Below are 70,764 nucleotides of genomic sequence, written 5' to 3'. Positions count from 1 at the left end.
TTTAGCTTCTTCGACTTTACTGTGTAGGCCTACTGGCCTAGTACTACTTTAGGGAGGGAAGGAGTATCTAATATTTTTGGGTAGTGGGTACAAATTAGCAGGGTCGCGGTGAGAGCGATTATCAGTTTTTAATCGCCTTGCACGTGGGCGAGCCGTGATCTAGATATAAAGTTGAAACAGCCGCAGTACCCTCAACGTTCACCCAACAAATTCACTCTATATATTTACTTCAGGTTTACTTCTAATCTTTCTGTTACCGAGTTTCCAAATTTTCATCAAGGGTGCAAAACTAGTTTATGAGTAACGTTACTTTTGTCTTATATAGGATCCTTGTGTTTTCTTTTTGAACGTCTTATTATCTAGGGGTGGGATACTTGAATTCCGTAATAGCCTGGGAGTGTTACCACCATCTCTTTTAAGAAAAAACTGGTGTTACCACCATCTCGGTACTGCAATATTTGTGGGGTGGGAAGAGAGGGAGGTAGGGTGGGGGGATATTGTTTACTACTTTGGATCATTACTAATTCTGAAAGCCAACTTGCCTAGTTTGGTTCCATAACCGCATATACAGGTTTAACTGACAGAAAAAGTTACCTTTAGCAAGTTCAGACATCTGAAAGGTAGTAGTAGTTCTGAAACATGCATGGCATTTTTCTTATAAACATTTTTTTCGATCAAAGGCCCAGCCCAGCTTTATTAGAAAGCTTAAGTTTGACCTTTTTCTTATAAACATAATAAAAGCACATTTACATTTGGTGATGGTGAATGATTGCAGCCATCTTGCTATTCTCAACCAGAATTTGGTTGCTCAACATCTCTGTGCCTTCTTTATTTGTTATCCTGCAGGTGAAGATCAGCAGCATCGAGGCGAGCCCTGTGGCCATCTACTTCTCGGCCTCATGGTGCCCGCCATGCAGGAGGTTCACGCCCAAGCTTATTGAAGTGTACAAAGAACTGGCCTCGCAGGGCAAGAGCTTCGAGGTCGTCTTTGCTTCGGCTGATCAGAATGAGGAAGGATTCAATGAATACTTTGCAAAGATGCCATGGTTGGCTGTCCCTTTTTCTGACACCGAAGGCCGTGCGGCCCTTGATGGCCGGTTCAAGGTCTCTGGTATCCCACACCTTGTCATCCTTGACGCAAAAACTGGTAAAGTTTACACTGAAGATGGTGTTGAATTTGTGAGTGAGTATGGCGTGGAGGCTTACCCTTTCACACCAGATAGGATCAATGAACTGAAGGAACAGGAAAAGGCAGAAAAGGATAATCAAACTATTCAAAGCGTGCTTGGCACAACTACTCGAGACTATCTCATTTCAAACAAGGGAGACAAGGTAACTGCTCGATGCAACTTCTCATGACCTTCGATTGATTCGTTGTCTTGCAAATACTTACTTGTTTTTATTGTTATTGTCTATACCCAGGTACCCATCTCTGAGCTTGAGGGGAAGTATGTTGGTCTGTGCTTTGTGGTGGATGGCTATGGACCAGTCGTTGAATTCACTAATTTGCTTGCTAAGATCTATGAGAAACTCAAAGAAGTGGGGGAGAAATTTGAAGTTGTAGCTGTATCCTTGGACAGTGAAGAGTCAGCATTTAATGAGAGTTTTGCAAAGATGCCTTGGCTTGCAATTCCTCAAGGTGACCAGAAGTGTAAGAAGCTGGTTCGCTACTTTGAGCTTAGGTCTCTTCCTACACTGGTTCTGATTGGCCCTGATGGGAAGACACTGAACAGCAATGTTGCGGACATAATTGATGACCATGGTTTTGAGGCATGGGAGGGCTTTCCCTTCAGTGCTGAGAAGCTGGAAATTCTTGCTGAGAAGGCAAAGGCTAAAGCTGCATTACAGACCTTGGAGTCCCTTCTAATCAGTGGTGATTTGGACTTTGTCATTGGAAAAGGTGGTGCAAAGGTATGCACTACTGTTGCTTGACTTCTTTTATATGAAAGTACTCTTCTGTCATTGCAAAAGACAAGTTAATCACTCCATTAAGTAGTAAAGTTTATTTCCTTTATCTAAAAAAGTAGTAATTTTATTTTAAGATGGCTGTGGTATTATTTATGCTTGATCATGGATAAATAACTCTTTTGTTTAAGCAATATCCTAGTTTAAAATTAACCACTGTGACCTTGAATAATGGTCTTCATGCTAACTTTAGGAAGTGATAGATGAAAAAGAGATATTTATCAAGTAAACAGAGTTCTGCCAATTGGTAAAAGGATATTTTGTTTAACGCTGTCCTTTTATTTTACTGTCTGCTTTAGTAATGATTCTATAGCATAGTACAGATTTTATGCACTTTTGATGGTTTTAATTAGATGTCTGATTATCATGAGAAAATTAAAGTGTACTTAATGTATATCTCAGGTTCCTGTATCAGAACTTGTTGGGAAGACCGTCCTTCTTTACTTCTCAGCAAAATGGTGTGGACCATGCTGTGCCTTCCTGCCCACACTTGTCAAGGAATACAACAAGATCAAAGAGAAGAACAGTGATTTTGAGATCGTCTTCATCTCCAGTGACAGGGATCAGAGCTCATTCGATGATTTTTTCTCTCAAATGCCATGGCTTGCTGTACCCTTGGAAGATGAAAGGAAGGCATCCCTGAAGAAGACCTTCAAGATCCGTGGGATCCCTTCACTTGTCGCCATCGGTCCTACTGGGCAGACAGTCAGCAGGGACGCAAAGGCCCAGCTGATGATCCACGGTGCTGATGCTTTCCCATTCACCGAGGAGAGGCTTGAGGAGCTGCAGAAGAAGCTGGATGAGATGGCAAAGGGCGAAGAGGAGGAAGGCAAGTCCACTGAGGAAGCCCCTGCTGGGTATGTGTGCGAGGGAGGCGTGTGCAGGAAGGTCTAGAGTTGTTCTACTGAGTTGCCTTTGCCAGTTTCTGGTGCTATCTGAATGTTGTGGGGGGTGACAATAATCGTGAGATGGTTTGTGCTTGGAGCTGAGGTTTTTGGGCTGTTGATGTTTGTGTGTTAATAATAAATAGTAGTTGCACCCTGAACTCTTAGGAGCATATATGTATGCAGAACTATGTGAGTATTGTGTCAGATCAAAGTAATGGGTTTGCTGCATGGTATTTCTGCTTTTAAGCATGTGGTGTTGGTGCCTTTTTTTTTGCCTTATATTTCTGCAATCTTTCATGCTAGACATTGTTTTGGTTTTTGATCCACATGGTATCTTTATTCTGAAGGATGGTCAAGGATGAGGTGAGTAGTTTGGTGGTGTTAATATTTCAAATTGCAATTGTTTGACTTGTTCTATAAAGGTCTTTCGCATCTTTGCCTAAAATTTTCGGGGGAATAATAATTTGCAACGGGGTTTTGTTTGGTTCGTTGGCATGGCTGCACTTCTGTTGGGGCTTGGGACTAGTTGCCGCTCCTAACTAGATCCTGCAAAACTATGCGCGTTGGCTGTGCGGGAAGCTGGATCACCGTCAAGTATGGGTGGATGGCATGTTTGTTACCACTCCACAGTCCACACCCAGGCGGCGCCTGCCCTGGCCAAGCCAGTCCAGGAGTAGTACTCGCACTAGGCCCAAGAGCAAAAGAGCGAGTGGCCCAGACCACCACCCCACTCTTAAAATCTACAATGTCTTATTCTCTGAGTTGCTGCGGAGCCATAGCTTAACTTCTATTTTCTCTGAAGTTGAGATTGCTTGTGATCATATTCTTCTTCATACTCAGACCAATTAATCTCCATGTTTCCAAGATGCATGCCACGACAAACGTCATGTTCACTTATAAGCCGTACTTTTTCAGCCAACAAATAGTAGCCAACCGTACTTTCAGCCATGGCTTATTAGCCAACCGAACAGAGCACTTTGCATCAGTAATGAATAAATAAATAAACCCTTGGCCTTGGAATCGTGTGGTCGGCTTCATCTTTTTGTGTCTCTGTATGTTAGCTAGTCTTTGGAATGGCCGGCAATTGTCAGCTACCTCCGGCCAAGTCACTGGGCAGAGGCCGCCGCGGCACGCTGGCATCACTTTGGTCGTATACAAACTTGCTGTCGCCGCCGATTGGCCCTCTCCCAAGTCCCAGCCCCTAGCTAGCCTAGTAGCTAGCAGCCTAGCACACGAGTTGCATTGATCTCGATCGAGCTATACGCGCGGCACATGGCGGAGCGGGCGATCACCAGGCGCGGTGGCATCGGGGCCATCCTCGGCACCGGTGATCGGGACTTCCTCGTCCGCAACTCCGGCGAGCAGGTCAGCCAAAATATCCGGGAGGACTCTTTCCTGTTTTTTCCCTGAAATGATTCAGATTATTTAGTTGTTTCATTCATGCTTTTAAAAATCAAAGGCTGTGATTTACCTCCTACTGTACGAGGTAATCGCAGGTCCGTAGCCCAGAATTTTGGGCCATAGTGCGAAATATAACGTGGCCTATTTTAGACAATAAATAACCAAAGTGTATTTGAATTTCAGATTATAACAGTCTTGTTCTTTTTGTGAAATACTAATAAGAATTACAATAGACATTCATGCTAAAGGAGTAATAGGTGAATCTTAGCGGAATCTCATTAACTAGCTTCTAGTAAAAAGCATCGTTCTTCTGGTATTCTTTGAAATAAAATCTTCAGTTATATCTTCATACTTAATTTTCTCCTAAACATCATTTTCAAGTGCAATAGTCACCAATCCATTAAGTCTTTCTGGTATCATAGCGCTACACATGTAGGATAGGCTAGGACTTCAACAAACTTCAATTTCGAAAAGTTTGGTCCTGCAGATGCAACTGTCACATGATTGTCGTTGTCCCTAACTTCATCGATCTCCAAAGTGTGAACCTCAACAATGTTTGTGTTATCATCATCGCCATGACTGCCATCGATTTCTGCCTCAAGACTCTAAGAGTTTGGTTTTCCATATAAGTTTGACATTCTTTGACAACAAATCTATCAAGAGCACCCTTCCGAGTCTACGCTTTTCATGACTCGAATATATTATCTGATTCTACTACAATAGAAGACTTTAGAAACAAATAGTCCTCCCTGTTCAAAAATCACAAACACAATAAAACTAAAGATCTACCCGCCAGGCTGCAGACCAGTTGACCTCATGGTGGATGCTGGCCCTCCCAATTCACCGCCGGTGGATACCCACCAGACTGTGGACAACTACAGCTCTGCCAAATACCGCCTCGACAACTTCATCAACAAAGTGACGCGTAAGAGTGACTCTCCGTTGACCGTTGATTCGTGAGCGTCCCAAGCAGCCTCAGCGTATGGGCTACACCAAGAGTCCATCAGCGCCATCTACGTTGGAGCTGGAGGCCTTTAACAAGCTCTTCGACGTCAACCTGGCCGCGTCCAACGTCGAAGCATTGGAGGCGCTCTTCCCGGCCGTTGAAAAGGGCCCATCTAGGCAGCCGCGAAGACGCAATGCCACCTCCTAGGTCGCACCGCTGCGTCGGTATTGGTTGTTTTCTTTTATTTAATATCGAAACAAGAGGTCTTTTGCTAGGATGGTCCAGCTACGGCTGTGTTAGGTCGACCTCCTTCGGCGCTCGACAGAAGCTCATTGTATGTTTGCTTAAACTCTTCTACTTAATATAATGATACATAAATCTTTTGTGTATTCGTGAAAAAATTAGGTTTAGTGTAAGTGAAAACCAAATTGCCTACTGAATGTCCCCGTACGCACCTGGCTGCTACCTAACTGCAAGAATACAAGTCTGCAATTTCATCTAATTAGGTTTAGTTTAAGTTTGCAAGAATACAAGTCTGCAACATATCTATCCCTTTACGCAAATTGTGCAACAAGTTTGTGTATGGAAAAGGACACGTACGTAGTGTTTAAAGTTCATTCATATGTAATTAAACACTAATAAGACAGAAGAAAGGAAGAAAAAGTTGCATGTTCATGAATATTATGACAGATTGACTTGTTCTCATCAACCAGAATATAATGGGGTAGGCGAATTGTTGGTGCCCGGACATCCAATGGGATAAGATTCCGTTAGACGGTACCGAACAGCCCAGCAAAACGGCCCATCACAAACGCGTCGCACTCCCACCGTACCACTGTAGTCCTTTCCCGTCTGCCTCGTCCCGCCCCGCACGCGTACCCCGCCCCCCGTCCGCCTCACTCCGCCCCGCGCCCGCCCCTCTTTCCTCCTGACCCCTTCTCTCTCTCTCCGCGCGGGCAGGTTCTGGGAGCCGGGACGAGGATGAGCACGCCCCGTCCGCAGGACTCAAGGAGCACCGCGCGCCCCATCCGTCAGCCCCTAGCTCGCCGTGCCCCTTCCCACGGTGTCCGGGCCGTGCCCCAATGACTCTTTGAACATACATCTGAAACACGAAACACTTGCAACATGAAACACTTGAATGCAACATACGTCTGAAGCAAATGAAACATTTGGAATATACACTTGCAACATGTGTGCGAAAACATATGGAACATCCAGATAAAACACTTGCAACTTGCAACATGAAAACACTTATACAACATCCGGATAAAAAATGCTTGCAACGTACGTTTAAAACAGATGAAACATTTTGAACAAACGCTTTCCACATGCCTCTGAAAAACTTGCAACATGCCTCTAGAACACTTTGCAATATATGTAACATCCCGATCTACTTTTGCAACATCCATATGAAATACTTGCAACATACCTCTGGAACATCTAAAACACTTAAAATATACGTTTGCAACATGTCAATCACGGCATTCTAGTGGGAAGCGGCCACCATGTCACGCGCTTTGAGGAACTCGATAACCGCCTCAATGGGTAGATCAGGACTGGGAGGTGGCGGAGCAAAGAGCACCATAGGCTTGGCTGCCGCGAGCTTCTTTTGCTGGGGCACTGGGGCGCGTGGAGCCTTGATGCGAGCGCAAAGTACGACACGACTGCGACGCCCTCACGGTCTCCAGCCACAGGAGGAGGTGACGAGGAGGACGCCAGTGCTGGCTCCGGCGATGAGGGCAGGGGCGGGCGGCGGGTGCGACTGGCGTCATAGAGGCGAGCAAGGGCCGTGGACGAAGGAAGCGGAGGTGGTCGCCGCTGGAGAAGGCGAGCGTCGGGCGAGTGGCAGGGAACGCTACGACGGCCGTGTTAGTTGGGAATGTTGCTGTATTTTTTTTTATTTTGAAAAATGGTGAAAGAACCAAAGTAAAGGAAAACCGGCCTATTAGGCTGGTAGCGCACGGGCCCACGAAGCGCGGATGTCTGGACTGTAGCATTTCCGATATGATAACCTTCGGCCGCACCTTATTTCCTTTGATCATCCTGCAGGTGAAGATTTGCAGCATCGAGGCAAACACCGTGGCCCTCTACTTCTCTGCCTCATGGTGCGCACCGTGTAGGCTCTTCACACCCAAGCTCGTTGAAACATACCAAGAACTGCTGGAGCTGCGGCAGCAGGGCAAGAGTAGTCTCGAGGTCGTCTTTGTTTCGCGCGACAGGGACGAGGAGTCATTCGACGCATACTTTGCAAAGATGCCATGGCTGGCGGTCCCGTTCTCCGACTCCAAATGCGTCAAGCGTCTCATGAGCCGGTTCAAGGTGAACGGCATTCCGAACCTCGTCATCCTCGGCGCAGAAACAGGCGACATCTACACGAAAGAGGGCGTCAAATTCATCAGCGAGTACGGGGCAGGGGCCTCCCCGTTCACGCCGGAGAGGGTCAGTGAGCTGAAGGAGCAGGAGAAGGCAGACAAGGATAGCCAAACGATTCACAGCATTCTTGGCACGCCCACTCGTAACTACCTGATCTCGAGCAGAGGCGACAGGGTGCCCATTTCTGAGCTCGAGGGGAAGCACGTTGCCCTGTACTTCATGGCGAGGCCGATGAAAGAGTTCACCGCGGCGCTCGCTGAGATCTACGAGAAACTGAGGCAAGCAGGGGAGAAATTCGAGGTCGTGGCTGTCTACTTCAGATGCGACGAGTCGGTGTTTCAGGAGAGCTTTGCAAGCATGCCTTGGCTCGCGATTCCTCATGACGACAGCATGTGCGAGAAGCTGGTTCGGTACTTTGACCTCAGGGCGCTTCCCACGCTTGTCCTGGTTGGGCCTGACGGCAAAACGCTGAACAGCAACATCGCGGATGTGGTTGAAGAGCATGGAGTGGACGCATGGGAAGGGTTCCCTTTCGATGATGAGAAGATGGAGGTTTTGACCAGTAGGTCCAAGGCCAAAGCAGCGACGCAGACCTTGGAGTCTCTTCTGGTCAGTGGTGACTTGGACTATGTTGTCGGAAAAGATGGAGCAAAGGTATTTGTTTCTAATAATGCACTTTTGATGGGTTTAGCTTATCTAATTCTGTGATATTTTTTGGCATGATGAGAGACTAAAATTAAGATGGTACTTGTGCTTGTATTGTATTGCGTGTCAGGTTCCTGTGTCAGATCTCATCGGCAAGACCGTCATCCTCTACTTCTCAGCGAAATGGTGCACGCCGTGCCGATCTTTCCTGCCTACGCTGGTCAAGGAGTACGGCAAGATCAAGGAGAGAAGCAGCGACTTCGAGATCATCTTCGTCTCCGTCGACAAGGACCAGAGCGCCTACGACGAGTACTTCTCTGCCATGCCGTGGCTCGCTCTTCCCTTAGAAGACGGACAGAAGCAGCCACTGATGAAGAAGTTCAGAATCCGCGGGATCCCTTCGCTCGTCGCCGTCGGCCCTTCCGGCGCGACGCTCACCACGGACGCCAAGTCCCACATCGTGGCGCACGGCGCCGACGCGTTCCCGTTCACCGAGGAGGTGCTCGAGGAGCTGGGGAGGAAGATGGACGAGAAGGCCAGGCGTGGCCTGGGAAGGTGAGGCACGAGCTGCATGAGTTGCACGAGCTTGCCCTCACGCGGCGTGACGCTGCCGTCACCTACACCTGCGACGAGTGTGAAGGATTAGGCAGCTCGTGGTCATACAGTTGCGATCGGTGCGACTTCGATGTTCACCCTAAGTGCGCGCTCGGGAAGGAGGAGGAGGCCAAGGCGGGTATGGAGCAACTCCCGGCGGATGCGTACGTGTGCGAGGGAGGTGTGTGCTGAAAGGCATAGAGTTTCTTTTGTTTTCGTATTATTCATGCTTCTTTTTAAAATGTGCTAGGGAGATGGACCCACTACACTAGCTAGGAACCTGTACTAGGACGATGGATTAGCTCAAAATTATTATGGTTCTTTAATTTCGCTTTCATGTACAATGCTCTACGTTACGTTAGATTCTTATTGGCAGGGCTCCGGCTCTGGCTTCTCGTGGCTCCTTGCAAGCAAGAAGTCCGGCTAAGTAGACATCTAATAAACCACTCCTTGCATGAAGCGTAGAGGAGCTAGAGCCATTTTTATAGAGGAGCCGGAGCCGCAGAAATGTGGTTTCTCTCGGTTCCTCCTCACAATTCTAACATAAATTATAACAAAATTATAATTAAGACTATTTTTGCCAAACGTTTTTCAAAATAGCTTCAGCTCCACCAAAAAAAGCTACTCCACGTGAGGAGTCGGACACCTGCCAAATAGATCCTTAGTATTACGTTTGTCTCGCCCAGGCTCTGCAAAAATCCTGTCTCCGCCACTGACTATATATGCCATCATCTTCTCGAAGTTTGATGAACAGGAAATGATCAATTTCAAAGACAATTCTTATATGGCACTCGGTTGTTTTAGCTGCTGTCAACACGTTATTTCCTGGAGACGGAGGGAGCACAAGGCAGCGGATGGCGGCGCTTGGCTGTGGCAACGGCATCGGCGGCGCTCGGTGTGGATCTGCCGGGACAGCGGGAGAGGGAAGGTTCAGCTCCGATGGTGGTGGCGCACGGCGAGGTCCGAGGCGGCGTCACATGCCTGTGGAGCAGCAGCTCCGGCGGCGTGGCTAGCTAGTAGGGTGCCTGGTTGCTGCCGGTGGAGCCGCGGGATGGTGCTGCACAGCTCCGGCGGCATAGGGGCATAGGGCGTCGGCGCTGGAGTGCTCGGTGGGCAATAGGGATGGAGGGTTCGTCCTCACCAAGCGACAGCGGGGGCTCCCAGGTCGCAGTGGCTGTGCGCGGGGACATTTTGTGACATTTGTGAATAATTTGCATAAATTTATCTGATATTTGTGTCCATAGAAATAATCTGTAATTTTTCCTAAATAATTTGGCATATATTTCTCTAAGATCTGCAATCCATAGAAATAAAAGTTGTGTTATTCCTAAATTACATCACTCTATCCAATAAATTACAACGAAGAAATCATTGTAAATGTAGTTAAAAGACATTGTAAATGCATGAGCAAAAATCAAATGCTAGGAGTGGCCAGAACATCCGGTTGCTAGATAGACTGATTCATTTCAAATTCATGTTCTGTTATGAAGAGTTATCAGGAATGAAGACAAACTACTCCAACGATGAGGTGTTATTACTGTGAGTTTGTCAACTTGGAAAGTCAGATAATTGCTTATGCTTTTAACTGCAAACTAGGAAAATTGTTAGAATTTATATGGCCTAGTTCTCCTAAGCTCATATGCAGAAATTTTAATAAATCTCAAAGATCCAATACCTGTTTAGATTCACCTATGTGAATCCTATGTCTCCATCGAGGAGTTTCCAAGGGAGCTGGGTCTCTTTCAACCACTTCCTTCACTTCATTATATTGATCTCTTCCCTTGCAGAGGCAACACGGCCTTCACAAACTTCTTGCGGCTTGCCACAAGCATAGGAGCTTGCCGTGCAATGTACTCCTGGCCATCTAGGAGACTTCACCTCCAAGAATAACAAATCGTTTACGAATGCTTAACGAAATTCAAAGTGCTCAGGGATGGCATTGCACTCTTTTTCTTTCTCACCGTATGTCTCAACCCATCACTGTAGACCTCACAAGAAACAATCAATCCTCACAAAGAGGAAGAGGGGAGAGCTTCTTTAGTCTCTGAAGGTGTGTTCTTGAAGTACATATACTCGACCCCCAAATCTGACTTTTATATCACTTTTCTACACAAGACCGGAAATTCTAGTCCGAATAGGATTTTTAGGGTTAGTACAGCACTACACAGCTAAACACGCACCAAGCATTGGAAATTTCGATAAGGGACCAGAAACTCCAGTTGAAAAATTAAATCCAAATAAGGTCCCTCAGACTGGAACCCCCCTCCCCCCCTCCCGGGTGGATTTTAGATGTTGACCGAAATTTCTGGACACACCTAGAATTTTCGGCACAACTCAGCTAAAATAGTCATAATTTCTCACTCTGAACTTCGATTTTGATGATCTAAAACTCTACAGATTGCTTGTTTAAAGGGCTATCAATTAAATTTAAAACAAGCTCCAAGACCACCACCATGTGCAGGTGTTGTTACAAGTGTTTCTCTCAAGTTAGCTCTAGGTTTCGTTGAATTGAGCACCGAGACTTGTTCACACACTTAATGTTACATCTCTCTTGATAGTATGACATATATATACTCACAATTAAAGATAAAAACACATTTTAACCTCTTGAGTTTGCATGAATCTTCATATGCCATTTCTTCATAATATATCTTCATACGGGTTGCAACCATATTTGTCTCATTCTTCTTGAGCAAGTCCACCTTAAGCATGTGACTAGAACTATTTCAACACATGCAAGTTCCATTCATGACTTCAAGTTACTTCCACTTAATCCTCCATAAAATATGATTCCTCATAGGTCGATTAGTACTTTGACTCAACGTAAATACTCTCTTCTTCACCTTAGTCACGGTCCATAGGCACCTAAGCCGTCGCTTGCCCTTCACCTTTGCTTAGTCCCTCAAAATTCTTTCCTTGCTATCTTCACCCTATTGAACCATCTTCAAGTCATATCATATATATCTTAAACCAATATTAAGCATTCGTTTAAAGTCCCAAATCACCTATCACACCCAATTTTAAGGATAAAATTGAATGCACTAAACTCATGTGTGCCCAGGGATCAGTCACACACATAAGTTGATAAATTATAAAAGTATCATCACAGTGTATCTTACATCACAATTAGTACCATAACATAGTCTTACACAACACAGCGGAAAATAAAAGAAAGTGGCTCTCTCATGGTAGCTCCAACACAGGGACGGTCAACTGGTTGACCATAAGCCTAAAAGTCCTCTGGAAACTCCTCATACCCATTGACATCTGTTACCCATCCGGGATTTTTATCCAAATATAGAAAATAAACAAGCGTAAGTACTTCCCGTACTTAACAAGATAACATGGGGTTATGAAAGTTCAAAAAGGATGACTCTGGTTTACTGCGGTTAGTACTTTTAGTAAGTCAGGATTTTTATCATTAACTATTATCAAGTTATGCTTAAGCCCCAATTAGACCCACATGGTCAGATATCAGAATCAATTGTATCATATTATCATCATAGAACATCATAAATGAACAATAATAAATAACCAGTTATTATGTGAGTTTTCCAGGCCGCTCGTGACCGTGAGCACGACTATTATAATAGTTTGTAACCCTCTGCAGAGGTTGTGCACATTCACCGTGAGTCGTGTTTCCCCTATGCCCGGGTTAATTACTCCCATAACACTGCCAAGGTGAGCGGGCGAGGTACACTATGAAACTATTTCATAGGTTTCTCTAACAAGTTAGGGCCGTTAGGTTTCCTCGACAGGCAGATGTAGGAACCCCCTTTCCTATGGCACAGATCCTTCGCGGCTATACACATAAGAACAGGGGCAGTCCTATACCCAACATGGCAAGCCCCTTTTGCGCCATAAAGGTAACCTCTAACAAGCTAGAAAAGGTCCTATTACTGAGCTAAAGTTAGAGCCATGTGACCCTCACGGTTGCACTGTCAGTCCCACCTTTTGCCGACAGATAAGTCCTTATGGAGGGCCGAGAGCATCATGATCGAAAGTCATTTGCTCCTTCGCCCTATAATTCAGTTGTTTAAAGACAAATTTTACCTTTTCGTTCCATAGAACCATTATTCATTATTTGGATCATGTACAGTTACATTGAACGCTAGCAAACTACCCATATGCATATAACCCATAGGAGAACAAGGAACATGATAATCAAACACTAGGATGTCCTTACGGGTATCAAAATTAGACACATGCAAATGAGTAATTAATAAATGGTGAATAGGACATCAAGGTAGATCCCATGCTATACTTGCCTGGGTTAACAAACTCCTGCTGGTCCTGCTGGTCGTCAAAGAACTCTTGGTCACCAACGTTCTCCTCACCGTCTGAACACGACCAACACGGCAACATACAACATTTCAGGAATATTCATGCAAAGCAAACAATCCTATAGTTAGAACAGTACACCAGCAGTACAGAAAACAAATTAAAATGTTTATGAAAAGAATCTATGTCTCGCTACGATCACGTCAACGCGAAGTTCACGAAAATCGAAGCTAAAACGCTAAAGTTATGATTTATACAAGATTTCCTATAGCAAATTAATGAAGTAAACCTAACCATGAAATTTAAAAGTTGTAAACTTGGTTAACAGTGGTATTAACATGTAGATTATGCAATTAAGAAACTAAGGCAATTTGAACGGGTCGATTCAGAGCTAAAACGAAGTTTTTATGAGCAAAACAAATCCAGTGGCATTTCTGTAATTAGTATGAACTATTTTCGAATTTAAATCAAATCTGTGATTTTTAAATCGGCTGAGGACTGCGGGTTCAAAATCACAAAATCTGGGGGTCTCTTTAGCAAAAGGAACCCGCGAAGGGGTATCGGCTATCCAGGGCCGTTGATCAAGTGATGGATGGCTCAGATCAGAACTGAGGGGGAGAGAGAGAAGGCAGCGGCCGGAACAGTGGCGGCCGCGGCGGGGCTCCATGGCTGGAGGCGAGGAACTTGACGGCGCGCGCGGATCACGGCCTATAGGCCACGGTTCGACGAACCGAGGGCACTGGGGGAGAGAGGGGGTGCGGGCGAACTCGCCTAGGCCGAGAGAGCGTCCGGAGGTCGCGGCCGAGGCGGTGGTGGCCATGACCGACGGCGGGAAGGTCGACGGCGCTCGCGGATTGGGCCCTAGAGGCCATGAAACTTGAAATTGAAGGCATGGAGAGAAGGAGGGGAGCAAGGGGGTCTCACCGCGGAGGAAAGCAAAGATGGAGGCGGCTCGGGGACGGCGGACCGTGCGGAAGGGCACACGGCGGACCTCGACGTTCTTTGGGGCGGCGGTTGTGGCTTCCGTGGGCTCGGCGAGAGCGAAACTGGAGCGGGAGAGACAACAGGGAGGGCGGCGAACGGGCTCGGCTCCGTTTTATAGAAGCCGGGCGTGGGGGAGACGCTCCCACGACGACGCGAGTGGGCGCGGGCGACGGTTGCGGCCTTGACCACGCTATGCGGGAGGTTGAGGACGGCGCTGGCAAGTGGGCCCAAGCCGTCAGCGGCAGAGCAAGAGAGGGAGAGGCGCGGCGACAACGGTTGCCATGCGGTGCTGGGCCGGCGCCTTGCTGGACCGCGCGAAGCTGGCGGTTGCGGTGCGCAAGGGAGGAAGCCGAGCTGGGCTGGCGGGCTGACGGACTGGCGCGGAGGAAGAAAAGGCCAGCGGGCCGACGGGGAAGAAAATGGGCCAGCAGGCCAAAATGAAGAAGGGAGGGAAAAAAAGAAAACCTTTTTCTTTTTATTTTCTAGAGTTTTAGCAAACCCTTTTCAAGTTGAATTTGAATTCAATTCAAATTTGGTCAAAACCAATCATTACAAAAATAAAGGTGCAGCAGCATGTATGCATCAAGAGGTTACTAACCTTATATTTGATTTTAATTTCACAAAATTTATTATTTTCCTACATTTTTATGCTCACATATTTGCACAAGTAAATCAAATTTAACTATTTTGAAAGAATACAAATTTTAGGGTGTTACATCACCATTATTCATATCCAAGTCATATTCCAAATATTGTCCTCATAATTTCTAACACGTCATTAATTTTTTTTCTGATCTCTCCTATTGAAACTGCATACCGTTTTTCATCTTCTCAACTTGCACTACAAGGTGACAAATGCTACAATAAAACCGACATGAAGCCCTCTGCTATGTCCAAAACAAGCTTTCCATTACCGAAGGAGATACCAATCGATGGCCTGGCGTGGAGGAGATTCCAAAGGTCCGACTGAAAGATACTCATGCTGGAGTTTTCTTCTCGGTTCTCGCGTCAATTTGTAACTAATTAATTACCTCAAATACGTACAATAATCCTCTTCCCTAAATTATTAGAGCTTCTTGGTAACCAAATTGCTATACAAGTGAAGCATTTGCATGAAGACTAGGCTATCATCATGAAAGATTCTTCGGAGCTTCTGATGGAGCGGAGACGTGTGGCGGCCAGTACGTGTGTCAGCAGGCGTGGAAACCAATCGGTTTCCAGGGGAACATCATTTTTGCTTAGCTTCATCCCGTGGTAATAAAATATTGACAGTAAACATATATACTATTAGATAGATTATAAAACAACTGAACCAGTTTTCCGCATATGCCTAGGAATAAACTGCCAAGGGCATGTTGTGTTCAATAAATTATATGAGACTGACGGCTCTTTGAATCTCAAAGAAATTAGAATGTCCATGGAGTTGAATATATATATAGTGCCCATGAAGATGACGAGTGTAAAGACCGAGGGAGAAAATTTTAAAAAACTAGCCTGAAATGGACATGCATCCATGTAATCGATAGGACAAGATCAAATAAAAAAACTGAGAGAATAGAGAGTATAGAACTTTTTACCCTTTTTTTTAGTGCTCGTGGAAAATTAAATATTCCAAAAGTTAGGGGGAGGTTGTGATGACGTATCACAGAAATGTGGTCTTAGCGGATATGCCTAGGAATGATCTCGGTAGCTAAACCAGAGTTCACAATAGCCGCCTGATGTTTCAATGGCTACCTTTACATGGTAGAGAATATTTTAAGAGGGGAATAAGAGCCAAACTAAGACTTTCTCCTCAAGAACTCTAGAAGATCACTAAAGTGCACCCAAGTGTATTCCTTTGAAACACTGTGAAAGTTCTCTCTTATATCATTCATTTATAAAAAATAAAGAACAACCGGCAATTTTTCAACTAATATCTTTACTAATAAAGATATGACACTAATAAAAAATAATTTTTCAAGATGTCTCTTTCCTATATTGTAACACCCTAAAATTTGCCTCTTTAGAAAATAGGTAAAAATGATTTATTTCTGAATTTTGTGCTCATAAAATATAGGAAAATAAAATTTTTCATTTAATTAAAAATTATCATAAGGTAGCAACATGTATATGCATACATGTCGGTGCATTTGTTTTATTTGGTTGAGTGGTTTTGACAAAAATTCAAAATGAAATTAAATGCTTTTACAAATGAAATTAAAAATGGCTTTGAAGTAAAAGAAAAGAAAGAAAAAAATTTTTGAAAATAAAGGAATTTTTAAAGTTGTAAAATTTATTTTTGAGAACTTACCAAAATTTCTTATTTTTTAATAAAGTTGAAAAGTATATTTGAAATTCTATTCCAATTTGGTTAGGTTCATATTTGAATTGGATTTGAACTAAGAAAAGAAATAGAAAAGGAAAAGAAAACCTCTCTCTCTTGCTCTCTATTTTGGCCCGGCCTGCTGCTGGCTTCCACTCCCCACCGGCCCTGCTCCCTTGGGCCGACGGCCTGCTAGGCCTGCTCCCTCCCTCTCTCAGCTTTCCCCCACGTAGGCCCACGGTTTCTCCTTCTCCGTTTTCCCCGCGTGGGCCGAGTCGGCCCGAATGTTTTTTTCTTCCCCCGCGCGCCAGCCCAATCCTCGCGGACGCCGCACGCTCTCCTTTCTTCCTCTGTCACCGACCGCCCAGGCCCGCCCGTTAGCTCCGCCTCCTACCTCGGTCTGTCACCGAGCCGGACTCTACCGCCGCTGCCATGGACTTCGTGTCCACGCCGCTCCCGATTCCTCCCCTGCCGTGCGAGCTACGCCAGACGTCCCATAAATAGCGATCCTCTGCACCCCTTCTGTCTCCCCCACCGAGCCTAGCGCAGCCGCCATGCTGCGTGTGCCTTAGCTCCGCCGTCCAAGCTCCGCCGAGAAGAAGATAGAGTCGCCGAGTCGATTAGCAGCTCCTCCATCACGGTAAGTACGTCCTAGAGCTTCTAGTCAAGTTTCCAAACCCGTGCTACCCCTTTTCTTCCTCTTTTTCCTCCTGTGGTGCTCTGCACCGCGTAGTAGTTGCTCCGCCGCCGCCATAGGACGTCGCTCGCCGTCTCCGTTCGCCGATAGCTGCAATTGATCGCCTAGTCACGTTAGCCTTAGCCCTCTCTAGCTCCCGTGCCAAAATCCGAGCCCAATTTGGCCGTATCGGTCTCCCCCAATATCTCCGGCGAGGAATCAAACTTCGCCGGTGAGAAATCCCACCGACGGCCACTGTTCCGGCCGTTATTTCCCCAAATCCCCTCTCGGTTCTAATCTAGACCGTTCAATCCAGATCTAATGGCCGATATGGCTTGATACCCCTTTGCGTGGCTTAATTTCATAAGAGCCCCTTGGTTTCTTCAAAATAGAACCTACGGTCCATTACGTATTAGATAGATTACACCTTCTTCTTTTAAAAGTGTTTTTTGCTCTGTTGACTTCAAAAATACGTTTTCAGTTAATTACAGTTTTGCCACTATTTTCTTTAGGCCATAATTTCTCCGTTTTAACTCTTATTTGACCCATTCAACTTGCGTTAGGTCCGTAATTCCATAATATATATGTTTATACTACTGTTAGATATGTTTTCAACTTTTAAAGAGGTTAGATTTAATCTATTATTTTATTAAAGGAAATCTTGTTTATTTCATATCTTCTGCGTTTTAACTCCGTTTTGACCAATTCAAGCTGCGTTAGATTCATAGCGATGAGATCTACGTGTTAGTAACTGTATTTATCATATTACTATTTCTAAAATTTCACGGTTTAAATCATATCTTGATTAATAATTATGCAATTGGATTTTATAAATAAAATATGATTTGTTTTACTTTAGTTTTATAATTCAAATCTAAAATTGACTTAATTCAATTTATATTATTTATAAAATATCTTATATATGAATTTATATAGTTAAAATAAACAAAGCCTATAGTTTTCTTTTTCATGTATAATGCAAATCTCTCGGTAGTTGTATCTTCTCAACCGTAGCTCTGATTAGCGTGCCTCTCGCGTCCGTGTGTTCGTAGCGATGCGTAGAATCGTATTTCAAACTCTTTCACTTATTTTTCTATGATTGGTGTACTGTTCTAATTTAGATCTATTGTTTGCTTCGTATATGATTGTATGGATGCTTGTGTGGTGCTTTATGATTACGTCCCGTCGGTGAGATATATGTGGTGATCAAGAAGAAGAAGAAGAACGTTAAATATTAAAGCTTACCGAAGGATCGGTGTTTAAGGCAAGTATAGCATGGGAACATCCTTGTTACCTATTCACCTTTAATCATTTAATTCATACTGCATGTGTCTACCTTGACTGCCACTAAGGATTTCGTAGTACTTTGTTACCTTGTACCTTGATACCTTTGGGTTATTACGTTGGGTAGTATGATGCTAGTGCTCAACTACAACCATGATCTTGTAACTTGACTAATGGTATATGCAATAAACACTAAAAGATGCTTTTTAACAGCATGAAACAAGGGGGCTAGAGCATTGGGCTATTTTATGGTGCTCTAGATTCCTCTTCCTAAGGACTTATCTGTAAGTGATCATCCGAGACTTACAGTACAACTGTGAGGGCTACATGGCTCTGGCTTTAGCTCAGTATGAGGATCTTTTCTAGCTTGTTAGAGGTTACCTTTATTGGCGTAAAAATGGCTTGCCGAATCGGGTATAGGACAACCTCTGTCCTCTTGTGTATAGGCTGCGTGTCATTGTACCATCGGGAAGGGGGGGGTTCCTATATCTGTTTGCCGAGTGAATCTAATGGTCCTAACTTGTTAGACGAACCTTTGAAAGGCTTCATAGTCAACCCTACCGACCTTCCTTCGAAGTGGGTCAAGAGATTAGCTATCTCAGGCGAAAGGGTAAATCACAACTCATAGTGAAAGTGTACAACCTCTGTAGAGTGTAAAACTGGTATATCAGTCGTGCTTATGGTTACGAGCGGCCTTAGAACATTTACGGAATAGATGATGAACACTAATGATATAGATGATGAAGATGCTCACTAATGGTTAATTGTTTATGCTATTCATTATTCATGTTTACCTGATCATGTGTTTATATGGGCTTGTGATAAACTTGTTGCTATTCAATTGCTAAAAGATGACTCATTAAAAGCTAATCGCAGTTAAACCAGTGTTAGCCTTTTGAGCCTCATGAACCCCATGCTATATTTGTTGAGTACGTCATGTACTTATGCTTGCTTTATTTTTTTCAATTATTTGGATAAAAATCCCGGATGGGTACCAGATTGCTAGTTTGGAGGAATTAGGCTTGTGATCAACCAGTCAGTTGTCCCTGTGGATTTGGAGTCTTCGCCTAAAGATCGGAGTTGTCTTTCCACTGTCTATACTCTGAGGTTATAATCTTTATACTAATATGCTATGTATTTAAGCATTGTTTTTTGATATTACCCTTATTTGTAGCTATATGTAAGATTTGACTTTCTGGGCTGACATATGGTGTGTATCTGGTTTTGTCCTAAAAACCCACTGCTACATACATAGTCTGTAGCAGTGATTCCTACAGTACACTAGGGACCTATAGCTACCTCTATACATTGAATTTGTTTCTAGAGACGACCTACCTAAGAGCAAGTATAATAATAGGTTATAGGTGGGCTCAATGCTGAGGAAAAGAAAAGAAAAGAGGACAGCGAAAAGAAGTGGGTTGTAAGCTTACACCTAACTTATGCACAGGAACCAAGATTGTGAGAGAAGAAAGTGAATAAGGTATTAATAGCTAACTACTATAGGGGCGGGGAACCCGGCTTCAACTTCTTTTAAGAAAGAAGCATCAGATTAAACTTAAAACAAAAACACACACCAAGAAATAAACTCATTAAAGGTTCACAACTAAAGTCGAAGACGATAACTAAACGACCATCCATTTGATGCGAAGAACTGCATGGCTCTTGATTCTAGTAACCAACAGGCCTCGCAAATCCATTCTCTTTTTCTTCATCCGAGCGCTGTAATAGAGTTCAAAATCGGAGCCAATATGTCGCCCTGAAAAGATAGGCTTTGACATAGCCAGTTTTCCTACTAGTTGCACTTAGTTTTATATTCCGTTGTCCCTTCTTTTGTGTTGGAGGTGGGGGTGTTGAGGTTTCTAGACAAAAAAATTGCTCCTCTGTGTCATAATATTTGTCTCTAGCTAACTTTACACATAATAAGGAACATTCAAGAGATAGACTATGCAATCATCATGTAGAACATCAAACCCTTGATGGATTGCATCTGAATCCACATTTGCTGATGCATTTGGATGCGGGGATAGATGTAATTGATTGCGAATGACACTACTACAAAATAATTTTAAAGGCAAGTTCTTTAATTATTAGAAACAAGCATTTTTTTGACACCGCTTCTAAATAGGGGGAGGCCGGCCTGAGGTAAACGTGTATCTCTGCTAATTAATCGATTTAGAGGTGGACGTTCTAAGAAGACCCCTTCTGTAAATGGTCATTTTCAAAGACAGGCTTTCTAAAAATGTCACCTCTACAAATCAAACTATAGGGGGTGACACTCTTGAGTCATGTCTCTAGAAATAGTTACATAAAAAATAATTTATAACCTTTTCATATGAAGTTGGGTAAAGGCAAACTTTGTACCAAAGTTAGAGAGTTCAACGTGATCTACAACATTGCAATTGACAAGTATTTTATTTGGAACCTTTAAAGTCCAAAAGGTTCATTTTAAGTTCTTATTAGATTTTGAAATTTAAAATTTTCAAATGACCTTGGATGTTGACATGGCCTATAATAGAGTTATAGTTGTTAATACGCTCTACAACTTTGTAGTTGATAAGTTTTTTATTTGGAGTCATTTAGAGTCCTAAATATGTATTGTTCTCATATTTTGAAAACCAATTAGAGTTTGAAACCACCTTGAATGTTGATATGGTGAATACTGAAGTTGTATTGATCGAAGCTTTCTACAACTTCGTAGTTAACAAGTTTTTTTATTTAAAACTCTTTAGAGTCTAAAATATTTATTTGTTTTAAGTTCTCAGATTTTGAGATCAAAATTTGCAAAAAAATCTCGGATGAAGATAGGCCATATATCAAAGTTGTAGTGCTCAACAAAGATATAAAACTTTGGAGTCATTTTTTTTTCATTTGAGATCTTTTTTTTTGCGAAGGGAAAGGGATTATATTAAGAATTGGCACGGTACATCCCCCAATTACACATGAAAACAACTCAAATAAAAAATACATAATATTCTATCCAGATTCTTCAATCATCTTCTTTTCCAGTGGCTTTTCTCGATGCAACCGATGCTCTAGATGAACAGAGTCTCGTTGAATATTTTTCATAATAGTGCAATTTAGCAATTTAATGATTCTTTGGAGCTTTAGAATAACAGGTAAATTGAGAAAAAGTTGAATCCGGAAATGACAAAAATAGTGAACGGATGGAGTAAATTATCATGGCAAACGAATTCGAATATTTCGTCATGATCTGTTTCCATTTTCACCGAAGAGAAGTGACGGAGTAATGGACACCTCAAGCGTGTGCCCTTTGCTTACATAAGAAAGCATCTTACAAGTATAACTCCGAGGAGATCCCTTGGAATATAAACTTTTTCTATCGTTTTCTCCACAAACGCAACCGTAAACAAACACAAAGGTCAGCAAAGGAAGCAGCCACTTTCCACTTGGTACAGCCTCAAGCAAGGAATCATGCTTGGGAGCTGCAAACCTCTGTCACCCGCGCTCGCACATTGGAGCGCCCTGTGCATTTTTCAACTCTGCACACTCTCAAATTGGTACGCCAACCTACTTGTTGCTCTGGTAGACTCCACTGGTGGACAAGTAAGTCTTTCCTTCAGCTGCTAGCTCAATGTACATTGTGATATACTTACTGTACCCATAAAAGAATGCAACTATAGAATTTATGCAAATCAAACTAGCTTAACTTTGACCATATTTATTGTAAATAATATAAAAAATATATAGTTTACTACCAAATATATTTTATGATTAATTTAATGATACTTATTTTGTATCATAAATGTTAGTATTTTTATGTAACGATTTTGGACAAACTTTAACTCATTTGACTCTTTAAAAAGTGATAATTGTATTCTTCTATGGACAGAAGGAGTCTACTAGCAGTAAGGTTGACAACATTTGATTTTGTGTATTGTTAAATTTATAGCGTTAAACACGTTAAAAGACGTTTTTGTGCATATGTTTTGTGAAGCATTTGCTTAATTAAGTACACACGGTACATGCCTCTTGAGATTTCAAATACCGTTGCATGTAGCTTATGGTAATTGAACTTTATTCTAAATATACCTAATACTAAAGAGCAAAATTTTCTCTCTAAATTTTGGATTTTTGTCCATCTCTCTCTTTCTCTCTCTCGCTTTTCGGAGCATAAAAATTCTAGCTAGTTTTACTAAGAGTAGTAGTAAGTGACGAATTACATATTAGAGTTTTTGCTAAGAGTAGTAGTAAGTGACGAATTACATATTAGAGTTTTTGCTTTATTGTCTCATCAATGACCTAGACTCGAGACCAATGCTCGTGCAAGTTAGAATAACACACGTTCAACTATAGTATAGATTCTGATTCCAAAATGTATTGAAACATATGACATGAGATGCAAATTTTCGTTGCAACGTATGTGCATCATTTTTAGTTTTTTATATAAAAAAAGAATAGGCTGGGCAAACACATAGAAGTGGTAATTTTCCTAAAGGCATCTAAGCCCCCTTTGGAACATATGATTTACCAAGGATTTTTCTAGGATTGTAAACCTATATATAGGAAATTTTTATGTGGCCCTTTGCAACAAAAGATTGACCATCTTGAAATCCTACAAAACTCAATCCATAGGAATTTTAGAGAAAATCTAACAGAGGTACAATCTCTTGAAAACTATATCCTCTCTCTCTCTGTGTGTGTGTGTTCCTGTATTTTTCATGTGTTGTTTCCAAATGCTCCATTATAAACTCTTCTATATTTACAATTCCTGAAGGATTACAAGTACCACATAACTTCAATCTTATGCTTTTTATATTCTTGTATGTTTAGATGCCCCGCGTTCCAAAGCGGCCCTAGACATCAGCGGTTCCATCTGGTTGGAAATGTTTCCTTAGAAAAGGAGGGAGGGATGACGTACAGAGAGAGCATGGTACAACCAACAGTGCAAATTAATTAAAAGCACCGGTGAAATCGATAGGGAGGATTGAAAATACTGGTGCGCAATTTCTAGATGTTTGAGGAGATTAAAAGTAGCCGTATGCATCCTGATTTGGTGCAGGGACACAAAGTTGATTAGGCTTTGCTTCAGCGTGTTCGCTTATTGGTTTTAGTCAGGATTTATCAGCCATGGTACAGTATTTTTCTCTCACAACAAACCAATACTAACTAGACTTATCAGTCTAAATACCAACCTTAAGAAAAGTTGTGCCCTTCCATTGGAGCAAAGAGATATGACACACATCTTTATTTGAATTGGTTAATCTCTTTAATATAATATATCCCAAACCCGTTGGTGTCCCCAGCAGACACGCAACGCATCGCATTCGCATATCCTCCCACATATTCGCTTCTCGCCTTCCCTCCTCCTCCTCTCCTCTGCTCCTCTGCTGCTGCTTGCTCTAACCAACACCCACCTCCCCTCGCTCCCTATATTAACTCACCGTCGCTGGTGATTCACCCTCCTCTCATTTTCATTCGATTACACACACAGAGAGAGGGAGAGATCAAATTGATCTACTGCGATCTCGACCAAACAAATCAGATAAGTTCTTGCAAGACCGGGCGACCGATGAAGTTCGGCAAGCGGCTCAAGAAGCAGATCGAGGAGAGCCTGCCGGAGTGGCGGAGCCACTTCCTCAACTACAAGAAGCTCAAGCGCCGCGTCAACGCCGTCTCCTCCTCCTCCTCCCCGCCGGCGGCATCGGCTTCGCCATCATCATCCCGGGCCGCGGAGGCCGACTTCCTGACGCTCCTGGACGCCGAGATCGACAAGTTCAACGCCTTCTTCCTGGAGCGGGAGGAGGAGTTCGTCATCCGGCAGAGGGAGCTCCAGGAGCGCATCCACCGGGCGGCGGATGCGGCCGAGGGATCGGCCTCCGCGCCCGAGACCATGGCGCGCATCCAGCGCGAGGTGGTGGACTTCCACGGCGAGATGGTGCTGCTGCTCAACTACAGCAGCGTCAACTACACGGGGCTCGCCAAGATCCTCAAGAAGTTCGACAAGCGTACGGGCGGCGTGTTTGGGCTCCGCCTCCCCGTCATCGCGGGCGTGCTGCGACAGCCCTTCTTCACCACCGACCTCATCTCCGAGCTCGTCAGGGACTGCGAGGCCATGATGGAGGCCGTCTTCCCGCCCGCCGCCGTCTCCGCCGCCAGCAGGGACCTCCACGAGCGGCGGCAGGCGGTCGCCGTCGCCGAGCAGAGCATCTTCCGCAACACCGTCGCCGCGCTGCTCACCATGCAGGAGGTGCGCAGCGGGAGCTCCACCGTCGGGCACTTCTCGCTGCCGCCCATGCAGCCGCTGCCGGAGTCTGATTGGCTCGTCCAGTCCGTCAGTAACACGCCGACGGCGTCGCCCCTCGTCCCCACGCAGTGAATCGACTGCCTCCTCACCTGTTGCTTTCCTTGCTGCTCATCACCTACCTGAGTACCTGTCGGTCGGCCCTCGCCATGGCCACCACCATGGTCCATCCATGGCACTACAGTACTACGCTATGCAATTGCAATATACAAGAACGCACCACGCTAATAATATTTACTGATGTGGTGTAAATTAAATTAATTTCCGGCCACCGTTTGGATTCCTTAATTTTCTGTGACGATCGAAACTAATGCCGCAGTGGCAGTGCTATGCGGCTGATGTGTAATTATCAGTCTGTAGTATTTGTACTACCCTTTTTGTTTCTTTTGATGAGGTGCCCTTTCTGCTGTTATTTTGCCATCTTTTACCTAAAAACTAAATACGGAGAGTACTAGGACTAGTAGTAGGTGCCTGCCTGCCTGTGCTTACATGCATAACGATCCTCGTTTGGGATAGGATAGGATATATTTGTCATCAGGCATTAGTTACACAAATGCATGGTGCGTTGACCTATCGGAAATAGTGTGACCACTTCAGCGGTGGTGTCGTTCAAAGTCTTTTTTTTTTGTTTGTAGTTTCGCCACCACTCGATGCCAGCCGCCAGGCATGGCATCTAGTGGTGACGAAACACCAAACAAACAAAACAAAAAGACTAATAAGAGTAGGATCCGGCCGCTCCATCCACAGAATATACCGTACGTGTACGTGGTGGGGGTAGGTAGTGCCGTAGTGGGCTGTTTGAACAAGAAGAAATGCTGGACTGCTGGTGGACTCTCAACAAAATGCCTGCCAGATCTCGAGACGAGACCAGAGTCGTCGTAGATCAGCAGTTGCAGCAGCTCCTTCCTTTCGTCTTCCTGGCTTTCTGCCTCGTATGGAAGATGACAAGAATAGCATTCTTTCAGAAAGGTGCCTAACAACAGAGAGACAGAGCTAGACGGTGAGATGGGCATGGTTGCTGCTCTAATAATTATTAACGGGCACTGGATGGATATTCCTCGCGAAATGCCGAAACTGAACTGAATGCAGATCGAGCTCGGGACCACGATCACGCTGTGGAAAAAGGCAGGTCGAGCATGTGGGTTTGAATGCTGCACTACTCCAAGAAAAGGACTGCTTGCTTGGTGGTGTAACCAAATGCAGACAGTGGCGCCTGTTGTCGGTCGTCAACAAGAGAGGAGCGAACCCGGCAACATCTCCATCGCTACCTTCCAGTTCCTGAGGTAGCTTGTACGATGCCTCAGCCTCGATCTCACTCAGTCGCTCCTGAACCAACTAATAATGACATACAAAGAGTAAGACGAACCCATCAACTAACAATAAAAATTTACACTCTCTTGCATTGGGCGTGGTGGATCAACATGCATGCTTTAATTTGCGGCACGAGCCCATGTGATCGAAGATGATGGACAGATATGGAGAGATTGATCTCCTGAGGGCCGGGCATGCGGGGGGGATAGACTATGAGTAGGGTTTGTATCCTAAGATTAAAATCTCAAGTCGTGATACCACATAGAGAATAAAGTTATTAGTGTAAGGCATTAATTAATTATTTATATTGCTAAACATTTGAGGGTGGACTATATATAGATACTCTTGGGAGAGTAGGTAGCCCATTAGAAATAAGATGAAAATTGAGGATTATAATTCTAACAATACATATGTAATCCGGATGCTAGATCCTCGATCGAAAACATATTTAACATCTGAAATCCTACTTGAACTGAGAATAATATCTTGCAGATCTTTGTGCTTGTGCCATGCATGGTCACACAAGTCACCTTAAACAATGTATATGTAGTCTATCTGCAACTAGTAAGCACGTTGTCACCAAAACAGAAGCGCTTTAGAGATCTCCTCTCATTATTAGCTTCACCAAATGAACAGGCAAGCTGTTATATATGTTAAACGTAAAAGCATGGTCGAGCTATTCGCCAACAAAGACAGGAGGCACTGCAAGAGCATATGCTTAAGTTTTATGCCGAGGCGATAACCCTTATTTTTCTTGTTGGCACAGATGGATAGTGTAAGAAAGACAGTGGCGTCTCCTGATTGATTAGTTATAACTACGAGTGAGCCCATCTTATCCTGTGTTCCCTTTTTTGTAAAGCAGCGAATTACGTAGAGCATATGCGGCCAATTGATCTAGCTCCACTGCACTAACCTGCCACCTGACAATTGCGGGGCAGATAGCTTAGCTTTTAGAGCAGCTCCCGTATCCCCAATCCAACTGCCATATTGGTGGAGTTGGCTCAAAAAATTAGCTCCGGCAGCTTTCCTTTCCCATCCCCATTAATTGGCGATCACAAAAAAAGCACCAACACTCCCCCCAAATAGAGGGTGAGATCGATGCAGCTCCCCCAATACATTTTATTTAGAAATGGAAGAGAGACAAAACATGACATTGATTAGAGAGAGAGAGAGAGCCGTCACCCATGGCGTGAACGGACTAGATATAGGGATGGCAATTCTACCCATGGTAGTTAATTAGTTATTATATCTACCAGACGGTGTTGGTGTGCGTATAAAATTCCACCTGCAGTGTTGATACGGCTATAAAATTCTACACATAGATGTGGGTGCATATACATTGATTCATTGGTTGGTGCTTGAAGTGCAAGAGATTCGATCTATTTTGAAGGAAATCCAAGTGAATTACAAAAATGCCGTGGGTGTGGTTACGGGTGTTACCCATTAACAATTGAGAGAATTATCTATTTGGCACCGAAACAAATCAGTCTTCTGTATTTGGCACTAAAAAATTCGAACTTTCTTATCTAGCACCAAGTTGAAATTTTCTTCCTTAGATGGCACTACCGTCCATTTAGACCAGTAACGGTGTTAAGTGCCTCATAAAATGACATGAATGCCCTTGTTCATGGTAGAAGCAATGATGCCAAATAGGAAAAGAATAAATGGACAAGTTGTCAAATAAGAAAAATATAAATATCACAAATATACTTGGAACTAAAACATGTGATTTTGATAATTGAAAACTGCAAATAAATAATCAATAAATTTCAAATATTATGTTATTCACTAATCCACATGTAAATAACCATTTTAGAAAGAGGACCTTATTATTTAAAAAGGTTCTGCATATAAAAAAATTAATTAAAATACATGTTTCATAGCTACAAAGCGTGGACATGGACATGTCACAATTGATACAATAATTGTCTTTACGGGAGAAAAACAAAAATCATAGCTACAATAATTTTGATACAATAGAAACCACCACTGGTCGGTCCTGAACCGAAAAAGAAAATTGATTGTATATTCATTGATTTCGGAAACATTCTAGTCTGAGAACGCAATGTTCATATAAATTAGCATACAAGCTTCCCACAAACATTCGACTGTCCTAACACATACAAGGGCAAACAATAAATAAAAGCAATAGAATTGCTTCCTGTAACCTGAAAAAACAAAATAAAAGGCACTTACATGGGATTCTAATGTAGTCATGGCATCTCAACAGGACACAAAAATGACTTACTGGGCACCTTTTCAGCGAGTTTGTAAGTAGAGCTGTTAGAAGCTAGATTGTGTAGTATCTCACATAAAAGTCTTCCTCTGACTTCAAACCAAACAGGAGCGATAAGCCAGGACTGAGGACACATGAAGCAGGTGATGCAAGTTACATGCTGTTAAGGCAAAAGATGAGTAGTACTCACCAATAAGCTCAAAAGAAGAGAAATATTCTCCATTTCTCGAGACAGCAGATCTGAGTTCACCGACGCTGGTTGAACCTCAGTCTTTGGCCCTTGTGACGTCTCAATAGGAGTCAATGCGCTCACAAAGGTCTCAAGGCCACCTCTCACAAGCTCTACATCCTCGCGGTCTTCTTTCAAAATATTGAGGAGGATAGGAAAACCTATTTTTGCAAATTAGAAAGGAAACAAATGTAAATATGCACCAGTCTCGCTAGAGCAGCTAGAGAACAAATATCAGGACACAGGGAGAAAGGAGATACCCATTGCTCCAAACGACATCTGTGCCGAGCGGCTTTCTGCCACAAGAGACTGCAGCTCGGTCATGGCAGACCTCCGGTCATCAGGTATCGTGCCATTGCTTATCCGGTCAAGATATCTCTCGACGTAACTGCATCCAAGGGGCACAATGGTAGGATTAACTGATATAGGTGATGCACATAAATTAATTGCTACTTTTGCTTGATAAGAGCAGACAGCATTGCAGCGAGTCTGCCAGTGAAGTAAAAACCAAACATGAAATTTGCAACTGAGCCTACCTATCTTCCTTGGACTCGATCCCCTCGTTGCCGAAAACGAATTTCCCCATTCCCTGCCAAAGACACACGCAACACAAACGGGAGGTAAGTAAGCATCAAACCGACTTGACCAACCACTAGCATCTCGAGCTTGAATTCCACTACGACATAATACCCAGAACTCAAAATTGGTGATGCCCATCATGGTAGCAACTCGCCCCCGCGACCGCAGCAGCAGGGGGGCGGTCGTCCCTTGGGCGGGGTTCGGATAAGGAGCACGAGGGAGTCGGGCGTGCGAACCTGCATGATGTTGTCGGCGCTCCCGTCGATGCCTCGGAAGTTGATCGATGGTCCATGGATCGCGCCTTCCGACGCGGTGGCGCCCTGTGAGGATGGGAAGAGCAACGAGGAAGGGAAGGGACGAAGGAACCGCTCGGGTGGCGTGTCAACTGCAGCGGTGAAAGGGCGCTCGCGGGAAGGGGAGTCGCCGCCGCCAAGGACCTCGCCCCGCCACGCAGCATCCTAGAACCAGCCCCGGCGGGCAAGTCCGCCCCGCCGCACCCCCCACCCCGGGAGATGGGGCCAGCGCCGGCCGGCGAGCCCGCCCCGCCGCCGCGTCCCCTGCTGGAAGCTCGGCTTGCCCCGCTGCCATGACCCCTGCTGGACCCGCGCGTCAATCTGCCACCATGGGGAGACCTCGGCTGAGGGACCGACGCCTCTAGCTGAAGGAAGGGCGCCGTGATTTCCTAGGCGCTGGCGGCCGATGGCTCCTCCGCCCCATCCTCGTCTCCTCCAGCTTTCATCTAGGGTTTTGTTTTTTTTTCATCGGAAGAGAAGACTGACGGGGAAGAAGCGGAGCGAGCGTGTGAGTTTCGCAACTGCCGAGCAGGTGTGTGCGACCAAATGAAATAGAAGGGTATTTTGGTACTTATCAAGAAAAACTAACATGGTCAAGGAACTCAACAGACAGATGGATGGCTAAAATGGACGGAAGTGCCATATACGGAAGGAATTTTTAAGTTGACGCTAGATAAGGAAGTTCAAAATTTCTAGTGCCAAATACAGAAGAGTGATTTGTTTCGATGCCAAATACAGAATTCTCTCTTAACAATTTGGTGAGGCCGGGCAGGTATTTACTCAACCCGCTACCATCCCCAACTAGATGATTTCTAGTCTTGCTTGCCCTTATCACTAGAACGTAGGTTTGGCTTGGGTGTGGGGTAGTTTCATGGTAAAGATAATCAATTTTCCCAAATATCCAATAGGTATTTTGGTGTTTTAGTGATTGATGATCTACTGTAACTTGGTGGCAGATGGATTGCTAGATTGTTAGAATCTCATGTCCCTGAATTGTTAAAAGTTGCTTGCTTGCTCAAGCTTGTGTCTTTGTCATTCCAATATAATACCATCAAGAACAAGAGAAAAAGCCAATATCCCGTTGAAATACCCTTTTATGGGTGTTTTACATATAAATACTATTTTTGCTTATTTTAACAATCCACAATACAAAATAAACATAAAAATTGTTCAAGAATTGTTAAATTTAGGTAATTCAGATACAAGAAGACTCTAGAAGAATAATAGCGAATCCAAGAGAGGAAGAATATTGGACTAATGAGCAAGAGTACAAGACTTAGAAGGAAGACTCAAATGGTCAATATAAGAGCCTAGGGAACAAATATAGGAACCAACAAGGAGAAGGCCAATATGAAATCCTAAAATACCCAAGAAACTAGATTCTCACAAAATCTATGGAAATGTGCGTTCAATATAAACCAATTTTAAAATCACTACTCCTTTTTACAAATAAATATAGGTAGTTTTTGAACCTACTTCTTAAAAACAATGATTTTTATTGATTGCTACTCCCCCTTCCTGAAATATAAGGTATCCAAGTAATTTTAGGACATATTATGTGGTAAGAAAAATGACACATACAACTCTCTCTGATTACTGTATTCGGGTTGGTGATAGACATTAATGGTAGGTATGCATGTAAATGTAGTATTTTGGAGTGTTTGTTCACCTAGAATTCCTTATAATTTGGTACAAATGTTGAACTCTAGATCCCTTATATTTCAAGAGGGAGGGAGTACTAATTTAGAAGTCACGCAGGAGCTAGTAAAAAACCAAACAAATAGGGTCTTAGGTTTTTTCTAAAGCCATTTAGAACATTAGCAATTACATCACCGGCTCACATTAGTAGTTAGATCACCTGCTTCTTCTTGATGCTTTATGTTGTCAGCTTGAGCATCTCCAAGAGTGCCTCATGCAATATTCTAATTTTAAAAATAAAATTATACACAGAAAATCTCCTCCAACTATACTCATATATAACCTAAAGTTAATTGTTGAGACTAACGGTCTCAGACAGTATGGAGGAGATAGAGGCCTCCGTCCGCCAAGCGTTGCCCTCAGGCGGAGGCTCGGGGAATAGGCACGACAGGTGGGCGTGTAGGGAAATGGCACGCAAAACTAAGGTTTCATTAATTCATCCTCCCACCTCCCGTACTGTTACAAGTGTTCCCTATTTATAGGACTCAACTACCTCTTGACAGAATTTATTGCAATGCCCCTCAACTGCTACAGTACATTCCTGGAATATTCCGCCACCAGTCTCTCGTTTGCGGGGCAATCTTGCCACACTGTCTTCAAGTAATGGGCCTCCATAAGCGGCCGGCCCACCGTGCCTCGGTCTTCGGCCCAGAGGCCTGGGTTCCCGACGCTGGCCTCCGTCCTCAGGGGTGCGCAGCTGCCTACGCGAGTCTCCACCGGTCCGGTCGGAGACCTCATCCGTAAGTCTCCGCCCGGTCGTGCGGGGGCCATGCTGGCACGCTCGCACGGACCACGGGCGCCTACGCTTAGGTACCTGCACACACTTAGGCAAGGTTGTTTGTTTGATTAGTTCGGGGGTAGGGCCGCCTCCGCCTTTAGTGCCGGAGACGCCCGTCAGCCGAAGTGGGACGGCATCCGCCTGAGCGGCCAGAGATGCCCGTGCTTGGCCCAGGCGGAATCCGCGACAAGCTCGCTGAGCCTCGTGCAGCGCCCTACAAGCATAGCCAGGAAAGTTCCTTTAGTTAGTTCTAGATCTCCGCCCTAAGACGGTCAAAGACGCCTTGGTGACACCTCGCCGTCAGAGGCCTTCGCCACCCGCCGAGGCCGTGTTACAACAGTTCCCCCCTTTTGAGACCACGGTTCGCCTGAGCGTGCTGTGAGCTCAAAACGCCTTGACCAAAGGCGTCCGCGGGGGCGAAGGCCACACGTAGTGGCGTCTCCGAGCGAGGCCCCGCTACTTCCCCCCTGGCCCGCTCTGGCGCGGCCGCTGGTCTCGTTGAGAGTAGCCGTTGGGCAACAAATCTAGCCGTTGTCCTATGCTGTGGCCGTTTATGCCGTATTGCTTTCCGTTGTATACCTTGCGACTTCTTCGGAGATGACCGTTGTGCGGCAAGCGAATTCTCTGGAGATGACCGTTGTACGGCGGGAGTCGGACCGCCCGCCCGCGGCCTATATAAGGGTGGGGTTGGTGGCGGGGTCCCCCCCCACACTGCTCATTCGCTTTCCTTGCCTCTGAGAAATCACTCTCTGCTCTCTTCGCTTTCGCCTGAGCTGCCTTTGCGCGTTCCGTCTTTCCGCATGCGTCTTGCGCCTAGGCCACCGCCGCGGTGGCTTTCTTTTCCGCCTCCGCCCATACTCGCTGGCCCACCTTCTTTGGACCCTATTGCCACCTTCTCAGCATTAGGGCCGCTGGCTGGGGTGCGCGCTTTGAGGAGTGCATGCTTGCCTCCGCCTCTGTGTTGGAATTTGAAAAGCTAGTGGAGGAGGATTTGGGGAGTGTCTCTGCGTCCGTCGGAGACCTGACCGCTGCGGATTCCAGAGACATGGCGATAAAGTCATGGGATTTCGGCCCCTCCTCCATTACTGAAGAGGCGGTCGCGGAGATGTTGAAGGAATCGTATTTTCCTTCTTCGAGGGTAAAAATCCCTCCGCCTGGCCAGACTGTTCCGGAACTAGAGGAGGGATATGCGGTGGTGTTTCGGGACTTCTTCACCTACGACCTTCGCCTTCCTTACATCCCCTTCCTCCGTCGGGTGTTGGAGACCTTCAATGTCTAGCTCCATCATCTGACTCCTACTGCCTTCCTCACGCTCAGCAAATTCTGTTGGGCGTGTGTTTCTTATGGTGCCGAGCCAGATGTGGACACCTTCTACGCTTACTACGAGCTACAGAAGCAGCCGAAGAAGAAGAAGGAGATGCGGGAGGGCAAGGAGGTGGAGGTGACCTACCAGTATGGTAGTTGCACCTTTATGTCGAAGAGGAACCAAGGCGTAGATCACCTGGAGATTTCTTTTTGCCAGAAGGGCAAGTGGGACCGTGGCTGGCTTGAGCAGTGGTTCTACGTGAAGACCTACGGGTCCGCGGCTCTACCGAGGATGATACGAAGGTTGTGGAGTATCCATTGACTTCAAGAATGGAGGAGATGGCGCCGCATACGCGTGTGAATCCACCGGAGGAGATGTCTTCGGCGAGGAAGGCTTGCGACCGGGCTTTTGCGGCGGCGTGCCGCTACTCTGGGGGCCGCGACCTGGTGGAGGAGATTATGGCCTCCAACTACTGGCCCCTGGGCAAAGACAACCCAGCCTTTCAGCTAGAAAAGGTGAAGGTTCCCATTTTTGGGCCAGAGGCCGGGATTCCTTTCCCCTGCTTTGGCCGGTCTTTAGGGGAGGGGGTGATGGAGGACAGCTTCGTTGCCAACATCAAGGAGGCCACCATCGGGTTGGTTGGCAAAATTTCCGAGCGTGAGTACACGTCTCAGAGAGCCGTGGCAGGCACCATGCCGTGGCTCAATCGAGTTTTTGAGGAGCTCGGGATCATCTACCGGGAGCGCGAGGTTCTCACCAAGGTCCTAACTTCGATTGACAACAAGAAGAAGAAGGCCTTAACGAAGAATGTTACGGCGGAGGTCAAGTCCAAGAAGAGGAAGGGTGCCTCCGTTGCTCGGGCGCCTGCAAAAAAGAAGAAGAAGAGCGGTGCTCTAGTGATTGCGCCGGCCATGTCTTAGGCTAGTAGTGCGGGCATTGCCTCCGCCGGCAGTGAAGACATTCAGAGCTCCTCCGTCCTATCAGTGGATGTGCAGGTCGTGAGCGGAGAGGATCACGGCTCTCCTGGAGCTCCGGTGTGCCCTATGAGTGGCGCTGTGAGTGGTGTTGGGCGTCCGGAGGCCAGCGCTGCTCCGGCGCGCACCTTGCATGGTGCTGCGAGTGTCGGCGAACAGCTGGAGGCTAGCACCGCCGATCCTATGCCCGACATTTTTGGTGGGCTGTATTCAAGTTCTGAAGAGGGCGCGAAGGCCGTCTTGCAGCACACTCCTTTGTCTCCCACCGTTGTTGCGCCTTCGCCCGCGCCAGCGGCCGACATCGGGCAGCCGGAGGCTGTGCTTGCTGAGTAGGCCCCGGCGGCTCAGTCTTCTTCGAGCCCTCCACCTGTCAGGCCGCTGGCTAAGGAGAGCCGGCCCTTTGGGCCTTTGCCGCATGATATGGCGGAGACTTTTGCCCAGGGGGCTCGTTAGGCGGCCCAGTCTGGGCTTTTTATGAGTAAGTTTGTTTGGTGCACTTTTTGTGTTTACTGTCTTCGCCCTGTTTATTTGTTTATGTATTGTACCAAGTGCTAATACCGTGTACTTGTTGCTTTGTAGGTGATGTCATGGCTGGACTCCTCACCCCGGAGGAGCGAGCGACCGCTACCAGCATCAGGTTTGGTCCGAGGCAGCCGGGGCTGATGGCGCCGGGTCCGAGTGAGTATAGAGTGTGTTTATCTTACTCGTCTTTTGGCCTGTTGTTATTGCCTATTTCTGATCGGCCCTCTGACCTGAGTTGTTGTTGTTGTTTTTTTTTTGCTACGCAGGCTCCTCCGACACTTCTATCTCAGGTTGGGAAGAGTGCTATCTTGGGGTTCTTGAAGACGTCGGAGGTGGTCTCTGGCAGTTGGTGTATTTATTGTGAGAATTGCTTTTCTCACCTTATTGTTTTGTGTTTGTTTGTTCTTCTTTGAACAGATCGCTTCAAACAGCGTCTGAGGGACATAGATTTCTTCCAACTTCTCCATGTTCATCTAGAACACCAGAGCTTGGTGCGTCTTCGGCGGTTTGCCTTTTTTGGTGTATGTTCGCCTTTAGACTTGTTTTTGTTTATATTGCTGATCGCCTTGGTCTTCTTCTTTCTGATCATAGGGGTATCACACGGCTGTTGTTATGGAAGAGCACTGCACTCATGAGGTCTCCGACTGAGATACTGCGATTGAAGCGCTCAAGGCAGAGAACGAGCGTCTGGAAGGTGAAAAAGGGGGGTTTGTCCAACTCCCTTGCAGCTCTCCGCCTTTCTCTGGCGGAGAAGGAACAAGAAAAGGATGCTTTGAGGGCCGATCTCACCAAGGCTCGGGATGCAGAAGTTTTGTCCGCTGAGCAGGCCCGTAGGGCGAATGAGTTGGCCGAGGGTCTCCGGCGAGAGCTGGCCTCTGAGAAGGAATCCGTAGTTGCGGTGGGGGAGCAGCTGTCTTTGATGATGAGGCGTTTGGACTCGGTCAAGGGGGTCCTTGTTGCAACCGTTGGCCACTACCGGGCCATTGTCGCCGAGTTTGGAGGCGAAACCTCCGCTCCTCTAGAGGAAGACAGCGTGTACACCCTCGCCTCTTGGCTAAAGCGTCACCTTACGAAGCTCCCTGATCTGATCAATGGCTGCATGGACTATAGGGCGTTGGTGGGAGTAGCAAATTACGCCAAGCTTTTGGTGCGTGGCAGGTGTACACATACCGAAAGTATTCCGAAGGGAGCACTGCCGGGCTCGAAGGAGCTTGGTGAGACTTCTCTTGGTTTGCGAAAAACCTTGAGAAATTTCATTGGGTACTTTTGGGCTCCATTTGGGAGACCTGCTGCCCGAAAACTGGCGGAGGAAAAGAGGGCAAAGGTATTTCTAGTCTTTGTAGCCACTATTTTTGTCTCCTTGCTTTTTGTGAAGCTACGAAGGCTTTCGTTGCCTGTGCCCCTGACATTTTAGCCTGTGCTACAGGATGCACAGAAGAGTCTTGCGGGTAGGCCTCTGTCAGTTCCGCGCTCGGTGACCATGGGCAATGCCTCCGCCACCGCTGGCGCTCCGGTGGGCGCTACGATCGGCGGTGGTGATGGTCGGAGGCCACAGGCGCCGTGCCCACCCACAGTTGATGCGGGCTCCGTTCCAGGGACTTCTGCTATGGCCGATGCACCAGAGGTCTAGTATCTTTGTAGCACTTAGTTGTTTTGACTTGTATGTTGTAGTCTAGTTGGACTCTTGTAAATAAAGTTTCTTTTGTTCTAAATGGTTTTGTGGGAAATTTTAACCTTGCGCAGGTTCCGAATTGGGAGCCTGCGCAAGATGTTGCACCTTTGACTCTCTACATTGATGGTATTTATGTGAGCGGAGAGCTTTGGGAGTATTGGAGTTCGGCCTTTCCCCGCAGCGTTGCGTGCGACGTGTTTGAGTCAGTTAAGTTGGACTTAGACGACGAGCGCGCTGGTTTACTCGTGCGCTTGCTTGGCGCAGACCTCTGCCACAATAGTTTGGATTTTATTATAAGTTTGTGTCCTGTAAGAATGCTACTTGACGTTTTATGGAATACAAAACAGGTTCACTTTCTTGATTGTTTGTGCGGGGGCTTATGTCTGTTGTGCTAGTTTACATATCTCGTCTAGTCCCGAGCTTGCACACCGTAGCCCTTTGCTTGGGCGAACGTGCGTGATACAAAGGTGGTGGCTAGGACCTTCGCCCCATGTTCTCTCCTTCTCTGTGCTTGCTTGATGGTCGGGGTAGAAGTGTTGGCAGTTTTTTGGCCGGCAGAGGCATACTTGAAGTCCGCCTAGCGAGGCTTGCTGAATCGGTGTGTGATCCGATAGGAGGTTTGACACAGCTTGTGCAGACAGTGGAGACTTTTGGTATTTCTTTAGCTAGGTGTTTTAGCTATCTGGTGGTATGGGCCTCCGACGCTGCACACCCGTGGGACATGTTTCATTTGTGGAGATGGCAGGTTAGGTCTCCGACGTCAGGGGGATGTTATGAGATTTCGTGCGATATCCCCCTTCTTCCATAGGCCTGCGCTGTTCATCACAGTGCCATAGTTCCTATCTCTTTTCCCACTGTCTCCGACCGTCTACTGGTGCCTCCGACTTTATGAGTTTTCGTATAATATCTACGGCCGACTTAGATATCTAAGGAGACCCCTGCCTCCATGGCCATTGTTGTGGCTTGTGCTTGTGCTCTGCCTTCTTTGCCCCTTACGCCTTGTGCTGACTGAGGTTTTAAGGGCGTGGGGGGAACCCATTTTATAGCGGGGTGGTGGCTTTTGGTTGTTAAATTTTTTGGTACGTTGTTTGTTAGAACGTATCTTGGCTTTAATGGCCTATATCTTGCTTGAATTATTCGTGTCTTTTGAGATCTTTTGAAGTAAATAGGCCTAGTGCCTAAGTGATAGGGTTTTGTCAGACCTTTTCATTGTTTTGCTATTTTCGATGGCGGAGACCTTCTTCCTGGTTCTAGTGCCATAATGGTGTTGCCCCTGATGCTTGGGTTGGTTTTTTGTTAATGTCGGAGGCCTGTTTTGGCCGAGGTTGTTTTTGCCTTGATGCCTGAATCTGGTCAGGTCTTCATCAAGGGTTGGAGGCCTATTTGGCCAATGTTGTTTTTGCCTTGATGCCTGAATCTAGTCAGGTCTTTGTCAAGGTCGGAGGCCTATTTGGCCAAGGTTGTTTTTGCCTTGATGCCTGAATCTAGATAGGTCTTTGTCAAGGTCGAAGGCCTATTTGGCCAAGGTTGTTTTTGCCTTGATGCCTGAATCTGGTCAGATCTTTGTCAAGGTCGGAGGCCCGTTTGGCCATAGAGGTCGTTTCAAATTGCCAATGCCTATGGCCAGCGCTTTGAAAGGTCCTATGCTTATTTTTGTTCACCGAATATTGCGGCGCCAGAACTGGCTGCTTTCGGTTTTGGACTTTTCAAGCATTCTTTTGGGGAATTACCTCTTTATACTTGTAGAGGATTTTTACATTGAGCCTGCCTCATTAAAAACCCCACCTTCACTTGGAGTTCCCCTGTGAGGAAAAGAGTATAGGCTCTTTTACATTTTTTGGGTTGAAGAAAAAAACTGAAAGGTAAATGAACGGAGGGGCCTCCGCTTATTATTTATGGAGGTTGCCCTTTGGTACATTGCCTAGATGTAGTATCTGCGGAGGCTGTCAATATTCCAGGTGTGGGTTGTCGTGACACCTTCACTGTCGGTCAAGTGGAAAGAGCCAGGGTAGCCTGCTGCCGTTGCTGTGTATGGGCCTTCCCATTTTGGTTGCAGTTTGCCAATAAGTTGTGCGTTGGGTTTTCTTCTGAGTACGAGGTCTCCGTGTTTTATGTCTTTCCTTACCACCTAAGAGTCTCTCCACTTCTTGGTTTGGGACTGATATTTTGCAATGTTTTCGACTGCTTCCAGTCTTATGGCTTCTATTGTTTCTTTTGCATATTCTTCATCTTGCAACATTAGCTGTCTCGTTGTGCGAAGGCTTTCGTGCTTGATTTCTTCTGGCATCATGGCCTCTCTTCATAAAGTAGTTTGAATGGTGTGAATCCTATTATTCTTGAGATAGATGTATTGTGTGACCAAATTACTTTGGGTAATTCATCTACCCATTTTCCTTTGTGTAGGCCCAGCAATGTTTTTGATATTGCTAAAAACACTATTCTGTTTGCTCTTTCCACAGCACCATTGGACTTTGGGTGGTATATTGAGGCGAAGGCTAGTTTTGTCCTAATACTTTTGTAGAATTCTTTGAAGTTCTCTAAATCGAATTGTTTTCCATTATCTACTGTCAGAATCCTCAGTACACCGAATCTACAAATGATGTTTTGCTAGAAGAATTTTCTGACGGTTTTTAGGTTATCTTCGCTAGCGGCTTTGCTTCTATCCATCTTGTAAAATATTCTACTACCACTACTGTGAATCTGTTTCCTCCTTGGGATGGTGGTAATGGGCCGACCAGGTCCATACCCCATCTTTGTAGCGGCCATGTCGAAGGTATAAGCTGGGTCTCCGACGATGGTTTTGACTGCCCGAGAGAGAATGTTTGGCATGCTTTGCATGTTCTGACTGTCTACTCTGCGTCTTGTATGTGTGTTGGCCAATAAAAGCCTTGCCTTATTGCCTTTGCTGATAATGCTCTATAGCCAATGTGCGACCTGCAAATTCCTGAGTGTATTTCTTGAAGCAACTCTATGCCTTCGCTCTGCGATATGCATTTGAGGAGAGGCTGGACTACTCCTTTCTTGTACAGTACACCATCTATGATTGTGTAATTTCTTGCCCTAGCCTATATTCTTGCTGCTTTTGCTTCATCTTCTTTGGTGGTTTTGCCTTCTAAGAATTCTGTTATCGCCTTTCTCCAATCTTCATTTTGAAGGTGTAGTATGGGCTTAGGTGTCTTAGATGTCTCCGTAGTTGCCGAAGACTTTAGGATCTGGTAAAAAGTGTTTGGTGGCAGTGGCAGGTTGTTTGCCGCAGCTTTAGCTAGTTCATCTGCCTCTGCATTTTCTAATCTTGGGATGTGCTTCAGGGTGAAGCCCTCGAATCTCCGCTCTAAATTTCTGACAACGGATATGTATTTGATGAGTTCTGACTCTCTTGCTGTGTATTCTTTCTCTACTTGGCCAGTAACCCTTGAGAATCTATTTTGACTATCAATGTTTTTGCCCCTAGGGCCTTTGCTTTACTGAGCGCTAGGATCAGGCCTTCATATTCTGCTATGTTGTTTGTTGATTTGAACTCTAGCCTTGCTGCGTATTTCAGTCTGACGTCAGAGGGTGCCGTTAGGATGGCGTAGGCTCCTGCTCTGGCTTGGCCCTAGGCTCCATCCGTGAATGCTATCTAGCCTTGAGTGGTTGGTTGTACCTTGGGCTCTGTCGGAGGTGTCCAATTTGCTACAAAATCGGCTAGTGCTTGTGATTTGATTGCTGTTCTGGGGACATACGAGATACCAAACTATGATAGCTCTGTAGCCTATTTGCCTATTCTGCCAGAGGCTTCTTTGTTTCTGAGTAAGTCTTGTAGTGGCAGCGATGTTGGAACTGAGATTTCGTGGGCTTGGAAATAATGCTTTAGTTTTCTTGATGCCATTAGTACTGCGTAGGCAACTTTTTCTACCTCAGTGTAGTTTAGCTTGGCTCCGGACAATGCTTTTGAGATAAAATAAACTAGCTTTTGAGTTTTGCCTGATTCTTTTTCTAGCTCGTGGACTAAGACTGCGCTGACTGCATGGTCGGAGGCCGCCACATATAGCAATAGGTGGCTGTCTGATTCTGGGACAGAGACCACTAGTGAGTTTGCCAGATACTCTTTCAAGTTATGAAATGCCTCCGACTGCTTGGACCCCCACTCAAAGTTGTCTCCGTCCCTCAGTGCTTGGAAGAAGGGGAGGCTGCGTTCTGCTGATTTTGAGATAAATCTGTTGAGCGCTGCTATTCTTCCCATCAGCTTTTGCACTTCTTTCTTGTTTTTGGGTTCTGCCATTGTCATTATTGCTCTGGTTTTGTCTAGGTTCGCTTTGATGCCTTCGCTGCTTATGATGTATCCGAGCATCTTTCCTTTTGTGACTCCAAATATACATTTTTCTAGGTTGAGGCAGAGGCCAGCTGTCCTAAGGTTGGCGAAGGTCTCCTGTAAGTCGGAGACATGATCATCCTTGCTCTTGCTCATGACCACTATGTCATCAACGTAGGCTATGATATTTCTATCTAGTTGTGAGTCCAAAACTTCCTTTGTCATTCTAGCAAAGGTTACTCCGGCATTTTTGAGGCCCTCTGGCATTCTGGTGTAGCAATATGTCCCGAATAGAGTGGTGAAACTTGTCTTGTCTTCATCTTCTTTTTTCATCCAGATTTAGTGATACCTAGAGAAACAGTCGAGGAGAGAGAACCTCTGGCATCTGGCTGCATTGTCGACGGAGGCATCTATTCTTGGCAATGGGAAAGGGTCTTTTTTGCAAGCTTTATTCAGATCTATGAAATCTATGCACATTCTCATTTTGCCATTGTTCTTTGGCACTAGTACTACGTTTGCAAGCCATTCTAAATACTTGACTTCTCTGATGGCTTTTGCATCTAGCAACCTTTGCACCTCCACCTTTGCTGCCAGGATTCTGTCCTCCGACGTTTTTCTCTATTTCTGCTTTCTTGGCCTCATGTTTTCATTGATATCCAGTTCATGCTGTATAATGTCTCTACTGACTCCCTGTAGGTTGGAGGCTGACCAGGCGAAGATGTCTTTGTTTTTTTTACTAGAGTTTCCATGAGCTCTTCCTTCTCTACTTTGCTCAACTCTGAGCTGATTGTTACTTTTCTGTCTGGTAACTCCTTTTCTAGAGGAGTCACCTTTGTCTCTTCTTGACCTTCCATATCTGTTTTTCCTCTGGGCATATCCGGAGGCTCTAGTTCTTTGTGTGCTGACTCGACTGCGTTGATGTTTCTTTGGGCTCTGTAGATTGCTTTTTCTATGTTTCTTGCTTCTTTCTGGCTGCCTCGGACTGTGATAATACCATGGAGTGCTAGTATTTTCATGCACAGGTAGGCCATATGCAGGGCTGCGTTGAATTTGGTTGTGAACCCTCTGCCCAAGATGGCATTGTATGGGTAATACAGATCGATGACGTCGAAGGTTATGTACTCGGTTCTAGTATTTGCTTGGGTTCCAAACGACACTGGGAGTGAGATTTTTCCTAATGCTTGTATCTGCTTGCCTCCAAATCCTATCAAAGGGGATTCGGAGGGCTGTAGTTGATTTCTGTTGAGCTTCATTTGGTTGAAGGTATTTACAAAGATGATATCTGCTGAACTGCCAGTGTCAATCAGTACTCTGCTTATCTCCCATGCTGCTATGTTGGTCTTGATTACCATTGCGTTTGTGTGAGGGTAGCTCTCTAGCTGGAGATCTTCTTCTATGAAGGTGATTGGGACTCTGGACCAATCTGTGTATTTCGCTGGGCCTTGGACTGCTACGTTGTTTACCAGGTAGAGGTGATCCTTTTTCTGTTTTTCGTTTGAAACTCCATTGATGATCCTCCAGCGATTGGTAGTATCATGCCTATTGTTGGTAGCGCTCCATGGGGGTTGACTTGGTTTTCTAGGTTTGGCTCATTTTTTGGTGCTGGTGGTTGGTTGTGAGGTGGCGGTGGAGGCAGTTGCTGCATGTGGTGCTGTTGCGGCGGAGGCTCAAACCTGATTTGGTTTTGTGCCGGTGGGTTTGTTTCGAGGTAGGTTATATGGGGAGGTTTTGGGTTTATGTAGGTTAGGCTTGCCTCCGACCTGTAGTTACCCGCCGGAGGCTACTGCGAAGGCGTTGACCGCCATGCTGGTAGAAAGTTTGGGTAATACGTAGAGGCCAATGTGGAGGGATGTATTTGGGTTGTGTTTAGCGCTGGGTACATTGGGCAGTACTGCTGGTGGCCAGTTGTGTAGGTGGTGTTGACCTCTCTTGCGCTCTGCTGTGTCGGAGGTTGGGCAGTCTACTTGTTCTTCATCCTTTCCTGTGTCTCTTTTGTCTTCGGACAATCTTTGGTGTTGTGCCCTGCGTTTTTGCCGTGAAAAACGCAATATGGCCTGCGTTGTTTCTGGCTGTGGTTTTTGTTCTAGTTTTTGCCTTGGTAACCTTGCCGACCTTGGTTCCTGGTCTGGGTCTCCAGCCGTGCTGGCTCTTCCAGTTGCCCTTGCTCGGGGTGAGGTTGACCCTCGATGCTGAGCACTTGCCCCTAGCCTGGTTTTTGATTTGATGCATTCTGGTTATTATAGGTTTTCTGGGAGTTTTTGCTGCTGTTTTGCTATCTGTTTTGACCCTACTCCTCTAGCCTTTTCCGAAGGTCATTGTCTGATCTGCAGTATTTCTCGAACTCGTCATACAACTGCTGTATGGAAGTTGGTTTCTTTCTTGCTAGGTGTGCTGCGAATGGCCCAATTCGGAGGCCTTTGATCGCTGCTTTGATGGCGATCTCGTCTGGGACGTCTGGTGCCTTCGCGTTTAGTTACACGAATTTCTGGAAGTAGTCGTGTAGTGTCTCTCCCTGCATTTGCTTGCACTAGAACAGATCTGTGGAAGTCAGCGACTATGCTGTTAGCCCCTTGAAATTTGTCAATATCTTGTCCCGGAAGTTTTCCCAAGAATAGACTGTGCTTGGTTTGAGCATAGAATACTAAGTCAATGCGTCGCCTTCGGCTGCAATGACAAATGACTTTGCCAAGACAGCGTCGTCTCCACCGGCGGAGGCTACTGCTGCCTCATAACTCATAATAAACTGATGGGGTCTGTCTTGCCGTTGAACTTTGGTAGTGTGATTGGCTTGTACGCCGTTGGCCATGGCGACTGTTGTATGCCTTTAGAGAGTGGGGACTTGGGATCGATAGGCCTCCACATCGCCTGAGATGGCATCATGGTCGGGCTGATCACTGGCGGAGATGTTGCTGCGGAGGCTGGGATTGCGGAGATTGACGCTGGTACTGCATGCTGCATACTTAGCATCTCAGCATGTAGGACTGCCAATTGCTGCCTTATTTCTGCTGCTTGTGCTGACGCTTGAGTAGCTTGCTGATTAGCTGTGAATGCTGCTGTCATTCTATCCCTCTCTTGTTGCGCTCTTTGCAACTGTGCTTGCAGCTGTTGCAGTTCTTGCTCGAGTGTTGTGCCTGAATTTGGTTGGACCTCCGGATCTTGAATCTCTGGATCTTGGGGTTCTGGTGGTTGACCCTGGGCATCTACTCTGGTGTCATCCTCTGCTGGCGAGGTTGCGTAGGTGCTACGAGTGGTGCGCCTAGGCCTTCCTCTCTGACCCGTGGTCGTTGCTGCTCTAGTGGTGGTTTTTCTTTTCCCTGCCATCGTTGGTTTGCCTTGGCCAAACCACAGTGGGTGCCAATGTTGAGACTAGCAGTCTCAGACAGTATGGAGGAGATAGAGGCCTCCGCCCGCCAAGCGTTGCCCTCAGGCGGAGGCTCGGGGAATAGGCACGACAGGTGGGCGTGTAGGGAAATGGCACGCAAAACTAAGGTTTCATTAATTCATCCTCCCACCTCCCGTACTGTTACAAGTGTTCCCTATTTATAGGACTCAACTACCTCTTGATAGAATTTATTGCAATGCCCCTCAACTGCTACAGTACATTCCTGAAATATTCCGCCACCAGTCTCTCATTTGCGGGGCAATCTTGCCACACTGTCTTCAAGTAATGGGCCTCCATAAGCGGCCGGCCCACCGTGCCTCGGTCTTCGGCCCAGAGGCCTGGGTTCCCGACGCTGGCCTCCGTCCTCAGGGGCGCGCAGCTGCCTACACGAGTCTTCGCCGGTCCGGTCGGAGACCTCATCCGTAAGTCTCCGCCCGGCCGTGCGGGGGCCATGCTGGCACGCTCGCGCGAACCATGGGCGCCTGCGCTTAGGTACCTGCACACACTTAGGCAAGGTTATTTGTTTGATTAGTTCGGGGGTAGGGCGGCCTCCGCCTTTAGTGCCGGAGACGCTCGTCAGCCGAAGCGGGGCGGCGTCCGCCTGAGCGGCCGGAGATGCCCATGCTCGGCTCGGGCGGAATCCGCGACAAGCTCGCTGAGCCTCGTGCAGCGCCCTACAAGCATAGCCAGGAAAGTTCCTTTAGTCAGTGCTAGATCTCCGCCCTAAGACGGTCGAAGACGCCTTGGTGACACCTCGCCGTCGGAGGCCTTCGGCACCCGCCGAGGCCGTGTTACCACAGTTAATGACCCCTAAATTGTTTTCTTCTACCTCAAATTTGAGTCACTTCCTTATCTAGCGTATCTCAAGAAAGATGAGGTTGAGAATTGGGGTAAATGTTTTTGAAGAATATTTTTGTTTCTGGTAACCCTATGTAGGAAAATAAAATTATTTAGTTTTTCTATCAATCATAAAAGATTTTAGGTGGATTCTTGGAGATGCACTGGGGACGAGATCAGTTTGTCATTATCATTTTACTAGAACACATGCCCGTGCGTTGCAACGGGTTTTCATATGTTCTAGAATTAGAGTCTCTATCGACGCACTGCATGTCACAGGGTAGCCTACATGCGGTAACTCCACACGATAGCCCGTGGGTGGCGTCGTTGAATTCCATTTCTGTCCCTCTCTATTCTTTCTTGGATCGTTGTTTTCACCTGGCACTATTTTTTTTGTTCTTATGTGTGAAAGGATAGATTGTCTATTATTGGAGATATGCAGCGCTGTTTTGCTTGGGTGATAATAGGTGTTTCGGTTTAATTTCCCCATGATGGACGTGATAAAACAAAATGTTTAACCGATGTTTAAGCTTTCTTTCTTTATATTCTGGTCCTAATATACCGATGTATCCGTGATAGATCCAGACTCTGGATTCTTGTTGTTTAGACGTGATATGTGTTGTTTGGAAATTTATTCATCCAACGTTGTGTATGTGCCTCAGATTTTTACTACACGTATGCTATTTTTTTTCTCCGTGATTTGGAATTGGTTTTGGTTTTGGTTTTGGTTCTGGTTCTGGTTCTGGACACAAACTCGGAGGTTGGGACACGGACATGTGCATTCGGTTGGGGCTGTATTGGGCAACAAATGAAGGTTTTAGAGGAGAGAAATTTTACTTTTTGCCTCATACACGGTCGTCGACCGGTACAGTGTCATCCACACGCTGCCGCCCTCGCAGAAAAACACGTATCGCCCCGCGCGATCACGACGCCGTGCAGGGACCGGTCCCACGTGAAGCCGTTCCACCTGTTCGTTTCGGCTGAAACGAGCGTGGATTATAAGCCAGGAGTACTGTTGACTGGTTTGATGTGAGAAAAAAAAATACTGTTACAGCTTATAATCCACGATCGTATAAGCCGAAACGATGTCGGTGGGCGGCGCCCCTGCAGGTACGGTGCCTCGGGCTCACACAACGACGATGGCTCCTTGTACCAGAGTTGGAAGGGCAGGTTCGGGAGCGGCGCAGGCTCGCTGGTGAATGGGTCGACGAGACGGGACGGGTGCCTGAAAGACGACATGGTCCATGGCGAGCACCTCCGACTTACGGGATGGCACGACGTGGCGTCCTGTGACCGGGCGCAGCCAGACGTCGTCACGAATGCGGTCCTTGGCGAGGGAGAAGGCCATGTACCCGTGATGCGATGGGAACACGACGCACGGGAGATTCGACTTCTTGTCCTCCGCCGTTGGATCCTCCAGCATCTCGTCAGCGGTGGCGCGGCGATACGTGAGCTCGACGACGCGTATGATGATGATGATGATATAATGATTCGTCGTTTCTATGGTGGGAGAGCTGGAGGGCAGAGCTGAAACCAACATGGACAGCAAACCCACGAGCCCCTGATGCAGGCTCATCGTCGTGGTGCGGTGGCGGCATTATCACCGACGACGAGAATCCGCAGTTGAATCTGCTCAGCTTATCTGACAATCTTGTCAGCATGCTTGGTGTCGTCGTCGCGTGCATATTGGCAGCCCAACTCGTGCGTGCCCATGATCACGTTGTATTCTTCTTCACGTGAGGGTCTGAGAGAGGTGAAAAAAAAAGATGGACAAAAAAAAAGGCTAAAATTTTGCCTCTTTATTATAGAAAAAATTATAGATTATAGATATGAACTACCAAACGTGCCCGTGCGTTGAACATAAGCCAATATGTATATGAATCGGACTCTATGTCATCACTACATACGAGATGTTCTAACTTGTGTGAGCGTGGCTCATGAATCTAGGTTATATACGAGATACGGAGGGTGAGACCCAATACGTATTGAAATCGGATCCTCTCTATCTATCATCGCTAGACACAAGTTGTTCTTACTCATATGAGTATAGATCATGAGTCAAGATCAAGTAAAAAAAGAAACAGAAGAAACTCTCCACTGTCCATGTAGTTAGGAGAAGGTGGACGAAAATAAATAGAATGAAATTTTAGCTCTTTAATATTAGGTATAAATATAGACGAAGATAGAAAACGAGTGTGTGTAAGCCTAAGTGACTGAACAAACTCATGAATGGGCCGAGATGTCAAGGCGCATCCTTCAGCCTAACTGCCTAAGGACGGCCGTTAACGAGAAGTTCTATTTCACAACCCTAACTAACACAGAGCTTCAGTTCAGCCGCAGCCTTGTCTGATTCGCTCGGTCTTCGTCATTACCTCCCCTCGACCCCGCCTCCTGTCTCCAGTGCAGCCTCCTATCCGATCGACCGACGTCCTTCGCTGCTTGATGGCAAGCCATGCAACATCTCTCGTAACACTCGTCTCAACGCGGCATGTTATTCTTTACTTGTACGGCTTAGTTAGAAGATGATCTCACCTTACCGAATTTCGCTTTCAGGTGCTGGTCCTTGAATTTCTCATGCGTCGCAGTAGTGGGCAAGAAATTTGGACCACTTTCCGGTTTCTTTTAGTAGTTACTGATTCTTTTGAAGTTCCTACATATATGATTACACGATACAACATATTTTAATTACACGATACAACTTATTTTCAAAACAGCCTGTTTGCTTGTTTTTTACTATGATGGTCGACCTAGTTGATCTTGTGGTGTTGCAAATGACTTGGTCACTTATTCTTAGGTATTTTTCTTCTCCATTCCTACAGAAGTACAGAACACGTGGTACATTATAGATGCAAGATGACAGTAGCTCTGTCAAATGTCAACTCCGAGGCCGTCCTCCAAAAGCTTAATGACTACGTTCTCACCCGCAGTTACATGACTGGGTATGTGATTTATAATGCGTGCTGATCAGTCATTGTTGGATTTGTCATATTTGCCTCAATTGGGCTTTGGGCTTGCATTCTATTATATCTCACGTGCTTTAGGTACCAAGCTTCAAAGGATGACATGGCTGTCTTCACTGCACTTACATCTGCTCCTCCATCAAGCTATGTCAATGTTACAAGGTGGTATGATCATATCAGCGCTCTCCTAAGGTCCAGGTGTGTACTTGAGCTACCGTTGATATCCAGACCCACAGTTTCATTTCTTCTGTCCTGTGCTTAAGGGTTCACTTATTTGATACGCAGTGGAATCACGGCAGAGGGTGAGGGTGTCAAGGTTGAGGCAACTTGTTCTGTGTCTTCAGCTCCCAGAGTTGCTGAACAAAAGGTTACAAAACGGCTATGTATCTATTGTTTTGGTGGTCAAAATAATTGTTTGTTTTCAGGCTCTATACTGAATTGACAGACAATTTTGTGATACGGACAATGAGCAATTTGATATGGTTACTATGTAACAATTTATCACATATATGAAAAATTGTTATTTCCATCTCCCCTATCTGAAGCAGGCTGTAATTTCAGGCACCGGCGGTTGATGAAGATGGTGATGTTGACCTATTTGGTGAGGAGACCAAAGAAGAGCATGCAGCAGCGGAAGCACGCGCAGCAGCTGTTAAGGCTTCTGGCAAGAAGAAAGAGTGTATGTCTGTCCTTATCTGGTTCCCCGCCCAGTATGACTTATTTAAAAAGTTACATTGAAAAGAACTAGAATAAGGAAGGTATTGGCCTGTGGCATTGTGATCCCTAATTATAATTAGTATCTCTAAAACTTCATGCAGTGAGATGCAAAATCAGCAAACTTTTTAGCCAAATTTGCACCCTCATATCATTTAATGAATGTTTTTATTGCATTCAGTTGCATATATGCTCATTTAGCCATTAAGGAAATCGTTGAAGTTAGGTTATATGATCTGAGAAATTCTATTGCTAACTGTGACCTTTTCTTATTTTAGCTGGGAAGTCGTCAGTTCTTCTGGATGTGAAGCCATGGGATGATGAAACTGACATGCAAAAGCTAGAGGAAGCTGTTACTGTTAGGAGTGTGAAGATGGAAGGACTGCTCTGGGGTGCATGTATGCCACTCTTTTCTTCCATGATATTCTACTTTTCAAAGAAGTGCTAAGTGCTAACAAAACTTCTCATGTCTTCTTAAATTTGTTTTTTTTTCTAAACTTGAGATCCCATCCTTTGTAGCAAAACTTGTTCCAGTTGGATATGGCATCAAGAAGATGCAAATTATGATGACCATTGTGGATGACCTTGTTTCTGTCGACAGTCTGATAGAGGATCATCTCTGCACTGAACCTGCCAATGAGTACATCCAGAGCTGTGACATTGTGGCCTTCAACAAAATCTGTAAGTTGTCTTGGACATTGTTTGTATCTAGAATGAGGCACCCTGTTTCATTACTTATTTTAGCCTTTTATGACAGTCATTATTATTATTCAGATACAGACCAGTAGTTTACTATGAATTGTGTTGTTTCCTGACAATTTATATGGCTGCGAACTGAATAAACTCACACAACCAGTAGTTTAGGAGCATATTTGTCCTAGCTTTAGATTCAGTTTGGGCTTGTTTGTGTGTTTTCTCAAATTTGAACTCTTCTCCACTTAACCAAGAAGATATTTGTTAGAGGCTTCTTTGTACGTTAGCTTCTGTTTCCAAGGTCCAGGAGCCCCATGTCTTTGGCTTGAATCTTTCTTTTCGCTGTTCTGGTTTGAATGGGCCTTAAACATTCAGTGACAGTTCCACATAACCTCCCACATGTATTTCTAAGCTTTAAGAAGTCCATAAGTTGAAGCTGATTCAAGTAGCATTAATGCCCATTGGTATATGAGTTCTGGGACTTGTGATCTGAAACCACATGCTCCCCTTTTCTTTCTGGTGGATTACTAGTTTGGCCAAAGTGGCCAGTAGACATGCTGATAGCCAACCTTTGGAGAAAGCTGATTGGTACTACTGTTAAGATCTTACAGTTGTACCGGGGCCTCAGTCATCATTTTGTTTTGCATTTTGTTTCTTGAAGTACTTCGCTAGGCTGTATGCACATCATGAACGTTTTCCCTTGGAATAAATAATGTACTCCAATGGACTGTTCTTAATGCATTTGTGTGTTCTAGACTCTAGTGGATTGTGTATTTGTGTTTGTCTTCTCCAGTTGACTCATCAATCTTTCCAATCCTCAGTGGTAAAAACAGTTCCTAGCAGTAGGCACGGTAGTTGTGTGCTGCTTGGTTCTGGAGCTACCCATAGCCAATCTCTTTTTCTTTTTTTAACCTGACCAATCTCTTTTTCTGTTCTGTATGCTGCCTTAGTTTCTTTGTTACTGATCTCATATAATACAATAGCATCTGCTTGCTCTACTTTTATGAATTTACGACAAGAACCACCACTGATATTCTATCTGAATCTAGCTTTGGACTTCAGCAGGAATACTAATGAGCTGATTTTGTTGCAGAAAACTGGATCATGAAGGAACCAAAGTTGAGTGGAGTACCTTGTTCTGCACTGCTCATGATACCAGCAATTATATGTGTTTTGCCTTTGGACTGGTTTCTGTAAAATGACTTCATTTGTTGCCTGAAAGATGATTTGTTTGGATTTTTTGTGGAACATTGCTGGAGTTATGTATGTTTTTGGAAGCCTTCAGAGCCGATGTTAACTTGGGAGCTTAGTTTAGAAATCTTTATTGCATTTTTTGGGTGATAATTTGGCACTAGGTCTATAAGAAATGTACAACCCATGTATAATTTGTTTTTTTTTTATAGTTATTACAATGGTTGCTAGGTCGTCTGTAGGCAGCATACCTGTGAGCAGCATGTCCTCCACGTCTGCACTGCTGCTTGCTGCCCATTGGTTTCACTTTTTTTTAAAAAAAAAATTTGCTCAACAGCACAAAAGGTTTGTAATAAGCAGTTACAGACATTAGAGTTTTACACACAGGGTTTTTAAACAAACTTATCCTGATAAATCTTGACAATCATGAGAAACAGTCCTATTTCTCAGACAAGGAGCAAGTATACGGGTATATTTGGCAAACTTCCTTTAGCTCATAGGAGTCTTTTCTCTCTATCGTGAAATGAACTGGAGCCCGATCGGTACATTAGCATGAAGCTAGAGCCAGAGGAGCCTGACCAGAGAACGTAATGACTGAGTTAATGGTACAATGTGGTCTAACGAGTTACTTTTGAGTTTCCATTGACTAGAATGTAGGTTATTATATAATTTCTACAAATCTAGGCGCTTATTGCCTGGTTTCTTCAAGCAGCACGTCTGTCCCTTTCTCAACTCTAGATAGAAATGTTAGCCAAAAAGGACACCAGTATTCAACCTGGGTAATTTTTGAAGGTGCAACTTCAGTTCCTCCGGAGGTGAAAAAAGTCCCCCAAGTTACATGCGGACAATTTATTTTATTATTAAGATCAATCCACAGCATATCATATATCTGGTAAGTGGTGACCACACAAATTCATGGAAACATCTTTGGTACTGAATAGCACCACAACTGTGGCATATTCCCAGGGGCAAACATCTCCAGCATGCAGTGCACAGCATCACACCAAGAATGGCAAGTTCATATCCAGACAACACATTCACATGGCATCCCAGCCAATACATTGAACACATTTACAGCTACTCCACAAAACCAGCGACATTGGTTTCTTTCAGACATCCAGTCACATTCGCCATTCATCAAACAGATCAATCAACATTATTTTTCTAAACAAAAAGGGGCTACAAGCAGTGCTGCAAATAAGATCTGAAACACAGCTCAGGCACTGACCAAACTACCAATGTGTGCTCAACCCTCCCTACAGGAAAGGTCTCAGAAAAGTTATCATCACAACTTGACAAGGACTGAGCCATGCTTTCGTAGCAGGATCATAGAATTTCAATTTAGCAACACCCTTCTATCTCTGAATATGTGATGCAGAACAGATTTACTAGAAATCAGTTCAAAAGAAACTTACAGTGTTTCTGTTTAACAATTTTCCTAGTGCTGTGAGCCGTACTTTTGACATGTTATTTCATTTCTTGCATGACCATGAACGAAAGCAAAACAGCTCCCAAATGCAAACAGAATGGGTTCAGTAATAACAACAGTGTAATACCAGATGGGCACAACCCGTTGCCTCATTCAGGACTAGAGAACGGTGCTCCTTTTCAATCAATGGAAATAACCAAGGACCTGCCCACCCACATTCTGCCTGATTGCTTCCTCATGATCCAAAACACCAGTTCGGAGTAGTAATCACAACATAGCCCCACTGCAGAGAAAATCAGACCACATAAACAGGATATGTGTTAGTGATACCATGCTGACTACATGTCAAATGTATGCTCCAGATCTAAAGCTAAACTGAATGGACATAAAGGTCCAAGGGATAAGTATAGGTTTATATACACACCTACCCAACTGTACAGCACATTGTATGGGAACAGGTGAGGAAAATCTGAATGGAGTATGCTCTAGTTCTTAAACTAAACTGTGAGGATATAATCATCCCAAGGGACACGACAGGACTATATGCAAACCAAGCATACTGGATAGCATATTGCATGAAGAATCAAAAACAGCATGTACAATAGGCAGCCATATCAGTTAGTTGTCTGACCCTGACATTATCAGATTATGTGCTTTTGCCCAACTTCCAAGTCAAAACTGAAACTGAGATTGTAGTACTTTTTCGAGGAAGCCAATAAAATATACCTGCCGCGTTGGGAGCATCCGAACTCTGTATTGTTCTATTTCCTTAGCTCTGAGGTCTTGCCTGTACGTAAGAGCTTTGCAATCTTTAATACGTCCATGAAGCTCCACATTAATTTTTCCAACTCTATGCGGATCAGTGACCTTGAAGTTTTTGATATACCCTGCAAAGCATCAACAGAATTCATAAGCACATTTGTTTAGACCAACAAACTGTACAGCTAAAAGAATACTGTCTAGATGCAAAATTTTAGAAAATCAACTTGCAGGAAGCATGCATAAGCCATTAAAAGTGGGGGGAAAGCATCCAGCTACTCGATGTCAATTTGTGCTCATTAAGCTGAAGCTCTGTTGACAAATGAAGTAAGGCAAAACGCTAATTCGAATGTCAGGAATGCTTGGTGGAAAATAGACTTGTTAACATCTGGTGAATGTGCGCTGTTGCCTTGACCTGCGTAAAGCTGTTTGCCAACCCACGCACTGGAGCACACAGTACTGAAGAAGCAAACTTCGATGTCAACATGAGGGGATCAATTCCTTTTTGCCTTAAACCACCTAGCAGCACGTCACTCGCAAGTCACCATTACATGTGCTCCTCCTAGAAATGGATTGATTACTTTGTTATTAACGACTTAGAAGCGGCATCAAAGCCTGGTGTGCTTCTTGGGTAAATCGGACGACGAGATGAGATTGGAAAAGGGAGATGCGGCAGCATGCTAGCTGGTAAGGAAGGAGGTTGTGGCTGCTAGCTAGTAAGAGGCGGAATACTACCTCGGTGCTTCATGATGTTGAGGAAGGAGACCATGACGCCGGAGATGGGCTGGAGAAGCGCCGTCGCATTCCCCCGCCGGTCTGCGTTGACCATCGTGCGCAGAGCGTCGTTGAGGATCCGCCGCCCCATCGCGAGTGCCGAGGTTGGATCTCCACTCCCTGACCGCTGCGCCGGCGCCGCCGCCCTTTGCGCTTCCTCTCCCCTAGCAGTAGCACTACCCGCCGCCGCCGGCGCTCGCGATGGATTAGGAAGAGGCGACGAACTGAGGGCACACTGCGCGCATGCACTCCTAAACATGGGCCGAGCGCTCTAGGCAGGCCAAGCCCATGCGCCATGTTTGGGCCGGAGCAGCCGTGAAGCGCCCAAATGGATCTTCTTGTTCACGGTCCGTGTGTCCTCGTTGCTGTAAAAGAGAATTCGCCATTAATAATTAAAAAAAGTTGTGCTTTTTTATTTGACACTACAAAATTAAAATTTTCTTATCTTCTACAAACGAGTTTAACTTTCATACTCTGCCTTCCCTTACCATTCTCAGCCTTTTTAAAATGGTGTTGTTCAAGTCATGTTTGATCCCTTCGTCAAACTATAGTCCTATTAGCTAAATGGAACTAGCTGATTCAAGCAACATTAAAGCCGTTGGTATATGAGTTCTGGGACTTGAGAGCTGAAACCTGATACCCCCTTCTTTTTGGTGGATAACTAGTTTGGCCAAATTGGCCTATAGACATGCTGATCGCCAGCCTTTGGAGAAAGCTGATTGGTATTACTGTTATCTTATAGTTGTATTGGGGCCTCATCATTTTGTTCTGCATGTTTCCTCTTGAAGTACTTCGCTATGCATTATGCACATTATGAACATTTTCCCTTGGAATAAATAATTTACTCCACTGGACTTCTCTTATGCATTTGTATGTGCTAGTGGATTGTGTATTTGTGTTTGTCATGTCCAATTGAATCGCCAATCTTGCCAATCCTTAGTGGTTTAAATAGTTCCTAGCAGTAGGCACGGTAGCTGTGTACTGCTTGGTTCTGGAGTTGCCAATAGCCAATCTTTTTTTTGAATGAACATGGCAAGAGCATTGCCTCTCAATTAAGGAAGGAAAGAGAGTTTTATGTATAGAAAGTGCCATCGACACAAATACCCCCAAAGGGCACACAGAGTAAAGTAAAGCACACAGCGCACACGTTCTGGGGGATAGATACAAGGTCTAAGTCAGGTTGTTGAAGACCCTAGAGTATAGGTCGATGTCCTCTTTGGTTTTGGAGGATACCTGCCGGACATCCATCACAAAATTTTAAAAAATCCTTCTGTTTCTTTTCCTTCCAAATGTTTCACATTGTGTAGATGACCACCCCGTTGAAGTGTCTATGTCTCTGCCTTGGGATGTTGGCCGCCCCCCTCTTCCCACCACGCCTTTATGCTAGATGGCTGCACCTGAGGCCGAATTAAGTCCACATCGAAGTGTTCCCACCCCAGCACAAGGCGCCAGACTTCTATGGCCAGGGGCACAACAGGCACAAGTGAAGGACTGTTTCCAGTGGTCCGTTGCACAACACGCAATGGTCTTGGTGTGGCCAATTTCTTGGCTGCAAGTTGTCTGCCATTAGGATCTTGTTTTGTATGAGAATCCAAGTGGAGACTCTGCATTTATTTTCGGCATGTGCCTTCCAAATAAGATCCGGACGAAATCTACGGTAGGATCCTTGGAATTGTATGCGGTATGCTGATTGGGTCGAGTAACAACCATCTATTGACCACTTCCAAACAATGGAGTCCCGTATTCCAGGCTGTAGTTGGATGCTCTATACCCTGAGCCACAGTGAGATGAATTCCTCTAAGTGAGTGGCTGTTGTGATCCTGCCTCTGAGCAAGCGAATCCAACTGTTATTGTGGAGCTCTTGTTGGACGGTTCTGTTTTTCCTCTTAACAAGTTCAAAGAGGTGTGGCGCAAGGTTTTTGGGAGCTTCACCATCCAGCCAACTATGATGCCAGAACTGTGCTTTCTTACCATCCCTGACCGTGACGATGGTTGAGGCATTGAATATCCGTTGGTTTACAAGGCAAGTCCATACCAGCCCGAGGTTTGGAGGGATCTGTCTAGTCCTGCCACAGCCAACACAATTGCAACGCTCTCCCAAATTTCTACAAGTCTGGGACCTCAAGCCTACTGAAAGGATCAAGATGCCCAAGAGGAGTGTGAATTGGGCTAATTCTAAAATTCTTTGCAATAATTAAACCCTACACTTAGCCCACTTCACCCCTTGTGCCTAGAAAGTGATTCTATTGATCTACAGCATAAAAGTTTAGCACCCTAAGTTCTAATCCTACTCTAGCATGGTAATTCTAAGAATATAAAGACAAGAAATGAATTGCTCAAATGTAAATGCTTAAAGTAAAGAGAGGAAAAGGAACGCGGTGATGTTTTGCCGAGGTATCGGAGAGTCGCCACTCCCCACTAGTCCTCGTTGGAGCACCCACGCAAGGGTGTAGCTCCCTCTTGATCCGCGCAAGGATCAAGTGCTCTCTATGGGCTGATTCTTCGACACTCTGTCGCGGTGAATCTCCCACAACCGCTCACAACTTGAGTTGGGTCATCCACAAGCTCCACCGGATGATCATAAAACTCCCGATCACCACCAAGCCGTCTAGGTGATGACGATCACCAAGAATAACAAGCATGAACTCTCACTTGACCACAACAAGCCTAATGAGAAGGGTGGATGCACACTTGCTACTCTGCTTGCACTAATGAGGCCTTAATCTTGGATTCTCAAATCTCAATCACCTCACTAGGCTGTTGCTCTCCTTAGCACTCTTAAAGGTGTTTCTTAGCTGAACAAATGGGCAAGAGACCTCCCTTGGATGAATAGAAGAAGTATTTATACCTCTCATTCAAAATGAACCGTTAGGAGGTTGAGTCAACACTCTATGGGGTGACCGGACGCTCTAGTCAGTTATCCCCACCACAGAGCCGTTAAGTTATGACCGGACTCTGACCTGCGTCTGGTCAGCACTGACCGGACGCGTCCGGTCATGAAAACTACTCTCTGGAACCTTACTGATGTTGACCGGACGCTGACACCTAGAGTCCGGTCACTTCACTGTTCAGCGTCCGGTTAGTAACCAGATCCAGACCAGCGTCCCGTCATCACTGACCGGGCGCGTCCGATTAGGAAACTCCCTCTCTAGAACCTCTCTGGAGTTGACCGGACACTGGTACCCAGCGTCCGGTCACTTTTCACTCAGCGTTCGATCGCAACTAGATGGCTTTAGTTGATCAAATGAACTGACCGGACTCTACTACCAGCGTCCGGTCAACATTTGACCCTCCATTCACTTCCAACTCAAAATCATATGTGAATGAAGTTTGCTCCAATTGATCTTAGAGCTATTCCTAAGCTACCTAGTGCTAGATTTGACAAGTGTGCACCACACCTAACCCACTAGACTCACCTAGGTCAAGCTACTAGTCCATACCCCCTTAATAGTATGGCCAAAGGAAAAACAAAGTCCTAAACTACTCTAAGTGTCTCTTCAACACCAAACGACACTTAGAACTAGTCCATCATTAACCTTGTCGTCCATCCTTTGAAAACCAAAATAATTTCCATCGTAGGGGCATGACAACCATGATTGCCCAATCAATTGCCATTACCATGACCTAACTTAATTGCCTCTGCAAAACATACATTAGTCATAGTAATCGCGTATTGTTATTAGTCACCGAAACCCAACTAGAGGCCTAGATACTTTCAATCTCTCCTTTTTGGTGATTGATGACAATACAACCTCGAGTATGTGTAAGAGATGAGATTTTCAACATGCTTGGTTCATCTAAGCTTTTGACAATAAGAGCAAAGGAGTTAGACATGCTTATATGACCCAAGCCAACATGATGTACTCAATAGATATGAAATAAGCATGAGTACAAGAAATAAAGCTCATTTGAATCAGAGTAAAACGTGGAAGCAAAGCAAATGAGCATAATGAAGTGACATGACATATATATAGATCAAAGTAGAGAGCACACATGTCACATATCACATAACACATCACATAAGTATCACAATCACACGTATGTAGTTCAATGCATGAAAGTAAACATGAATGCATAATAATGTATCACACATAAAAAGCCAAAAGTAATAAATCATAAGCTCCCCCTAGATATAGCGCTCCCCCTAGATCTAACATACTCGATCCCTCTCCCCCTTTGGCATCAAGCACCAAAACCTAAGGGTCGGTCGGTGGGGCAGGAGCAGACGAGTCGGGTGCCTGAGGTGCGAGCTGATTGATCTAAAACTAGTGTAGCATCATCCTCTGATCCGGAGCTCTGAGCCTGTCTGAACCCTCTGTCGCTGAGAAGTGAAGCTGAAGCGGTCTGGGTCTACTCTGGACTGGTGCGGCCTGATGACTCTGATAGGTATCACTATAGCAGCTGGCTCTGATGATGCAACAGGATGATGGGAGCATCTCTGTAGTCCTCAGTAACTAGAGCAACTATAGTGGGAGCAGAGGACACGTAGCTCTGGCGTGTAGGCTGCCCTGTAAGCTCGCTGAAATGTCACACCAAGACTCCTGGATACTAGGGGTGTCAGTCACAAGCACTGAGGAAGCTCTAAGCCGGTGTGATAGCCTGTAACTAATAGGTAGTGAAGTGCGGACCCTAGGCTATCACTAGTGAAGCAAACCACTAGGACACCTGCTCTTATCAGTGAAGCAAACTATATAGCTAGCTGTCCCTGACTCTAAAGCCCACTGGGCTATATAGCCAGAGTCACTGAAGTGGTGGCAGGCTGGCCGAGCTGAGGTGTAGATGGTGGCGGAGGAACCCCAATAGTAGTGACAACATGCTGCATAAATCCAAGTAACTGTTGCTACATCAGGAGTTGCTGCTGCTGTATGGCCTACTGCTATCTCTAGAACTCGTCCTGTCTAGCTAGAACCTGTGCTAGTGCAGCTATGGTCTTCTGGACCTGGCGTGTCTAATCCTATCTCATCCGCTCAAGAATAGCAAGAAGAGCGGGGTCTATCTACGGTGGCTGTGGTGGAGCTAAGCTGGAGCCACCGGCCTCACTATCATGTCATCGAGGAGGCATCTGAGGGATAGCCTGATAATCATCATCAGAACTATCATTGGGGTCGCTCTCGACCATACCCTCCTGTTGAGCATCTAGTTGCTCCTCCTCTATCACTGCAACACCCCTGATGATCTCATCCTACTGGGCGGCAGTCTCTAGCACCTCTGGGCGATGGCGCGGCTAGCTAGGTGTCCTCGTTGTACTATGGCGGAGCATCTAAGTCATATTATATGGTGAAAACTCTGTAGTAGCACCAGTATACTCTGCCATCGTCTCTGGGGACTTCACTATAACTACCTTGTGAATCAAGAATGTAATCCAGTGAGCATAAGGTAGCTGTCTGTGACCTCTGAACCCCTCTACAAGAGTGTCCTCCATCTCTAAAAGAATGACATCCCAAATATAAAAAACTATCTATTGTATTAGAGTTCACTAGCCACAACTGGATGTGAGTCAATCCCTCGTGATAACCCATCCTTGGGAGTAGGGTCCTCCTCATGATAGCATAAAGCAGCCTAGCTATAGGAGTAAGGTCTCTAGGTATCCTACTCGACCCCTCACCGAAAGGCTCTGTGAAGTAAGGTTGGACCAGATCTGTAGGAGGCACAAGACCACCATGAGGGCATCTGGGAGGCTCTGTCTGACCATAGCAAACCTCATGAAGGCGGATGGGTGACTCTAGAATCCTAAGAATCTCTCTGACCCTCGAGCTCTATAGCCTGTAGTCACAGCCTCTGAATGCAAAGTGTATGAACCTATGCCCCGAGTCAATCCAAAGTGAAGAGTAGAACTCACGGACTCATGATGGAACATATCGGCTAGTCCATCCAAGTAGGTCTATCAACCCTAGCAGATATGAGAGGTGAGGACGGATCTGCTCTCCTACTGCTGCTACAAGTGCCTCAATAGAACAGACTCTCTAAGATCTAAAAGCAACCCCACTGTTAAGATATGCCTAATATAAATCCTCCTGCAGTGGTGTATAGAATCCCTCTGAAGCACGCTCATCCCTCCTCGGCGGAAACCAGTCCTCAAACTACACAAAATGAAGCTGCTACACCTGCTTGGCTGTGGTAGCCCTCAAGTCAAGGTGAGTCACTAAGGGCAGACCCTGTGGTCTAGGAGGGGACGAGAACCCCTCCTCTGTGTCTTAGGCCTTGGTGTCACCTGAGCACGAGTATGACCAGAGCATCGTAACTGTGGCTGAGGTGCCTGCTCTATCTCCTCAACCTACTCTGCCTCCTAAGTCTGCTCTGTCAGCTAGGTACCCTCTGACTACTCTGCTGGCTATGCCTATGGCTCAACAGTCTCCCCCTGAGGTTGACTCTCATCTATAGCAACATGTCATCCTTCAAGCATGATAGTCCCAGCTAGAATACCATGAAGACTGTCAACCCTCTCGATGGTGGCCCTCTGTGTAGGTGAAAGTTGATCTGCAATACGGACACCACTATAAGCTCCTCCTCTCTCTACACACTCTGCGGTGGCTGCAACTGCTGCTGCTCTCTCAGCCTCCACATCGACAAGCTTCCGCTTCTTCGTCGTAGTCTTCTTGGCCTTGCCTTTCTCCTGAGCAGTCAAGCGAGGCGGAGGCCTCAGATCCTCATCACCTGGACCATCTCTAGCATTCTTGACATGTGCCATTGCTAGAGCTGAAAAGAACTACTGATGGACAAAAATCAACTGCCAACTGTCACTTGCGAGGCTTGGCCTCGATCCGTACTTGTGGGTTTGGCCCCGAGTTAACTGACAACTACCAAAGCAAGCTCAAAAACACTGACTCGCTGCATGATAGAATAGATCAGATATATGAATAATTACAATATACATCTAGAGATACAAAACCTTAAGAAGCAAGCAATGGATACAAAATCAGAGGCGATGGCTTGCTACCTAACGAATCGACGACCGAAGAGCAAAGGAACGGATCACGGGCACCACCGGAATCAGCAATTGGACGTCTAGGGTTAGGGTTGCGATGCGGCGGCCGATCAATGTAATGAGGCACAGTGATGGTGGTGCTGGCGATGGCACTATGATGGCACAGCGAGGTAGAGGTGCTTGCGTGGCGGCGCTAGGGCACGGGCGCATGGCGCTGCTACGTGGCGCAGTGGCATGGAGCAAGGCGCGATGCGAATGAGACGGCACGACGACTAGGGATGGCGGTGCAGGCACACGGCGTGGTGACTAGGGCTGGTGGTGTGGGCACACGGCGTGGGTAGGTGGCTCGGAGAGGGCACGGTGGCTACGGAGGCACGATGCGGGCACTATGGCGCGAGGAGATGGCATGGTGGGATTAGGACACGGGCATGATGACGTAGGTGAAGTCGGTGTGGGTTTATATGGTGGCCCCCCGTGTTGGATTAGGAAAGGAAACGAGATGGAGTTTAGGATCTACACATTTTCTACTAACCGGATGCTCTGGTGGCAACGATCGGATGCTGTCACCCGAAGTCTGGTCGACAACGAGAGGTCCAAATCCCCTTGAGTTGTGACCGGATGCGTCCGGTTACCCTTGACCGGACACAACCAGAGTCCGGTCTGTCCTATATACATCTTCTTCGCTTGATCGGACGTAGGACCACCATCTAATCGGACATAGGAAGATCATTGTTTTAGCATCTGGTCACTCCTTTGCTCTTCTGTTCACCTCCTGTGAACTGACCGAATGCTGGAATCTAGAGTCTAGTGCAGCGTCCGGTCGCCCTTTTTCAGCAAATCTTCAATGTTCCTTTGCGCTGCCTGTTCCCAATCAAGTCCCAACTTCAATAAGACCCAAATAAACACCAATTGGGACTGATGTGAGTGACCTCTCTCAAACCCTCAAAATTTTCAAAATATTTTGCCTTAGGCTATACTTCTTTTTAAGAAAATAGGCAATAAAAGGGTAATCGAAAGGAAACGACAAAACAACACACATGCATATGCAATGCAATACTTGAAAGTAATTCTAGTTGCTTGTCAAGTTTGATCCAAGGTTAAGCTTCTTCACACGCTTTTCGGCGGTTATCTTAACCATGTTAGACAAGCCCTAAATGCATTACCAAAAATTAAACATGTTGTATATTACAATGCAATGCAAGGGACAACACAAGCTCATTTTCTAGTGAAGTTACTAAAATCAAGCACATTGAGCTCATTCCTCAACCGACAAAATGTAGCCTCATCTAGCGGTTTAGTGAAGATATCCTACCAATTGATCCTCGGTCCTTACACCTTCTAGTGATATATCATTTTTAGCAACATGATCTCTAAGAAAGTGATGGCGGATATCTATGTGCTTGGTGCGAGAGTGTTGAACCAGATTATTAGCAAGCTTTACCGCACTCTCATTGTCACACAAAAGAGGTACCTTTTCTAGAACTACACCATAGTCTAGCAAAGTTTGCTTCATGTAAAGTATTTGTGCACAACAAGCACCCGCGGCAATGTATTCCGCTTCGGCGGTGGACAAAGCCACACTATTTTGCTTCTTGGAGGACCAAGACACAAGTGATCTACCAAGCAAATGGCACCCTTCAGATGTGCTTTTCCTATCAACTTTGCAACCGGCATAATCCGAATCGGAATAGCCAACTAATTGAAATCTAGCTCCTTTGGGATACCAAAGACCAATGCTTGGTGTGTGCTTAAGGTACCTAAGGATTCTTTTAATGGCTACCAAATGAGCTTCCTTAGGATTAGCTTGAAATCTAGCACACATACACACACTAAACATGATGTCGGGCCTAGATGCGGTTAAATATAACAAGCTACCAATCATAGAGCGGTAGAGAGTTTGATCAACCATTTTACCTCCCTCATCTAGGTCGAGATGTCCATTAGATGGCATTGGTGTCTTGATTGGCTTACATTCATCCATATTGAACCTCTTGAGAAGATCCTTGGTATACTTTTCTTGAGAGATGAAAATCCCTTCTCTCATTTGCTTGACTTGAAAACCAAGAAAGAATGTAAGCTCTCCAATCATTAGACATCTCGAACTCCTTCGACATCAATTCACCAAACTCTTTGCAATAATCTTCATTTGATGATCCAAAGATGATATCATCAACATATACTTGACAAATGAAGATTTCTCCATCAAGCTTCTTGGTGAATAGTGTGGTGTCGACCTTCCCAATGGTGAAGCCCTTCTCAATGAGGAAATCCCGAAGGCGTTCATACCAAGCTCTTGGGGCTTGCTTAAGCCCATATAGCGCCTTGGACAACCTATAAACATGATTAGGATATCTAGGGTCTTCAAACCCTAGGAGGTTGATCAACATAGACTAGTTCATTTATGAAGCCATTTAAAAATGCACTTTTAACATCCATTTGATATAATTTCATTTCATGATGCGATGCATATGCAAGGAGGATACGAATGGCTTCAAGTCTTGCAACCGGTGCAAAGGTCTCTCCAAAATCCAACCCTTCAACTTGAGAGAACCCCTTTGCAACTAGTCTTGCCTTGTTCCTCACTACAACGCCTTGATCATCTTGCTTGTTGCGGAACACCCACTTTGTTCCAATGACTCTTGCACCTTGTGGTCGCTCTTCAAGAGTCCAAACTTCATTGCGAGTGAAGTTGTTCAACTCTTCATGCATGGCATTTATCCAATCTGAATCTTGAAGAGCTTCTTCTACATTCTTAGGTTCAACACAAGAGACAAAAGAGTGATGTTCAATAAATGAAGCAAGTTTTTGAGATCGAGTCATTACACCCTTTGAAGGACTCCCTATGATGAGATCTTGTGGATGAGCTTGTAGTAGAGGTGAATTTCTTCTATCAACCACTTGAGGAGGAGGTTGTGGAGCATCAACATCTTGATGCTTGTGCCACCATTTGATCATGAGAGACATGAGTATCTTCATTTTCTACTCTCCCATCTTTATCACCATCTTGTGGCACATTTGATGAAGAAGGTGGATCAATCACTTGTACATCATCTTCATCATCTTTAGGCTTGATGTCTCCAACCAGAATGTTCTTCATAGCCTCCCTCAATGGTTCATCACCTACATCATCAAGATTCTCATGTGCTCCTTGGGAGCCATTAGATTCATCAAATTCCACATCATATGTTTCTTCAACCAAGCCGGTGGCATGATTAAATACTCTATATGCTTTGGACTTTGATGAGTAACCAACAAGAAAGCCAATATCACAATAGTCTTTGAAACTTCCCTAGGTGTTGCCGCTTCTTGTAGATGTAGCATTTGCAACCAAACACCCAGAAGAATGAGACATCCGACTTCTTCCATTGAGCAACTCATAAGGTGTCTTGCCAAGAAACTTTTGAAGGAATAGGCGGTTGGATGCATAACATGCGGTGTTGATAGCTTCCGCCCATAGAGCTTCGGGTGTGTTGTACTCATCAAGCATTGTTCTTGCAAGTGTGATAAGTGTCCGGTTCTTTCTCTCAACTACACCATTTTGTTGAGGAGTATATGTTGCGGAGACCTCATGCTTGATCCCAACTTCATCACAATAAGCTTCAATGTTTGTGTTGTCAAACTCTTTTCCATTATCACTTCTTATCTTCTTGAGCTTCACTTCAAACTCATTTTGTGCTCTCTTGGCAAACTTCTTGAAACATGATGCAACTTCGGTCTTGTCATGAAGGAAGAACACCCATGTATATCTAGAGTAGTCATCAACAATCACAAGACAATAAAGATTTCCTCCCAAACTCTTGTAAGTTGTTGGTCCAAATAAGTCCATGTGAAGGAGCTCTAGCACTCTTGTTGTTGACATGAAAGCTTTTGTAGGATGAGTGTTTGCAACTTGCTTGCTGGCTTGACATGCACTACAAAGCTTGTCCTTCTCAAATTTCACATCCTTCAACCCTCTCACCAATTCATTCTTCATAAGCTTCTTGAGTGAACTCATCCCAACATGAGCAAGTCTTCTATGCCATAGCCACCCAAGTGATGTTTTGGTGAATAGGCATGTCTTCAAGTTAGCATCTTCGAGGTGAAATCCACTAGATATAGGTTGTTGTATCTAAATCCCTTGAATATAACTTGATCATCATCTTTCTTAGATACAACCACTTCCTTCTCGGTAAACAAGCATTGAAAGCCAAGATCACACAATTGTCCAACAGGATAGCAAGTTGAAGCTCAATGAAGCAACATATAGCACATTTGAGATTGAATGATCATTTGATATTGCCACTTTGCCCAATCCTTTGAACTTTGCCCTTTGAATTATCACCAAATGTAATTCTTTCTTGACCATCAACTTCTTCATCTAGTGAGGTGAACATATGAGGATCACCTGGTCATATGTTGAGTGCAACCACTATCAATTACCCAATGACTTCCACCGATCTTGTAGTTCACCTACACACAAGAGATCAAGCTTGTTTAGGGACCCAAACTTGTTGAGGGCCCTTGACTTTCTCAACAAGTGACTTTGCAACCCAAATTTTCTTAGGCCTATTCTTGTTGGGAGGTCCTAAGAACATGACTTTCATTTTACCACTAGAATCCTTTCTAAGCATGTAATGAGCATTGAAAGCAAAAGGTCTAGCATGCTTGGGCAAGGGTTGTGGTGGTGGAGTTTGACACTCATGGGCAAAGTGACCTTCTTGTCCACACTCAAAACACCTCTTTGGCTTTGGCTTTGACTTGTGTTGTTGTTGGTGTTGAGCTTGAGCCTTCTTCTCTTGATGTGCCAAGTACCCAAGTGCCACTTCTATCCATCTTCATGACGGTGTTCATGAGTAGCTCACTTTGAAGATGTTGACCTCTTGTGAATTTGCTCAACCGGTCTTGAGATGTTCTTTTTCTAACTTGAGCTTCTTGTTCTCTTCTTTGAGCTCATCATGATTTTTCTCCTTCTTGAGTCTCTTGTTCTCTTCCTTAAGCTTCTCATTCTCAAGAGCTAGATCACTATCATGGTCAAGGTTCTCTATCACAATGGTGTTGGTGGTTGATAGCTTTTCAAGATCTTTCTTGAGCTTCTCATTCTCATCCTTGATCTTGACATACTCATCATAGTTATTGGACTCAACCACTTGCTTGCCTTTGCTACTAGAACCTTGCTCAATGCTCTCAATAATCAAATCATCACATGATGTAGCTATATCAATCTTAACAACATGGTTAGTAGCATCATGTGGCTCATTGGATAAAACTCATGAGAGACAACAAGATTATCATGATTAATCTTGAGATTTGGTATACTTCTTCTTTTAGCATATTGTAGCTAGTGATGAGCTCATTATGTATCCCCTCAAGTTTATCATGTTTTTCTTTAAGCTCTTTCTTAGAAGATTTGAGCTCCTTGAGTTTGGATGACATAGCATCATTTGCTTCTCTAAGCTCAACACTAGCTTTTTCCGCTATGTCACATTTAGCTAAAAGAGAGTCATTCTTAAGTTCTAGCTTTTCATTCTTAGCTCTAGTCTTTCTAATGATCTTAGTGTATTGATTTAGCAATTTGACAAGATCATCATATGAAGGTGATTCAAATTCATCATCACTATCACTATCATCATCGCTAGCATGATCATTACCACTACTCTCATCATCACTTTGTACCTTTCATTCACCCTTGGCCATAAGGCATAGGTGTGTAGAGGATGATGGCGGTGGTGTCGGTGAAGATAGTGAAGAGTCAATCACAATAGCGGCCACCTTCTCGTTCTCACTATCATCATCGGATGAGCAACTTGATGAATCAATATCCATGAGCCAATCACCGACGATGTATGCCTTGTCATTTTTCTTCTTCTTGTGGAAATCCTTCTTCTTGCCATCCTTCTTCTTGTATGGCTTGTTTTTCTTCTTCTCATCTTCATCTTCATTACTTGAGTCATCTTTCTTGCCCTTGTTCTTCTTCTTGTATTTGTCTTTCTTTGGCTTGGGGCATTGATGTGCTAGATGACCAAGTTCTCCACAATTATAGCAATCCATCTCCAGAGATTGGCTTCCTTCTATTGCTAGTGAAGAACTTCTTTTTCTTGCCATCAAACTTGACACCATTCTTGTTGAGCTTCTTAAGCATCTTGGCAGGTTCTTCTCACCATGAGAGCAAGACTTGCATCATCAATTTCATCATCACTTGAGCTCTCATATTCAACTCTTGCTTTGCCCTTCTCTTGGCTAGCCTTGAATGCCAAGTCTTTCTTCTTGGTGGAAGAATGAGCCATCTTGTGGTGTGATGTGCATATACATCTCATGTGCGTTGATCTTTCCCAAGATTTGAGTTGGTGTAGCGGTGGAAAGATCACCTTGATGAAGCATGGTCACAATATGCCCATATTTGTCAATGAGGAGGACACTCAAGATCTTTCTTACAACATCGGATGGTTGCATTTATGTAAGTCCTAAGCCCATTGACTTTCTGCTACAAGAACATTTAAGCGTGAGTACATTTCATTAGCACTTTCTTTAGGAAGCATCTCTAAAGAATTAAGCTTTTTCATGACAAGATGATAGCGTTCCTCACGCTCACTCTTTGTTCCCTCATGGAGCGCACAAATGTCCCATCATAGTGCATAGGGGTCCTTGTGGTTCTGCACATGATTAAACACATCTTTGCAAAGGCCTCTAAAGATGGTGTTTCTAGCCTTTGTATTCCATTTCTCATAATTGACTTCATCGCCTTGAAGGTGTGTGGGATCCTTAGGTTTTGGGAAACCTTGAGAGGTGGCTCTAAGAATTCCAATATCTAGAGCTTCTAAGTAAGCCTCCATGCAGATTTTCTAATAAGGAAAATCATCTCCCTCAAAGATAGGAGGAGGTCCAGCCCCATGGAGACATCTTTCTCTAGGTGGTTAAGCCTAAATTCATGAGCACGAGGCTCTGATACCAATTGAAAGGATCAAGATGCCCAAGAGGGGGGGTGAATTGGGCTAATTCTAAAATTCTTTACAATAATTAAACCCTACACTTAGCCCACTTCACCCCTTGTGCCTAGAATGTGATTCTATTGATCTACCGCACAAAAGTTTAGCACCCTAAGTTCCAATCCTACTCTAGCATGGCAATTCTAAGAATGTAAAGACAAGAAATGAATTGCTCAAATGTAAATGCTTAAAGTAAAGAGAGGAGAAGGAACGCGGCGATGTTTTGCCGAGGTATCAGAGAGTCAGCCACTCCCCACTAGTCCTCGTTGGAGCACCCACGCAAGGGTGTAGCTCCCCTTGATCCTGTGCAAGGATCAAGTGCTCTCTATGGGCTGATTCTTCGACACTCCATCATGGTGAATCGCCCACAACCGCTCACAACTTGAGTTGGGTCATCCACAAGCTCCGCCGGATGATCACCAAACTCCCGATCACCACCAAGCCAGTCTAGGTGATGGCGATCACCAAGAGTAACAAGCACTGAACTCTCACTTGACCATAACAAGCCTAATGAGAAGGGTGGATGCACACTTGCTACTCTCCTTGCACTAATGAGGCCTTAATCTTGGATTCTCAAATCTCAATCACCTCACTAGGCTCATGCTCTCCTTAGCACTCTCAAGGGTGTTTCTCAGCTGAACAAATGGGCAAGAGACATCCCTTGGATGAATAGAGGAAGTATTTATACCCCCTCATTCAAAACAAATCGTTAGGAGGTTGAGTTAGCACTTTGCGGGTGACTGGACGCTCCAGTCAAGGTGACCGAACGCTCCAGTCAGTTATCCCCGCCATAGAGCCATTAAGTTGTGACCGAACTCCTGACCTACGCCCGATCATGAAAACTGCTCTTTGGAACCTTATTGATGTCGATCGGACGCTGGCACCTAGAATCCAGTCACTTCATTGTTCAGCGTCCAGTCAGTAATCGGATCCTAACCATCGTCCGGTCATCACTGATCGGACACGTCCGATCAGGAAACTCCCTCTTTGGAACCTCTCTAGAGTTGACCAGACTCTGGCACCCAGCGTCTGGTCACTTTTCACTTAGCGTCCAGTCGCAACTAGATGGCTCCAGTTGATCAAATGAACTAACCGGACTCTATTGCTAGCATCCAGTCACAACCAGATCAGTGTCTGGTCAATATTTGACCCTCTATTCACTTCCAACTCAAAATCATATGTGAATAAAGTTTGCTTCAATTAATCTTAGGGTTACTCTTGAGCTACCTAGTGCTAGATTTGACAAGTGTGCACCACACATAATCCACTAGACTCACCTAGGTCAAGCTACTAGTCCATACCCCCTTAATAGTACGGCCAAAGGAAAGACAAAGTCCTAAACTACTCTAAGTGTCTCTTCAACACCAAATGACACTTAGAACTAGTCCATCCTTAACCTTACTGTCCATCCTTTGAAAACTGAAACAATTTCCATTGTAGGGGCATGACAACCATGATTGCCCAATCAATTGCTATTGCCATCACCTAACTTAATTGCCTCTATAAAACACACGTTAGTCATAGTAATCATGTATTGTCATTAATCACCAAAACCCAACTAGGGGCCTAGATGCTTTCACCTACCAAGCTCTTTTGGTTTTGACCCTGTCGACCAGTTGACAAGGCAGTGACCTCCATTTGCGTTCTCTTCCCCCTTCCAAAGGAATGACCCGTGGATTCTGCCAATCTATTTTTTGGTCCAGGTAGCAAGTGGGAAGACAGTGAATTAGTAGGTAGGCATAGACGATAGGACCGAAGTGACCAACATTAAGCATCCTACTTTGTTTAGCAACTTGCCCTTCTAGGTCGGTAATCTTTGGCCGATTCTCTCGATGAGAGGTTGCACATGTATTTTACGCAGTGGCCTGTAGTGCAGCCGTAGACTAAGGTAGCGGCATGGAAAGGTGTCTCTGGTCCCCGAAAAGGATGAGAGAACATGATCAAGGTTGATATCTTCACATCTAATTGGGTGGGCGAAGCTTTTATCGATGTTTATGCACAACCCAGACACCTTCCCGAATGTCTCAAGGATGATCTTGATGCGTCGATGTCCTTTTTTTGGGTTTACGAAGATTGCAGCATCATCAGCATACATGGATGTTCTCCACTTTGCCGCAATAAGAGGCAGTAGTTGCGTGAGGACATTGTGGCTGGTGGCAAGGTCCAACAATCATTGCAATGGTTTCATGGCTAAGATGAAGAGAATAGGTGATAGCGGATCACCCTAGCGCACCCCTCTGGTGTGGCGGAATTTCCTCCAGGCACGCTGTTTAGCAAGGCTTTGGAGGCTGCTGTGCAGAATAAGATGGAGACCCACTCACGCCAACGAGGCCCAAACTTGAGAGCTTGTAGCACCTCAAGCAAGTAGCTCTAGCGGACCGTGTGGAAAGCTTTCTAGATGTCAAGCTTCATGAAAAGTGCCGGGGTTTTGGACCTATGTAGGCGCTTCATGGTGTTCTAGATGTAGAGGAAATTATCATGTATGCTTCTTTTTTTGATGAAGGCACTCTAACATTTTGACACTAGGGAGTCCAGCAACGGTGCCAGCCTATTCGTAAGGATTTTGGAAAAGAGCTTGGCGATACTATGGATCAGGCTAATATGTCTGTAGTCTGTGACCCACCTTGCGTTAGGCTTCTTGGGGAGGATGATGATGTTGGCTAAGTTAAGGAGGTCGAAGCCCTATGAACTCATCACGAAGAGGGCATTGACAGCCGCCACTACATCGGACTTGATGATTTCCCAGCATGATTTGAAAAAGGCCCCCGTGAAGCCATCCGGGCCTAGAGACTTGTCTCCTGGCATGGAGTGGATGGTTTCCTTGATCTCATCTTCAGTGAAGGGGGCTTCTAGCTCCAAGAGGTCATGAGGGCTATACCCAAGAGCGAACCACGAGAAGGTGGCCAGTCTTGGGACCACGGTGCCTAGGTGGTTCCAAAAGTAGTTGCCGATTACCTCCTCTTTGTCTTTGTGCGTGAGGGCAATCCCATTGTCACTTTGCAGGCACTAGATGTAGTTTTTCCTGGCTCTTGAACTCGCACGAATATGGAATAGTTTGGTGTTGGTGTCGGCACATTTGATGTTGGTGAGGCAGGATTTTTGCCTGATTCTGGATTTCTCTATTGCTGCATGGCCCATACTATGAATTTTTAGCTGTCGCCTGAGCTGTAGTTCCTCCTGAGATAGGGATATGTACTCCTGTATGGCCTCAAGTTGTAGGAGGATTTCTTTTACAAATGCTAGCTGCAGCCTTGTAAAGCATATTTTTCTTTTTGCTACCGTTTGATGCCCTTTGTGACCTGGGATAATTTAATGTGTAGCCATTTGAGAGGTTGGATCGACACCATGGGTTTGTTCTAGATGCCATGAACTAACTCCTAGAACCCCTCCATTTTTGTGTAGAAATTTTTGAAGCGAAAGCACGCATTATGATGCTATTGCATCTCTCCCTACAAGAGAAGAGGTGTGTGGTCTAACATAAGAGATGGCAGTGAGTGTAAGAAGCATGATGGGAATAGCAACTCCCATTTAGTTGCACAGAAGAGCCTATCTATCCTGGTGAGAGTTGGCCTGTCCTGCTCATTGCTCTAGGTATAGCGTCGCTCGTTCAGACGAATCTCCTTAAGGAACAAGGTGTCGATCGCTGCTT

General features: G+C 45.2%; 4 protein-coding genes and 2 pseudogenes across 4 annotated transcripts in view; 4 read left to right on the top strand and 2 right to left on the bottom strand.

The window, feature by feature from the left end:
* Positions 1-3,098, top strand: part of LOC136542233 (probable nucleoredoxin 1-1) — a 3,619-nt gene extending 521 nt beyond the window's left edge. The window contains exons 2-4 of the mRNA XM_066534581.1: positions 847-1,332; positions 1,423-1,911; positions 2,368-3,098. Coding sequence (XP_066390678.1) covers positions 847-1,332; positions 1,423-1,911; positions 2,368-2,859 — 1,467 coding nt within the window. The 3' untranslated portion in view covers positions 2,860-3,098. The remainder of the gene's footprint in view (positions 1-846; positions 1,333-1,422; positions 1,912-2,367) is intronic.
* A 799-nt stretch (positions 3,099-3,897) lies between these two features.
* LOC136494887 (probable nucleoredoxin 1-1) lies at positions 3,898-9,003 on the top strand (annotated as a pseudogene).
* A 14,667-nt stretch (positions 9,004-23,670) lies between these two features.
* On the top strand, positions 23,671-24,963 carry LOC136494877 (SPX domain-containing protein 5-like). Its single transcript, XM_066491050.1, has one exon. It carries the CDS (start codon positions 23,869-23,871, stop codon positions 24,673-24,675), a length of 807 nt encoding a protein of 268 aa, XP_066347147.1. The 5' UTR covers positions 23,671-23,868; the 3' UTR covers positions 24,676-24,963.
* Positions 24,964-28,024: 3,061 nt separating this feature from the next.
* Positions 28,025-29,543, bottom strand: LOC136463943 (golgin candidate 6-like; annotated as a pseudogene).
* Positions 29,544-47,561: 18,018 nt separating this feature from the next.
* Positions 47,562-50,289, top strand: LOC136494873 (elongation factor 1-delta 2-like). Its single transcript, XM_066491043.1, has 7 exons — positions 47,562-47,647; positions 47,750-47,866; positions 47,954-48,035; positions 48,230-48,347; positions 48,661-48,780; positions 48,902-49,063; positions 50,169-50,289. Coding segments are annotated over exons 1-7 (687 nt in total). The 3' UTR covers positions 50,171-50,289.
* A 1,023-nt stretch (positions 50,290-51,312) lies between these two features.
* Positions 51,313-53,456, bottom strand: LOC136494864 (small ribosomal subunit protein uS8my-like). Its single transcript, XM_066491039.1, has 3 exons — positions 53,190-53,456; positions 52,422-52,582; positions 51,313-51,978 (listed from the first exon to the last, which is right to left on the bottom strand). The coding sequence occupies exons 1-3, from the start codon at positions 53,317-53,319 to the stop codon at positions 51,931-51,933; spliced, it is 339 nt and encodes a 112-aa protein (XP_066347136.1). The 5' UTR covers positions 53,320-53,456; the 3' UTR covers positions 51,313-51,930.
* Between the last annotated feature and the right edge of the window lie 17,308 nt (positions 53,457-70,764).

Source organism: Miscanthus floridulus, chromosome 1, assembly GCF_019320115.1.
Source record: "Miscanthus floridulus cultivar M001 chromosome 1, ASM1932011v1, whole genome shotgun sequence".
NCBI classification, from domain to species: domain Eukaryota; kingdom Viridiplantae; phylum Streptophyta; class Magnoliopsida; order Poales; family Poaceae; genus Miscanthus; species Miscanthus floridulus.
This window is presented reverse-complemented; position numbering and strand designations above follow the sequence as displayed.

Excerpts from the sequence above, each read along its gene's own strand:
- LOC136494864 (XM_066491039.1), bottom strand. The coding sequence starts at position 53,319 with ATGGGGCGGCGGATCCTCAACGACGCTCTGCGCACGATGGTCAACGCA. Across the intron at positions 52,583-53,189 it reads CAACATCATGAAGCACCGAG|GGTATATCAAAAACTTCAAG; the intron begins GTAGTATTCCGC and ends GATGCTTTGCAG. Across the intron at positions 51,979-52,421 it reads GGATGCTCCCAACGCGGCAG|TGGGGCTATGTTGTGATTAC; the intron begins GTATATTTTATT and ends TTTTCTCTGCAG.
- LOC136494873 (XM_066491043.1), top strand. The coding sequence starts at position 47,562 with ATGACAGTAGCTCTGTCAAATGTCAACTCCGAGGCCGTCCTCCAAAAG. Across the intron at positions 47,648-47,749 it reads ACCCGCAGTTACATGACTGG|GTACCAAGCTTCAAAGGATG; the intron begins GTATGTGATTTA and ends CACGTGCTTTAG. Across the intron at positions 47,867-47,953 it reads AGCGCTCTCCTAAGGTCCAG|TGGAATCACGGCAGAGGGTG; the intron begins GTGTGTACTTGA and ends TTTGATACGCAG.
- LOC136494877 (XM_066491050.1), top strand. The coding sequence starts at position 23,869 with ATGAAGTTCGGCAAGCGGCTCAAGAAGCAGATCGAGGAGAGCCTGCCG.